The 72,089-nt window shown below is 38.7% G+C and overlaps 1 protein-coding gene across 3 annotated transcripts; it reads right to left on the reverse strand.

Annotated features, from left to right (window-relative positions):
• Nucleotides 1–2,608: 2,608 nt before the first annotated feature.
• On the reverse strand, nucleotides 2,609–53,137 carry wnt9a (wingless-type MMTV integration site family, member 9A). Of its 3 annotated transcripts, none has more exons than XM_084411544.1 (4): nucleotides 52,996–53,137; nucleotides 13,240–13,499; nucleotides 11,754–12,016; nucleotides 2,609–7,206 (listed from the first exon to the last, which is right to left on the reverse strand). In XM_084411544.1, the coding sequence occupies exons 1-4, from the start codon at nucleotides 53,085–53,087 to the stop codon at nucleotides 6,718–6,720; spliced, it is 1,104 nt and encodes a 367-aa protein (XP_084267670.1). In that variant the 5' UTR covers nucleotides 53,088–53,137; the 3' UTR covers nucleotides 2,609–6,717. The 3 variants fall into 3 exon arrangements, with proteins under 3 accessions (XP_084267670.1, XP_084267671.1, XP_084267672.1); XM_084411545.1 differs by having other exon boundaries at nucleotides 13,240–13,453; nucleotides 52,996–53,113; XM_084411546.1 differs by lacking the exon at nucleotides 52,996–53,137 and adding an exon at nucleotides 52,827–52,970.
• Between the last annotated feature and the right edge of the window lie 18,952 nt (nucleotides 53,138–72,089).

Genomic DNA, 72,089 nt, shown 5'->3' on the forward strand with positions numbered 1-72,089 from the left:
AACACTATGCATATTTCTGGATCGGGGTAAGGTTCATATCCTGTTAGAACTTACAGTGAAGTTAGTGAACATGCAGTCAAGCAAAGCCAAGGTCATAGGTTAATTTCCAATCAATGAACCAATGGAATTCTGCATGATTAACATCAAACCATGATTGAGATTTGAGAGCTTTGGGATAGTGGTTGATCAGTGAACAAAAGTGATCATAAAGTTATCGAATGGCTTCAGAAGACTTGAAATATAGCACCAAAATTTCTATAGATAACTTTTAAGGTGTTTATTATCTTGGAGCTTGACATTCAGTGGTCTATGCTTTCATTGTATGGAAAATAGTGTTTACATTTTGCTAAATACTTTTTTGTTTTGCTAAAAAAAAAAGAAGTTTTCCACTGAGTTCAGTATTCAGTAAAATTCAGTATGAGGGTGAGTAAATTATAGCAGAATGTTTCTTTTTGGGTGAACTATTACTTTATATCTGAAGTAGATTTGCCAATACTAAATCACTTTTATGAGCAATTTTCTTATATTCTTAGCACATGAATGTTGTTGGGAAAGTCAGAGCTCTCTCACTATAAGGCTTTACACAGCTGGTGAAGACATTGAGGCTGTTGACCGAACAAAAGATCCTCAGTGGGGAACTAGTATCATAATCTGGCAAAGTTGCTTCGCTTCTGATTCAACATAATCAGAGGTTCTTAAATTATGTCAGCATGATGTTGAACAGGTTTGCAAAAACATGTCATCAGAGAGGTACATATAAATGTTACTCTGTTGTTTATGTTTTACAAAACATTATAGGGTTTGGTACCAAGACATGTCAAAAATATGCTACAAAAGATGAAATTGTATACTTTATTTTTTTCCCCTGTCCTGTCCATCTGCCCTCTCAGCTCACCAATTCTCACTAATTACATCTCTGGTGGCAACAAATTCAATCCCATCCCCAATTAGAGCCGGACATTGGAAGATGCTATTCCAGAGAGAGTTTGAAATGGCTTCAACTGAACCAAGTATGTGGACTTAAATATACAGATATGAAAGCCATCCAATATAAAGTCCTTACAGAAATCTGTCATTGCAGAAAAGCACCTTGAGACAGCTGTTTCCTGTCTGTAATTAATCTCTGTGCTCCCAAAACAGGATAAAGGCAAGAACAGGAAACTGTGACACCATGTTGATCCGTTCAGTTCCTTGATGGCATGTCTTTGTTTGCACTTGATTGTATAGTGCATGAGTTGTGTTATATTAAATGTTAACCTGGCAGCATAGGTTACTTTTTTCAAAATGAAAATAGAATTTAACTGAATGAAACCCAAAGATTTTTAACCCTTCAGAACACTTTTACAACTTTTAACAGTAGAGAGGATTACCTTTAGCAAAACTGGTCAAGTTGGATATGACGATATAAATTGAGGCCTGCACACCTATGATGCTTGGAACTGCTCCATTTATTAGGGTCCAAGCACTGAAATTGCACAGGGCCCTATTTTTTTCCTACGGAAAATTTATTTATTTATTTAAATCATTTGGGTGTTTTTGAGGCCCTTAACATGCTCAAAAACTCTTTGTACACATGTCGGAATCGTCGGCCATTAGGGCGCAGGCGTAGGGAGGGGGTTCTCTACAGTGCCCCCTTTGATCGACTCTTGCACATATATGTAAGCAACTTGGTCTACATGTAGTTCTCATCGAGCTGAACAACTTCTGCACTGCAAGACGTGCTCCATTCAACAGGAAGTCAGCTATTTAGGGTTTTGTGAAAAACGCATACACTGAACTTTTTAATACTCCTCCTAGGGAATTCAAGCGATTGCCATGACATGATGACAAGACATTGAGGATGTTAAATTGCAAACAGTTTTTTGATACCTCGAACGGTTTGGTCGTAGCAAGGCTATAAATTAATGGCAAAAAAAGGGAAACAGAAAGTCTATGTTCATTGAAGGAGGCTGATGAGATGGATGTGACTATTGTGAGTCCATGTCATAGCGCCACCAACTGGTAGCAGGAAGTGTGTCACTTTAAAAATTCTCTGTAGTGGCCCCTTTTTTAAAATCCTGGAGATTTAATCAGATCAACATCAATTCTAGTCAGTCTAATCCAAAGACCTCTGCAATTCTAAATTGCGAAGCTTTTGAGTTTTCATTGAAATGAGTGTTTGTGTTGGCCTGACAAATTTTAATGTTTTGGTGTGAAACAGGAGATTTTTGTAACTCAAACAATGTCCAGTCTGCCCCAAAATTCCAGTGTTTGTTCAGAGTTCTGGAACTGTAGACATCTACATGCCAAGATTCAGTTATAATCATTGGCAACAGGAACTGACATGTTTTACACTGTGATACAATCCCCTAACATGCACCAAGGTGTGATCAATGATGCTTGCAGCTTTAATTCTTTCTTTCTTTTCTTTACATTTGAACCCATTTCTTTATTTTAAAGATGATTTCATTTTTCATTCATCAGATTTTTCATTCATCAGATGAGTCATTTCTGATCAATAATTTTCAGATAAATGAAATCCCCACATCTTAAGTCCTATAAAATCAGAAACACAGAATCTCAACATTCTTTAAAAAATCTTTTATTATTTTCAGATTTTCTTGCCTTTGTTATACAAAGATGTTAAATAACTTAAATACATTCTTACCAGTCATTCATGATCAGTTTATACCTACAAGCTATACACATGAGGTAGAGGAAAATAATTTAGAGGAAAATAGTTTCCCATAAGACAAGAAAAAGTGGACAAAGACAAACTACTGAAAAATCTCTGCCCTTAATAGAAAAAGAATGCATTTTAACAGTTGCAGCATTGCACAAACCCTGACAAAAATCAGAATAGTGACCAGGCCATTAGAATTAAAGAGAGAGAAAAAAATAGCATTGGTCAAATTCTAAGTGTCTGTGATCCACTTTTAATGAATGTAAATCTAAACAATGAACTCACTTGCTGGTTCTTAACGTTATGTTTATTTGATTCAGTAATCAATATAGGACTATAAAATTGTTCAGTATTACCATTTTGCTACAAAGAAAGATTGCTACAGCTAACTGGGATATATATATATATTCTTACTGTGGGTGTTGAAGTTTAGTATTGGTTACATGCTAATATTCTTACTCTTTGGTATGTATTCCTTATAATGAAGTAAGGAAAAGTTGCATTTCAGACATAAGAGCAGAATTAAAATATAGAGTGTTGGCATTTCTCTTTATCTTTGACCATCAGGAACAATTACACTCAGAGGGGAAAAAAAAACATATACCTCAACCCCAAAAAGCAAATACCCAGTTATAGGCCAAATGCAAGAAAAAATATATAGAAAATCATCTTGAACTTTACAAAATGTACAAATAACACATGCTCATAAAACATTTTAAAAATAAGTTATATATTGTCTCTGTGTCCTTTTCCCCCTACCAAATACATTTTATACAGGTTGCATTGGAAAGTAAGATTAAGGAACCAAGACAACAACAACAAAAACAGAAAGAAAATGAAAATGAAAATCTAAAAAAGGCCTTCTGTCAATGAAAAAATATGACTGATTACTGAGAACATGCAGCATGCCAAAAATGCAACTATATATGATATCTACATTGTTTGTCAAAATACTTATTGAACAGGCATCTGAGGAGAATTGCATCTCATTTGTTTGTCATTGCTGTTTTCTGTTCACCTCTGCTGTGAGCAGACACCATGACTGATGAAAGACTAGATATAGCCATTATAGTTGTAGTGTGCTAAGGTGTTTGTGTTTCCAAGCATTCTTTAATTTGCATGTCTCCCCATCAACTACTTGGAATTCAGCTCATTAGTTTAAATGAAATAAAAAATGGGCAACAGGAATTTTTAAAGCCTTTATGTATAATGTATTTAAAGGTATGAATAATGTACGGTATAATGCATTATATCTTTTCATAAATATCTGTAACCAAAGTAAAAATTCATTATAATATTTGCAGATTCCTTGTTACATTTGAAATTGGTTGTTTGTCATGTATTATGATGTATTATAACTGTGGTTACAATTATTCATGAGACCATACAATGCATTATAAGGTGCATACAAATTCATTTCAGATTTAAAAATGCTTTTATAATGCATTATACATAAAGGCTTTAAGCAAAGTGTTACCAAAAATGAATCCCTTCTCAGACAGAAATATTTCCTATGTACTCGTACACCCCTTGTTTTTCTATTTAAATTTTGCATCAAATTATTCTCTGAATTATTTTTATTACTATCAGTATGGAATATCAGCATTTTTGGCAGGCATATATATAAACATTTTTACTTTAGAACGTATGCAAATTTGCACAAGTAAATGTATCTTGTTTAATGGATGTTTCAATATTTTACTGGGATACAGGACAAAATAATAATACAACAATTTTTTTGTAGTGCTGTCATGTTTGACTTTTTCATATTTATGTGGATGTCATTTTTAGTTGAGCATTTGCTTATTTTCAATGTATCACCAAAACATTACTAGTTGAATCATCCACCATATGTTTTCTAAACATTTGTTCAAAAATTAACAAAAAGTATATTTGCTACTTTTAAAGATTTGACACAAATAAGATTTAAAATAAAATACAGTGCTTTCCAGATGACACATACTTTCACAGAGATCATAGCGAAATAGGTGTGCTTTCTGAGGATAATTTCGTAACAGCATAACATTTATTTACAAAGCACTGAACTTGGCACTTCATACAAAGTTTTGGGGAAAAACAGTTTGAGTCTGAATTTAACAGATCTAAACATCAGTATTCTGGAAACTTTTGTCCAAATGCATGTAAGCGGTATGCATGTGCCTCACTTTTGTCTGTATGCCACAGGATCATAACCATAGCTATTTACAACTTAAAAAAAATAATAAATAAAAGATTTTCCAAGCTTCAGTGCGTGAATGGTGCCAATTTTTTTTTTTTTTTTTTTTTTTTTTGTCGGTCTCTCACTCAGTAGTTCATTCACACTAAACTAAAAAAATAAAGAGCATATATAATTCATTTATATATTTTGTCATATCTTTGTTTCTATATAATTTATTTACACTAAGTGGATCTCAACAGAGTTTGGTGATCTGGATACAAAGTCATACATTGTCAAAATTCGGTGTTTTAAATTATTAAAAGTCTGATCAGAAACTTAGATCTTGTCATTTGGTCACACAGCGGTATTCTCCATGCCAGTTGTTATGTTAAATAATTTTCAAAAATATGGAATTTCAATGTTCTATTTTACAATATATGGACTTCTACATCCATATATAAAAAAATAAAAAAATGTTGTGTTCAGCCTCTCAACAATTGTGAATAGATTCAATGAAACAGTCATTTTAGAAGAACCACTGATTGATTAACAAGCATGGGCATTTGAATCTAAAAACTGTCCACCATAATTTTCCAAAATCAATATCTGCTGGAAAATGTATTAACTCTGAGGTTAATTATCTCCCCCTAGAAATACACTGCAGAAAAGGGGAAATTTCTTTCTTTCCAATGCAGATTAGTGGCCCATTTTTGCTGTCATGTTTATTCTCAACTTTTATTTGCTCCCTCCAGTTGCCTGTGAAACTGACAGAGCATTAAGTGACCATGAACCATAGCATATTTCATATTTAACTAGCATTGTCCTGAAAAGCACTGCTGCAACGATTACAGCACTGAATCAGCAGCTTTAAATGAGGATGGACAGATCTGTCATCAAGCGGAAGCCTAAATCATGGAGACTAATGCTCATTGTGATATCTCCAGGATTTCTTTACCATCGAATGGTGCATAGTGGTTTCACTTGTTCCCTGAACAGTCATTTGTAGAGTTCATTTAAGGCAGAGTTAAATCTTAAATAGACTGGCAAAGACTTCCACTGTCAAGCAAAAGAAAAGAAAAGGAAAAAAAAGGAAAAGCAAATCATTTTCATTCCTTGCAAGAACTATTCCTTGCGGTGTTCCACAAATTATATCCACAGAAAAACACAAATCAAAAGTATTGCTTTCCTAAGGGCCTTGTCAAAGAGAGAGATACAACACAAATGCAAGCACACAAACAATAAAACATTTGTGTGGTTAGTGGTTATTTAACATACTCAGATAAGTGGTGTATATAATAGAATTATAATGTAATTTTATCTATGTACATATGCATACACACTCTTGTGTGGGTGTAGAATACATGTGCATGTAGAATAAATCTGACACCATTTTGTCATTGCAAATTCCATCTCCAAATTAAATCATTTGGAATTAAGTCACATAGAAACACATACTCTTACACATACGGCTTGAGACATTTCAAGCTATTATTCAAATCATTGGATCAATAATTGTCTGTCCAAGACTGGACTTTTCCGCTGATTGATATTTTGGCAGACAAATTACTCTGTGAAATGTTTAATTTAGTTCCAAAGTGTCGCTTAAAACTGTAGACCATTCCCTTAGGCTTGGTATATTACACAGCTTTCACACTGCTCCACATGGAAAACAGAAAAAAATATATAATAATAATAAAATAAAACGCCCTGCAAAACCTCTCAAAAAGTGCTTTCATCTTTTTTAAACTAATTTGATGCCTTTGAGACCTTTACCCAAACTAGGACAAGGGAATCCACCTAAACTTTTCACTTCTTCTTTCTTTTTGGCTTCCACTCATTCATTTCTCTCCACTGTTCCTAGACTGGTGAAATATATTCTGCATGATTGTGATGGTTTTTACCCCTTACAGGTGTAAACCTCTTCTCTTTGTGTGCACTGTTTGCATTCAACATAGCAGCACCAGCGCACCTGGCACTGGCACGGTCTCGTCACCACTCGGCTCTGAGTGTTGTGCCCCCTGCCACAGCAGATGGCCTCGCAGTTCTTATCCTTGTAGCATTTGCGGGCCAAGGTGCCCGCTGAATATTTGCTAGGCCTGCAAAAATTCGGCGAGTCCTCAATGTGAAGAAGATCGGGGGTGCGGGGAATGAGGTCTGGTCGAGGGCCTGGAGGGGGCTGTTGCCCCTGGGTTCGGGTCTGGGAGATCTCCCCCTCCCCAGTTGCCTCGTTGGTGGAGCTGGCCACTTTGACTGAAGTCTCGTAACGCTGTTTGAGCTGCTTACCAATTTCATGAAAGGGCGCCAGCTGCCTCCAGCATGTTTGCACGGTACACGAACCTGAAACTCCGTGACACTTACAGGTGGTCTCCACCCCAGCCTTGATGACCTGTACGGGACAAATGTTAAAAGAAGTGAGACGACACACATCAAAGGAATTATAGTTTTACCAAACATCAACATTTATGTCTCCAGTTATCTCAGCAGACACAGCACAGAGCTCAGCTGCGATACATGAAAGACACAGTAAGTGCAGTGTTTACCAAACCCTTATGTTACCCCGTATATTGAAAAATCTTTAAAGGTCAGTTAAACTGATGGGCAATGTTATTTACAAAACAAGAATTTCAAAAGCACATTGAGGCAATAACTTTGAAGTTCCCACATAGTTTGATTGCTGTAACCCTTTCCAAGACTGAAAAACAATATAATACAGGGCACCGAGGAGTAGGTATTATCCTCATTCTTACTTAATTGCCATAATTATGGCTTTATCAAAAGCAGCATCAGCTGTCATGAAAAATCTGTGCTTTAAACAGTCAGTTATACAAGGATACAATTTTTAAAAAGAAGTTTGACCAAATAAATTATTATAATGATAGCCGTGGAAACTTTAAATTCAATCACAATATAATAAGTGGAGTTTATTTTTAATTTTTATTGTTTTATGTTTTTAAGGAATTAAATCACCACTGACATGCAACAAAGTAGAGTTGTTGGGTTTTCATTAGGGAAATTCCATAGACATAATGATTTTTATAATGTATAAACTGTATATTCTATCCCATAACACCATCACAGAAAGCTTTCTGCATTTTTAGATTTTCAAATAATAATCACTTAGTATGATTTATAAGCTGTTTTCCTCATGGGGAATAAAACATATCCCCACAAGGACAAGGATTTTGGATATTGCCATCTTTGTGGGGATATTTTGTCCCCATAATGTAGGGTATACCTAAACCACCCCCACCACACACACACACACACACACACACACACACACACACACACACACACACACACACACACACACACACACAACTTGAAGAGTTGATTTAACCTAAAATCAAAATTAAATCATTGTCTCACCATGATGAGTAGCCACACAAGGAGAATAAAAAAAGCCCCGCTTGCAATCATCTATATAATAGCAGTGAATACCGACCAGCATCAAGGGGTCATTTGATGCTTTTTAATGTTTTCCTTTTCCTTTAGTGTGTAATGTATCTTTGTGTAAATATAAGATCTGCAAATTTACAAAGCTCATAGTCTCCCACGAAGAGATTTATGCTATCTAACAGAGAACACTGCTCCAGACCGACCTAAAACACCTTGATCGAAGTCTAGATAGTACTTCCGCAAATGTCTGTCATTATGTTTAGTTTAATTCAGTTCAAGGACTTGTATTTCTTCAGTTCATACCTTCCTTTGTTTGATTTACCGCCTCTCTTTAGTTACTATGGTCACGTCATTATTAGTTCCTTTGTTTCAGCTGTGTTCTAATTACCTTTTTTAGCTCGCTATATAGTTGTACCCCTATCTTCACTCGTTGTCTGGTCTCGATCACATGTAGTCGTGTTTGCTAATGCCTGTTTGCCTGTTTTTGAGTACATAACTGAGAACTTTATTCATCTGTCTTTGTTTGTCTGTCTGTCTGCCTGCCTGCAAACACCTTGTGACGTCTATTTCACAATGTTAAATATTAGCATAATGCCCACCCAAAGGCATACGTAAAGAAAGAAGACGAGGCTTCAGTGAATTGTAGTGTTGCTACCATGTCGTGGAGACGTGTTTTGATGCAAAAGAAAAACACCTTTGACTGGCCTTGCAAAAATGGATGAACTTACAAATCCATGGTTAACATTTGTTTAGGCTATAACGCCTGTTCCTTATCAATACAACCCAAAAGTTACGGAGCTGCAGCGCATTGTCTTTCAGCTATCTGAACTTTGGAGTGTACAATGCCGGCTATATACAGCTAAATAAATTAGAAATATACACTTCAGTAAAAAATAAATAAATAATTAAACTGTATTTTATGTTTTCACTTGAGGACAATAAATTTTTACTGTGAAGAAGACAAATTAAACCGTTATAACATCATATCTGAAAGGTAAGAGAGTTTCAAAACAAAAACGTACCACTGTGAAATGTTCTGCTCAAGTCATGCTTGCAAAGTTGGTTTTGATCAATCTGCTTCTATACTATTATTAACTGTGTTTACAGAGGCTTTAGAAGCCTTGGAAGCTGAAGTTCACGATTATGGTAAGGGGCGTTACATTTCCAACACACGCTTGAGGTTTTTAATCTTTAATCAGGATTTATTCAAACACGACATGAAATGTAATCCATGTGATTTCTTCTCTCATGTGAATAAATCTGTTCGCAACAAGAAGTTATCGTGTTCACGTCTGTCAACTGTCATCTGACAACTAGAGTTCCAATCAGGAGATGAACTTACAAAAAGAAGAAAGTACACAGATACTTTTTTAAATCTTGATTTCTCACAACTTTTGTGCTTTTTCTGGGTGAATCGGAGTGAAATAGAATCTTGCGAACGAATTTCAGTTAGTTTTTTTACCAAACCCTATCATATTCCCCCAGAACACTTGTAATTTCTCACACATGTAGCAATTTATTCTGTGATACTTTTGCATTTAATTTTTTTTTCTTTTTTGATGCTGATGAGCACGAGCGGGACATTTCTTTTTTATTATTATTATTTCTCCCTTGGTGGTCCAAAAAAGAAAGAAAATCATACTGCAGGGTGAGTAAATGATGACCTATTTTTCATTTTAGAGTGAACTGTCCCTTAAATTTCATGTTATGCAGAGAGCATTACCAACCACAATGTTTGATCCTTTCAACATTTCTGTAAGAAAGTGAACCTTACGATAAGCATAAAAAGGCGCTGTCTGGACAGTTTCTCTTGAACCAGTGGTAGACTTGTAACTCCACCACAAAGAAAGGAGAGGAAAATGTGTAACGTCAGCTTTAAAATGCAGGTGATGCCGAGGCTAGCACATTCCAAGTTTGTTCTCCATATGGGATTTGACCCCAAACCCCTTACACCTCCTAACATGTGCAGATGGACCAAAAATGCAGTGTTGTAAATCTCTTATCGCAGACAAAATGGCCCAAGGATGACTACTTCAGATGGACGAGCAAAGAGTCCTGAGCCTCTGCTGAGCGGTGCTGTAATTTATATTCATTCTAAAACTAAAACTAACAATATGAGACAATATGTTGGTGCCAGACCTGTAGTTTACTTTGGCTCTCTGTTATGGGTCTTTTTCTGTACCTTCTTTTTTTGTTTTTACTCTTACAATGTTACCTCGGCTCTTTCTCTTACCAAAAACAAATGGAAGACTTGGACAAACTTAGTGCTCTTTAGACTGAAAGGGAAACCAAACCTTGATTAAAGGGCATTTATAATAAATTACTGAATTAAAAAGTCAATTTAAGTGATTTAAAATGGGTTTTTTACAGACTATTTAATTGACCTTAAAGAATGTGTGAAGCTTTTAATTTAACCACAACAAAGAAAGAACGCTAAGTGATACAATCAACTATTTTACAGTTTATTGTGTGCAGATAACTCCAAGTTTCACACAAAAATTTCTCACATTATTTATGATTCCCATTTTAAAGACAGTTTTGCTTGTGACGTTCAGGATCAGTACACCTGATCCAAAAAAAAATGTGTAAAAAAAGAAATCACCCCAATAAACATAAACATACAAACCGGACAAATACAGTACAGGCCAAAAGTTTGGAAACATTACTATTTTTAATGTTTTTGAAAGAAGTTTCTTCTGCTTATCAAGCCTGAATTTATTTGATCAAAAATACAGAGAAAAAAAAAAAAAAAAGTAATATTGTGATATATTATTACAATTTAAAATAATTGGTTTTCAATTTATTATACTTTAAATTATCATTTATTTCTGTGATGCAAAGCTGAATTTTCAGGATCATTACTCCAGTCTATCACATGATCCTTTAGAAATCATTCTGATATGATGATTCATTGTCAAAGTTGGAAACAGTTCTGCTGCTTAATATTTTTTCATAACCTGTGATACTTTTTTAGGATACTTTGATGAATAAAAAGTAAAAAAAATAGAAATCTTTTGTAACAATATACACTACTGGTCAGTAATTTGGGGTCAGTATATTTTTTTTTTTTAATAAATCAATACTTTTATTCAGCAAGGATGATGTGATAGTAAAGATTTATATTATTAGAAAATATATTTTTTTATTTTGAATAAATGCAGTTCTTTTTAACCTTTTATTCATCAAATATATTAGGCAGCAGGACTGTTTCCAAAACTCATAATAAATCAGAATATTAGAATGATTTCTAAAGGATCATGTGATAGACTGGATGTCACATGTGACACTGAAGACTGGAGTAATGATGCTGAAAATTCAGCTTTGCATCACAGGAATAGATTATTTTTTTAAGTATATTCAAATAGAAAACTATTATTTTAAGTTGTAATATTTCACAATATTACTGTTTTTTTCTGTTTTTTTGATCAAATAAATGCAGCCTTGATAAGCATTAGAGACTTCTTTCAAAAAAGCGTAATGTTTCCAAACTTTTGACCTGCACTGTACGTTTTAATATATATCTTAGCAGCCTACCTTCATTCCTACATTGCTGTTGTGCATGTCTATCCGGGCGCGGAGGTCCTTGTTGGACCTCTTACCCAAGAAGTCTTTGACAAATTTGTTGCTGTACTTGAGGTTGTCTCCACAGCCACCCCACTGCCAAGCCTTGCGGTTCTCCAGGTCAGGAGCCTCATCACAGGTGCAGCGCTCCATGCGGCCAGCACTGCAGGCTTTGGCCATGGCGTGGGTCAGGCCTGCTGAAGAGATGGCATAGAGGAATGCCGTCTCTTTGAAGCCTGTAAGGAACATGGGGATTATGAGGCAGCCAATAGTTCATTACTGACCTTTAATCCTGTGATTTTTTGTCCTGTGATTTTATGTTGAATTTTACCCACAAGGAATGCTAGTAACAGCACCAACCTCACCTTGCTCTTACTTTTGTTCAGCAAGGACGCATTAAATTAATCTAAAATGACAGTAAAGACAATTATGATGTTACAAATGATTTCTATTTGAAATAAATGTTTTTCTTTAAACTTTCTGTATTGTGGGTACCACACTTTTTGGTGTCTTGAGTACAGTAAATCAGCTTATTAGAACGATCCCTTAAGGATCGTGTAACACTGAAGTAATGGCTGCTGATGGAGCTTTGCCATCACTGTAAAACAAAAAAGGTATATATTAAAATAACTGTACTGGGGGTGCCAAAAGATATTTTGCTTAAGAAGGCTTTTATTACCCCCCCCCCCCCCCCCCCCCCCAGAGTCATTTGGAGTTTGTTTATGTCGGATGGATGCACTATTTGAGCTTCAATCTTTTGGTTGCAATCCATTGCCAATTCATCTCAGTAAAAAAATCACAGTAAAAATCTCAATATGAATTATATTGTTTCTTTTTTTGCATGGGCTTTTTTGAGTTTTAATCACTTGTCAAAAGTTGAGATAACTTTTTTAAATTTTGTCAATTTAAATACATTGGAAAAATCAACTGGATAAACACGGTTAAATTAAAGTTTACCATTATGTTTTTTTTTTTTTTTGTGGATATTACCTTTCATTTAAAAGATCTGCAAAGTTTCAAAGATCGAAATGCACAATAAATGGAGTTATTGTTTGTCAAAAGAAAGAACCGATTCTGAACTGCCCGAAACAAGTTGTCAGAAATTCCAGTTTTACTTCCTGCACAAACCTATGTAGGTCTGTAACAAATTGCATAATGCCAGCCTATGGTCTCCATTGGCTGCCCACAAACAGAATCTACTTTGACCAGCTCTCAAACACAGTAGTTGTAGCTGAGGCCTGGAAGAGTTTGGTTTGTATTGTCGACATGAAGAGAAGATGCTGTCCACTTTGCATGCATTTGTACTAAGGAAGCCTCCGGAGCTCAAATTCAGATATGGTAATGGATGTTTCATAGACCAATCACAACAGACTGGGCCATCAAAGCAGAGTAGGCTCTCGGAAAGGGGGGTTTATAGAGCCCACCAAAAAAGTAATTGTATAGATCGCATACTACTAACCTCTCTTTAAAATGTGAGCCCTGTAGCGGCCCTCCAAGGTGCAGTTCCATCTCTCAAAGCGGAACTGGTACTGGCACTCTAAGGCACTCATGCTAATGGCCTCCATGAGAGTTTCAGCCACTCCAGGGTCCCGTCTGCACATTCTGCGCTGTTTTTTCTCCAGTTTGAGTCGATCACACAGCTTGTAGTGTGCCTTGCCCGCCCTTTCATCTGGCTGTGAGGTCAGTGGCAGAATGGACAGGGGTTCATTACCTGTCAGCCTATAAGAGAGATCAATGAGACAAATATCATCACTGGTACTGGGAATTGTTAAAAGGCAATAATTTGTTGGTATGATGGCATATATATGAATGTCAGAAGGGATGTGTCAGCCAGTAGCCTTTACCATTTAGAAAAGGTTGTGTCCCAAACAAAGACAAAGTATAGACAGTTGTGAGGTACAGTTCACAGTTACTGTGATATATTATACCGTTATTGTGATATAAATACACTCTACACATTGAGCCAAGCTGTTTGTCTGGCCAATGCAAGTTCAAATCTTATTCAGATTATTTCCTGATCCTATTCTGCTCTCTGTTTTATAAAATGTCCTTCTTTTTTTGTAATTTCTCTGAAATTACAGCTGTTCTTAAAGAGACCATATGTAGAATTCATAAACCCTATTTATTAGTGACACCGGTGGCCGTTAAGTGAACTGCAGCCAGCAACTTATTGCTCGTGACCGCACTCATACACACACTCCATAGTGATTCGAGCAAGCCTTGGATGACCAAATCAGTCACATAATGTACAAGACTGAACGTGATTCAAGGCCCCAATATACTCTCTGCTCAGTTCTTGTTCTCATTCTTCGCTTAGAATTAAAAAGAAGTTGGATATACCTTTGCAGCGATGTACTGTTAACGAACATCCTGACATCGTCTATGCTGCTGAGAGCGACGTTTAGATGAATGGTATGTAAATATGTGCCACAAGCTTTCCTCTCGGTAACAAAATAAACACACAACAAAAATGACAGTGGTGAGAAAACAGCAGTTAAGAAAGCATCTGATCATAGCGATTTACTTCCTGCACAAACCTACGTAGATTTGTAACAAATCTGCATAATGCCAGCCTATGGTCTCCATTGGCTGCCCACAAACAGAATCTACTTTGACCCACTCTCAAACACTGTAGTTGTAGCTGAGGCCTGGAAGAGTTTGGTTTATTGACATGACGAGAAGATTCTGTTTTCATGTGCTGCAAAAGTAAATCCATAGTGACTATATAAACAATATACATGCATATGTGTGTATTTATATATACAAAATAATTATACAGAGTACACACACATATATTATGTAAACACAAACTTTTATTTTTTAATGCGATTATTCGCGATTAATTGTTACACAGCCCTATTTGAGAGAATAGTTTGAATTAATCGATTTTCTTTGCATGCAACATTGGCATTACAGTGCAGCTCTTTCGGCATGATCCTGAACATTGTAAAAGCAATAAGCATTCATTTCATGTGTCACTGAACAGAAGAGCAAGTGTAAACATCACATTCTTTTGATTTTCCCAGCAAAAATATCCTGTGCCATCATAGGAATATTCTTACATATAGCCCCTCTAATAAAGTACTGGCAGTTCAAACTTTGATGAGCTGATAAAGCTGCACAGGTTGACCAGTAGTTTATTAGTTTATAGTGGCCCCCTTTCGAGATAAAACTGATTTGAGTGGAATAACGTACAGTACTTGGGTCCAATACTGACATAGTTGGACCCCTATGTTTGTATGTGTATGAATGGAAGTAAAAGGAGCTTAAAGTGTGACTGTGGCTTAAATGTGATACTATCAGTCCAGATAAATAAGAACTACTTTAGAGTTCCTGCTACATAACTGAATGAATGAAAGGACAAGCCCGGCTTCACCTCCAGGAAGAAAAAATGAAGGAGCGGTGCTTTGGGCACTTTTTTATGTGCGCCCTTGTCAGCTCAAAAGCATGAATGAATTCTGATGTGGTTAATGTTCTCAAATGTCTAATGCCCTATGGAAAACACAATTCTAGTTCAAAAGTTAATGTTTGTATGAACCTACACTGGGCTTCACTTTATATACTGTCCAGCTTTGTGCATTTAGCAGCGGTTCTCAACTCTAGACGTGGGGACCCACAGCACTGCACATTTTGTATGTTTCCTTTGGGCCCTATCATACAGCTGGTGCAATGCAGCACCAGGCGCAAGTGTTTTTTGCTAGTATCAGCCCGTCGCATTTATCATTTTCATGTCCTGTACCATGTTGTTTAAATAGCAAATGCATTTGCGTCCATAGGTGTGCTGGTCTGAAAACCAGGTGTGTTCAGGCATATTGTTGGCGCTTTGCTATTTTGAGGCAACTGAAACCAATTGACCAACAAAAACCTGGTCTAAAGTTAATGGCGCAATATTTTTTTTGTTATTTAAAGAGCGCGTTAGTAATGTGTGCTTATAGGTGGGTCCACAACCTGCGTACACTCTGCTTATCACAAACACAGGGACGTGCAGCAGCACATAAATATGCCAAATATTGAAAATAAAAGGATTACAATTTAAAAGATTATTATTGTGTACATAAAGATATGGTGGAATCCGGCTTGTCCTGAGATGGTCTGCTTGCACGCTTTAACCTCGCGCACGAGCAGATCCGTTTGCTCTCTGGAGAAGTGTTCAGTCTCTCCGCTTGCAAATTCCGCCATGTAAATAGTGAATCCCTCATGGCGCGAGCGCATCTGGCTTTTAAAAGGAATGGGAAATTACACTCTGATTTTTTGCACGTTACACCCAAAACACACCCATTACTCATTAAAGGAGTAGTTCACTTTAAAATAAGAATAAGCCCATGATTTATTCACCCTGAAGCCATCCTAGGTGTATATGACATTCTTCTTTCAGACGAATACAATCGGAGTTATATTAAAAAATGTCCCGGCTCTTCCAAGCTTGATAATGGCAGTGGATTGCAACCAACAGATTGAAGCTCAAAAAAGTGCATCCATCTATCATAAACAAACTTCAAACAGCTCCTGTGGGTTAATAAAGGCCTTCTGAAGCAAAGCGATGAGTTTGTGTAAGAAAAATATTCATATTTAACACGTTACAGAGAAAAATTTGAGCTTCCGGCCAAACACAGTCTACTTACGCCTAAAGCGCAATTTGCGACGTCAGAAGTAGCATAGTGCATCATGGCGTAGCGTAAATATCAGCAGTACGTCGCATTACTCGCATAAGTTGCGCATTACACTTAAAGGGATAGTTCATCCAAAAATGAATTTTTTTTTACTCACCTTGAAGCCATCCTAGGTGTATATGACATTCTTTCAGATGAATACAATCGGAGTTATAATAAAAAAGTCCTGGCTCTTCCAAGCTTTATAATGGGAGTCAATGGATGTATTTTTTTTAAGTTCATCAAAGCTCATCCATCCCTGATAAAAGTGCTCGAAACGGCTCTGGCGGGTTAATAAAGGCCTTTTGAAGTCAAGCGATGCGTTCGTGTAAGAAAAATATCCATATTTAAAACTTTATCGACTAAAATAACTAGCTTCCGGCAGGCGGCTGTACGCAAGTCAGTTTACGGCAAAAGAGTAACCCTTGAACTTGACGCACAACGTAATGACGAACGCAGTTGCCCAGTCCTGGTGAACTGCGAGAGGCATCAAAGCTCACGCTACTCCTACATCCTACGTCATACATCGTCAAGTGTTACTCTTTTGGCGTAAGTCGACTTCTACGCCCGTCTGCCGGAAGCTAGTTATTTTAGTCGATAAAGTTTTTAAATGGATATTTTTCTAACGAACGCATTGCTTGACTTCAAAAGGCCTTTATTAACCCGCCAAAGCCGTTTCGAGTACTTTTCTGATGCATAGATGCACTTTTATCACGGATGGATGCGCTTTGATGGACTTCCAAATAAATATACCCATTGACTCCCATTATAAATCTTGGAAGAGCCAGGACATTTTTTTATAAAACTCTGATTGTATTCGTCTGAAAGAAGGATGGCTTCAGGGTGAGTAAATCATGGGCTAATTTCCATTTTTGGCTGAACTATCCCTTTAAGTCAGATCCGTATGTTCACTTGGCCGGAAGCTAGTTATTTTACTTTATAAAGTTTTAAATATGAATATTTTTCTTACACAAACTCATCGTTTTGCTTCAGAAGGCATTTATTAACCCCCCGGAGCCGTTTGGAGTTTGTTTATGTCGGATGGATGCACTTTTTTGTGCTTCAGTCTTTGGTTGCAATCCACTGCCAATTCATTCATTCAGTTATGTACAGTAGCAGGAACTCTAAAGTAGTTCTTATTTGTCTGGACTGATAGTATCACATTTAAGCCACAGTCACACTTTAAGCTCCTTTTACTTCCATTCAAGCTTGGAAGAGCCAGGACATTTATTAATATAACTCCGATTGTATTCGTCTGAAAGAAGAAAGTCATATACACCTAGGATGGCTTGAGGGTGAGTAAATTATGGGGTAATTTTCATTTTAAAGTGAACTACTCCTATAAGAGAATAGGGACAACTCTTTTAGACCATGCGCTAGGTGCACCGACCATTTTTCCCGTCGTTAAACTAGCAAAAGTAGATTCGGACATGCCCTAAATGCACTTGCGCCGTGCGCTTTAGACCATGCGCTTAGATTGTTAAAATAAGGCCCTAGATCTAGATTCATGCAGCTCTCTGCTAAGGAGTTGATTGTTTAAATCAGCTGTGTAACTAAGAGAGACAAAATGTGCATTACGGGACTGAGAGTTGAGAAACACTGGCATATAGTATGTACAAATGTACACATTTTGGATCTGGTCTCACTAATCAAACAGCTCATCAGAGATCTTAGAATTTGCATACTGTTGCATACTACAGAATTTGCATACTGTTGATGGGTTGCTAGTTGCTTTAAGGGCCCAAGTGAAAATATGCAAATCTCTTTGGTTTAGTTTAGATTTTTTATTTTTTTATCATTCACCAAGGTTCAGAGTTTGTGCAAATCCCTAACCCTATGAATGAACAATAATAATAATGATGATGCTAAGACCACTAATAATCACAGAAATATCAGCAACCAAATTACTAGCAATGAACCCCACATACAGTATACTTTTACAGTTATGGTTGCTCGGTACATTTCAGCAAATGTTGCATGTTTTAGACATGGTGTAGGCAGCATGTGATGGGGCAGTCCCTCTTTTGTCAGTTTATTTTAGAGCATGCAAGCATAAAACACACTTGCTGGGTCTGCCGCATAGCTGGCTTAAATCTAACCAGCATTCTGCGGTTTGTGACGAGGAGAGCTGAGAGTTACTTTCATAACACATTTAAGGGACAAGACTGTCAGCTAATGACCATATTGGTCACACCAATTGACAGCATTGGCAGAGTAGTAGCTCATTATGTGTAATTTCTGGGTTCCTTTTACACATTCAGTGAGAGGCAAAGGAATAAATGGATTTACAAAACTCACGGACACAGGTTTTAAAACACATATGTTATTACAGTGAAGATTATAGCTTTAAATCTGCCACTTTTGTCTTCTAATATAGGTGCTGTCTATTATTAACTACAACCAAGGGGTTGACCAGAAAACATACATCAACAGAGCTTCAGATGTTGACATTAATGACAGCACTGGATGTTTCTAGAAACATTCTGCTCTGATCATTTTGATACACTTTTGCTGAGGAAAGCCATGTCAAGACACCAAGTTTTTGGCACTAGATACTGACTCTTGTCATGCAGCTACATTTCCAAATGTTCATGCAATATATCCTGAGCTTGAAAAAGAGCTGCCTCATAAGGAAATCATGACACATAAAAAAACCCAGATGTTTATTCAGTTGCTCAAAGGTGACTTCATGCAGAAATATAAGGGGGTCCACTTGTGTTTTTATTCAGTTCAAACCTTCAGGCTTGTTGTGAGATCTGGTTGACAAAATGGGGGACTTCTGGGGGAAACAAAAAAATTACTTCAGCTACTTTTCCCATGAATTCTTTAAGCAAATGTGCTGGGTGCTCAGCAATGACCACAAAGTTCTTGATCGCTTCATGAATGAGCTTTAACACTATGTAGCCACATACCATCTGGCGATGTTACCTGAACATTTTAAGGAGTAGACTTAAATGCTGATTTTGAGGTTTATGCCAAAATGCTGTCTTTATTTGTCATCTCTTGAAAAAAGCATAGGTTCGGGTTGTTTGAATAATTTGCTGTCAAGAAACCGAAACTGCATAATCCAATTAGGACATTAGACACACTTGTGGCTTGACTGTGATCCTGTAATATTCTGGCTCACTCCCTCAACATTCCAACATACTAAAGTTCTCTGGGAATGGCAAAAAGGAATGTTCAATTCCCAAGCAAAGTTCCGCAGGTTCCGCTGCTGTAAAATACTTGCAATTTCTTCTACAAGTTTTAGATACAACTCAGTAGTGACTGCAGACTGCAAGTTAATAAGCTAACAAGTGCAATGAAGCTTATGAAGAGAAGTTGACCCAAAAAAAAAATTGTTATGAGAGCCAAACATACATAGTCTGCAGGTTTCATTCCAAGTACTAAAGGGAAATTCTGAAGACATAACACAGATTTAGAACAGGTGGCTGCAAATGTTTGTGAGACATTTCTCTCGGGAGCCCTGACAAGCCATGAGTTTCAGCATGTTTAAATGAACACAAACACAATCTTTGTGAAGTGTAACGAATGCTGTTTACTGCAGCAATTTGACATCTATTGACAAGTTATGGGAACAGAAACTAGGCAAGCAAAGACTTGCAAACGCATATTAACAACACACCCACATCCATTGCTTATTTTATAATGACATGTTTATCCCCAACACAGCCAAATTTAACGATACAAGTAAACTTCGTTAATTAGTAGGCTAAATTTGACGACCTAAAAAATATCTCATGTATGCATTTGATATAAACTTCACACACTTACAAGTGACCATTGTTTTATTATTATTAAGTATCAAAGACACAAAAATTGGCTGTTTCTAAGGGAAGAACCAGAATGATTATTTTATTTTATTTTTTCAAAATTACAAAACCTTTAAAGTGTTATAATCTCGCCTAAAGCGATATGAAATTATTATTATTTTTTTTTTTAAAGGTTCAATCATGTACTAAGGTTTTCAGAGTCCCAACTCAAAATTGACAATGAACCCTTCAGTCGTTTAAAAAAGAATTGAGAATTCATTATCAGCCAATAGCATACAGACCAGAGACATGTAAGGCTGTAAGATTCAACAGAGAACAAACTGACAGATCTCACAGAAACAAAACAGTAATTTCATGTTGGGCCTCTGAGAAGTCTTTGAGACAAGCCTCTATCTGAAACACAAAAGCTACTATGGAACTGGAGAGCTGCCAGAGACACTGAGCTCCTCTAATCCCTGGGCTACTGGTGATGGCTTACAGCCCAGTATTTTTAGCCTTTTACCCAGAGTGCTGGAGGGCAAGCCTGGATGTGTGAGAATGGAGAGCAGTCAAGTATTCAGCTTTTGAAAGATGAAGTCACCTCAGCTATGTGTGAGCTTTTATTTGGGCTCTTTTTCCAAAACTGTATAGATTTGACAGACAGCCTTACTGCTCAGATTGTCTACAGTGTCAACAGAGACAAGCAATAAATCTTACATTGAAGTTTTATCCCTGGAAATACCTTATCATTTGACTTCTTCAAGGAATAGATCACCTAAAAATTAAACTTGTCATGTCATTATTTACCCAACCTCATGTAGTTCCAAAACCATGTCCTGTTGTTTCCATAGAACACAAAATATTGAATTTTTGAAGAATATTCTTTCATCTTCTCACAGCTCCATTCAGTTCATTGTCACAATAAGATGTTATTCCTGGTCCCCTCTGCTCCAGCTCTGAAATCTATATAATATATATTATATATTAATACTTATGCAATATAATTATATTGTTTCAATAACACATTTCAAATAAGGAATAAAATCTGACAAAAATGGTAATGAATAAAACAATAAATAATATTTTTTACAGACTCTAATACAGCTTATCTACATTAGACGTGCCGATATACTGTAATATATCACGATAATGAACATGCACGGTATTGTTATCATGGGCACTTCAAAATATCGTGATAATTATTGTATTACGTACTATTTAGATTTTTAGAATGCATTTTGAGAAAACTTTTCCATCAACCGGTTAAAATGCATAACTCCGCTGTATGCTGCGTCAAAGAGTCATCCACACTCTGATGTAAACAATACCAACATGGATGAGAAGCATGGCGAAACGAGTGAAGGAGTCGCGCTGAACGAAAATGCACATTCACTCTCTGACAGCAGATGGTGCTACAGAATAGCAGAAATGCAGCTTTTACCTCGGTAACTCCCATAAACAAAGCAGCGCTACTTTCTGTTTCTAAACAGTATTAAATGTTTTAAACGGCCAAACGGATTTTTGTATTCAGTCGTGTTCATCACAGCACCAAATACTTGCATGCATGAATTGTGACAAACTCAGTCAGGTTTTTTTCTTATGAGATTTTCAGCAGTCCACTTGAGTAGACAGTATGCGTTTTTGGTTTTAACTGAAGAGATCACAGCCCTCCAGTCTACCCAGTGTACATCGATTTACCCTCATTAGCTGATAATTATGATTATGTTCAAAATGGACACATTTCAACTGTAGCCCTCCTCTCTGAGAAAACCTCTGACTGAAATCTACATTGATCTATAGATGTTTTCAGACTGTGTAAAAAAACTAGTGATCCGGTGTTTTCAATCTCATCTGAAATGAGCAGTGTTGGGAGTAACGCATTACAAGTAACATGCACAAAGGTGGAAAGTAACTAATTACAAATACTTTCGTTACAGTACTTTTTTCTACTTTCTTGAGTATAATTAAATTGTGGTACTTTTACTTGAGTTGAATACAAATAAACTATTCAACTTCGCTACATTTATTTTTCACCAAAAGTACAAAGTACTTTGACAAAGGTGCAGAATGAACAACAGGGCAAGCTGACATTTGACAGACACTTTTCAGACTACTGCGGTGGAGCCCTGCGCTTCAGCCAATAACTGACAGATCTGAAGCACTTCATCCAATAACAGACAGATCTGAAGCGCTTCATCCAATAACAGACAGATCTGAAGCGCTTCAGCCAATAACTGACAGATCTGAAGCGCTTCAGCCAATAACTGACAGATCTGAAGCGCTTCAGCCAATAACAGACAGATCTGAAGCGTTTCATCCAATAACAGACAGATCTGAAGCGCTTCAGTCAATAACTGACAGATCTGAAGCGCTTCAGCCAATAACAGACAGATCTGAAGCGTTTCATCCAATAACAGACAGATCTGACTCGGGTGCAAAACCAATCAAAACTTCCAGTTCGGCTGGGGGGGCGGGACGTTCAATCCGTGCTGCGGTGACATTCAATCACTGGTGCTTGCGTTTTGAATCAGTATCGCTATTCACAAACGTTTCAATGTTTTAGTGAATGTAAGTGAGCTATGCTCATATTCTGATTTAAAATTGTAATTATGGCAACTCCTGAAATGGGTCATTCCATTGATAATACCAGAGCACTGAGCAGTTGAAGTAAATAGAAAACTCGGCTCATAACAAGGACGCAGTTATAGCAAGGATAAAGCAGGAACAATGTAAGTGTCTAAAATTCATGCACACAGTTCAGTTGAATGGCAAAGCTTGCCCTCTTTAACAATTCTGGTAAACTAAATGTACAAATTAAGCTAATTGTGTACGAAGCTGAAATAACCTCAACTTTAGATTTTAGCAACAACAGTGAAATAAGATGCATGATTTGTATGTCAATCAAATGCACGTAAAAGTATAAGTTAGTTTGTTACTATAGCAACAGAGGGCTCTCAGCACATTTTCGGTAGAACGGATTTAATTTAATTTAACATGTCAATCTGAGTAAAGTAATGCATTAAAAGTAATGTACATTACGTAATCACATTGCTTATTTGATGTAACTGCAAATTACATTCTATTGTCAAGCAGGGTTCTCAAGTTTTATCAAAAGCTTGGAGTGAGATCACATGCGGTTTGGGGGAGGAGCCCTAATGGAGCCCCGCCCCCACCTGTCCCCGCCCCCCAATTTTACCCATTGTTCATAATTAACCAGCACAAATTGAAATTATAACAATTGGTAAATCTGATAAATGACAGAGCAATTCATCACATCAAATATACTCTTTAATGTTATATTTCAAAATTACAAATAAGTTATACAAAAATTACAAAAATATAACAAATTGCTCCAAACAGTTTGGAAAAACAAATCTTTTTGCATTTTGAATGTGTCTAGTCGAAATGGTATAATGATTTATTGTGTGGTGGGACATTGTAAACAAATGACATATTAGAGTATTATTAAGGTGTGTGTGTGTGTGTGTGTGTGTGTGTGTGTGTGTGTGTGTGTGTGTGCGCACAATAGTACACACTCCAGCTTATGAAATGTGTTTTGTGTTGTAAGTGTTTGAAAAATACAAATGCAATGGTAAAATGATTAATGTATGTTTGTAACGACGCTGGCAGGAATGAAGCTGAGAGTGAATCCAATTGCAAGCACTTTAATAAATAAACAAACAGGTAATCCAGGGTACACAACAGAACACTCAGAACAGGAATCAGGAACTCAGGACGGGAACAAAGAGACAACAGCAACCATTACAAGATGAAGAACTCACAAGGACTGAACTAAAACACAGGGCTTAAATACAAGGGAACACAAGCTAACAAGATAACAAGGGGGCGTGGTTAAACTGAAACACCTGGGAAGACTAATCAACATAACGGGGAACAGCTGAACGTAGGACAAAACACAAGGCAGGATCACATGACAAGCAGGGAATACATGACAGACAAGAACAAGGAACCAGACACAACCCCACACCGTGACATTACCCCCTCCCTACGGAGCGGCTACCAGACGCTCCATAAAACCAGGGCGGGACGGGAGGGACAGACCAGGGCGGGACGGGAGGGACAGACCAGGGCGGGACAGACCAGGGCGGGACAGGAGGGACAGACCAGGGCGGGAATGTCAGTCCATCTAACAGCCAGGGTGGAGACTTTCCCTCGGACAGCCAGGGCGGAACGGACAGTCCATCGGGCGGCCAGGGCGGAGCGGACAGTCCATCGGGCGGCCAGGGCGGAGCGGACAGTCCATCGGGCGGCCAGGGCGGAGCGGACAGTCCATCGGGCGGCCAGGGCGGAGCGGACGACCCCTCGGGAGGCCACGGCGGAGACGACCCCTCGGGAGGCCACGGTGGAGACGACCCCTCGGGAGGCCACGGCGGAGACGACCCCTCGGGCGGCCACAGCTCAGGAACAGGAACCGACTCTGGAACAGACACCACCGGCTCAGGAACTGGAACAGGCTCCACCGGCTCAGGAACTGGAACAGACACCACCGGCTCAGGAACTGGAACAGGCTCAACCGGCTCAGGAACTGGAACAGACACCACCGGCTCAGGAACTGGAACAGACACCACCGGCTCAGGAACAGGAACAGACACCACCGGCTCAGGAACTGGAATCGGCTCTGGAACAGACACCACCGGCTCAGGAACTGGAACAGACACCACCGGCTCAGGAACTGGAACAGACACCACCGGCTCAGGAACAGACACCACCGACTCAGGAACAGGAACTGGCACCACCGGCTCAGGCACTGGAACTGGCACCACCGGCTCAGGCACTGGAACTGGCACCACCGGCTCAGGAACAGACGCCACCGGCTCAGGCTCAGGAACAGACGCCACCGGTTCAGACACTGGAACTGGCACCACTGGAACTGGCACTGGAACAGACGCCACCGGCTCAGGCTCAGGAACAGACGCCACCGGCTCAGGCTCAGGAACAGACACAGGCTCGACGGCGGCCATCTTGTCAGGGGACACAGGCTCGGCAGGCGTGACGTGAACAGGCTCGGCGGCGGCCTTCTTGTCCGAAGACACAGGCTCGACAGGCGTGATGTGAACAGGCTCGGCGGCGGCCATCTTGTCCGAAGACACAGGCTCGGCAGGCGTGACGTGAACAGGCTCGGCGGCGGCCATCTTGTCCGAAGACCCAGGCTCGGCAGGCGTGACGTGAACAGGCTCGGCGGCGGCGGCCATCTTGTCCGAAGACATAGGCTCGTGAACAGTCTCTGGCTGGGCAGACGTGACGTGAACATGCTCGGCGTCGGCCATCTTGTCTGAAGACACAGGCTCGGCAAACGTGACGTGAACAGTCTCTGTGGCGGCCATCTTGTCCGAAGACACAGGCTCGGCAGACGTGACGTGAACAGGCTCGGCGTCGGCCATCTTGTCTGAAGACACAGGCTCGGCAGACGTGACGGATTGCTGGGGTGGTGCAGGCAGTGCGAGCAGCTCGGGCGGGGCCAGTAGAGCATGACACCTGGGCGGCGCAGGCAGAGCAAGACGTCTGGGCGGTGCGGGCAGAGCAAGACGCCTGGGCGGCGCGGGCAGAGCAAACCGCCTGGGCGGCGCGGGCAGAGCAAGACGCCTGGGCAGTGCGTCAGGAACGGCAGTCACCTCCGGGATGGTCTCCGTGTTAGGAGCCACCGGACTCGGGACCACCGGAACAGTTACGGAGGGAGCCTTTCTCCTCCTCCTGTGTTTCGGGACCACCGGAACTGGGACCACCGGAACTGGGACCACCGGAACTGGGACCACCGGAACTGGGACCACCGGACTCGGGACCACCGGAACTGGGACCACCGGACTCGGGACCACTGGAACTGGGACCACTGGAAATGGGTCCACCGGAAACGAGACCACCGGAAGTGGGACCACCGGACTCGGGACCACCGAAACAGGAGCCACCGGAACTGGCATGGAGGAAGTCTTCCTTCTCCTCCTCCGTTTCGGGGCCACCGGAACTGGCTCTGTGCTGGATGGAACCCGTGGCGAATAGGGCGCTGGGCTGGACGTCACCAACCCAGGGTCAAAGAGGGGCCAGAGTGGAGAGTAGTGTCGGGACTCCTCTCGACCACCTCCTCTACTGCGGCCTCCACGGGTCCCGCGAAATATGACCAGCCGGGTCCCCTCAAAAGATTGTCCTCTCTCCCGCTCGGAAGAGACACTGGCAAACATGCTGCTGGATTCAGTGATGGTGAGTTCTTCTGTAACGACGCTGGCAGGAATGAAGCTGAGAGTGAATCCAATTGCAAGCACTTTAATAAATAAACAAACAGGTAATCCAGGGTACACAACAGAACACTCAGAACAGGAATCAGGAACTCAGGACGGGAACAAAGAGACAACAGCAACCATTACAAGATGAAGAACTCACAAGGACTGAACTAAAACACAGGGCTTAAATACAAGGGAACACAAGCTAACAAGATAACAAGGGGGCGTGGTTAAACTGAAACACCTGGGAAGACTAATCAACATAACGGGGAACAGCTGAACGTGGGACAAAACACATGGCAGGATCACATGACAAGCAGGGAATACATGACAGACAAGAACAAGGAACCAGACACAACCCCACACCGTGACAATGTTTTGACAGGATATAAAATATTACCCAGAGCACTCTGCTTAAATACATGTAGCCTTCATGTAACTAGAAAGACTATTAATACAGTATAATATATAATTTAAATTAAAATGAAGAAATACATCTTCATTCCTTGATTTCCTTCCCATACCCAAGTAACATTTCCCTTAGTTTCAGATAACATAAGCTAGCCAAACTGAGCCAGAGCTTCTGGGCCTGGTTGCAAAGTAGTTGTAGAGTTTTTGACTGCATCAATAATAATGTATACGATGGACTATATATTAAATGTTCTTGCCTAAAAATGTTAGACGAGCTTTCTTCCAACTTACCTTCTCCATCATTCACGACGTGTGTTCGCGCGATGTTGTTGGTTACCTAGTAACGAAAACGTACAGTGGCCGAGAATGTTCCGTCAACTTCCGTGTGTTCGTGCATCTATGTTGCCGATTAACGAACGCAATCTGGCCGAGATACGTGCTGGCGGCAGGAAACTTCACTTTGTGTGCCCGCGCCTCGTATACAACGTTATATATAAAGCTTGCAGGACAACTTGGTTGGCATTGCCTTTTCAGCGTGAGAAATACACGGTGTGGCGTGTGAGCGTGTGAACTGGTTGAATTGCGTGTGTCTCACGGCCAATGCGTGAGACTTGAGAACCCTGGTCAAGTCACCTTCATTTATACAGCGCTTTTAACAATATAGATTGTTTCAAAGCAACTTTACAGTGATAATAGGAAATTACAGTAACAAAGATTGTTTTGGCTTTACAGCAACTCTAGAATAAAGTTATTGTCCAGCTAAAGTTAGTTTTGATTGATTTATTAACTTCTGTTGCAAAGATCACTAACTTAAAGTTACTAACTTAGGGGCCGCTAACACAACACCGTTCTAACAGAAAACACTCAACTCAAGGTGCAAGCCTTGAAATGTTTTGAAAAAAAAGGTTATCTCTGCGCAACCCTCAAAAATGCAAACCCGCGAAAACGCAGATGTCGTGCAAATGCGCATTACGTGTCCAGTCCAAAGGTATGCGCGTTTGAATATATACACTCACCTAAAGGATTATTAGGAACACCTGTTCAATTTCTCATTAATGCAATTATCTAATCAACCAATCACATGGCAGTTGCTTCAATGCATTTAGGGGTGTGGTCCTGGTCAAGACAATCTCCTGAACTCCAAACTGAATGTCAGAATGGGAAAGAAAGGTGATTTAAGCAATTTTGAGCGTGGCATGGTTGTTGGTGCCAGACGGGCCGGTCTGAGTATTTCACAATCTGCTCAGTTACTGGGATTTTCACGCACAACCATTTCTAGGGTTTACAAAGAATGGTGTGAAAAGGGAAAAACATCCAGTATGCGGCAGTCCTGTGGGCGAAAATGCCTTGCTGATGCTAGAGGTCAGAGGAGAATGGGCCGACTGATTCAAGCTGATAGAAGAGCAACTTTGACTGAAATAACCACTCGTTACAACCAAGGTATGCAGCAAAGCATTTGTGAAGCCACAACACGCACAACCTTGAGGCGGATGGGCTACAACAGCAGAAGACCCCACCGGGTACCACTCATCTCCACTACAAATAGGAAAAAGAGGCTACAATTTGCACGAGCTCACCAAAATTGGACAGTTGAAGACTGGAAAAATGTTGCCTGGTCTGATGAGTTTCGATTTCTGTTGAGACATTCAGATGGTAGAGTCAGAATTTGGTGTAAACAGAATGAGAACATGGATCCATCATGCCTTGTTACCACTGTGCAGGCTGGTGGTGGTGGTGTAATGGTGTGGGGGATGTTTTCTTGGCACACTTTAGGCCCCTTAGTGCCAATTGGGCATCGTTTAAATGCCACGGCCTACCTGAGCATTGTTTCTGACCATGTCCATCCCTTTATGACCACCATGTACCCATCCTCTGATGGCTACTTCCAGCAGGATAATGCACCATGTCACAAAGCTCGAATCATTTCAAATTGGTTTCTTGAACATGACAATGAGTTCACTGTCCTAAAATGGCCCCCACAGTCACCAGATCTCAACCCAATAGAGCATCTTTGGGATGTGGTGGAACGGGAGCTTCGTGCCCTGGATGTGCATCCCACAAATCTCCATCAACTGCAAGATGCTATCCTATCAATATGGGCCAACATTTCTAAAGAATGCTTTCAGCACCTTGTTGAATCAATGCCACGTAGAATTAAGGCAGTTCTGAAGGCGAAAGGGGGTCAAACACAGTATTAGTATGGTGTTCCTAATAATCCTTTAGGTGAGTGTAAGTTCCAGTTGGAAAAAAGTTCCAAAAGAGGGAAAAGAAAGCCAGAAAGAAAAGAAGAAATAGAGACACCCTTAGTGAATTACACATTTCAATTTCCTTTTCTTTGGGGGTCAATGAAACTCAAACTAAATTTTGCTTCTAGATTTAATGTTAGATTTAGATATCAATTGTTCTCAAAAGAAGTAAGAAAGACAATAGAAAAGTTCATAAACATTCTCCCTCACCGTGACACCTCTCCCACTACAAACCGGATGGAAGATGAGAGAGAGATTTGTCATTTGTGACAGATTTGAACACAGAGCAGGAAATATTTAGTCAAGTCAAGTTAAGTAACCTTTATTTATATAGCGCTTGTCATAATACAAATTGTTTCAAATCAGCTTTACAGCGGATTTTCGCGGATCCGTGTGAACTGGTATAATTTTTGATAACGATGTCATTCTGTAAAGAGGGGGAAAAAAACGTTTCCGTACCCTTAGTTAATTTATCGATACAGCAGCTCTGGGGAAAACAGTGATGCCTTCGTCCAGCTCAGTTAAGTTCTCATACAATGTTGTCAAAGCAGGCAGATCAAAAATATTAAGAATAATAAGTTTCCCCAACTAAGCAAACCAGAGGAGACAGTGGCAAGGAACCCAGACTCCATCAGGTGACAGAATGGAGAAACAAAACCTTGGGAGAAACCAGGCTCATTCGGACAGCCAGTTCTCCTCTGGACAACGAATGAACAGTGTATGATCAGACAAGGAAGAGGAAACAAACAATGACTGTGTAGCTATCAGATTGATCAGAGATGCACCAGTAGGAGGAAGACAGATGCTTTTGTACTAGAACAGCCTAGTGCCAATATGGTAAATGTATGAGAACAAAAGGGAAGAGTAAATGATAAGGTCACTTGTTCTTCTAAACCGGAAATACTCAGTACTTGTTCTGGAGATCCACATTCCCACAGAATTTTCAACCCGTCTATCATTTTCATGTGAACTCAAAGACCTCGACTAACTAATTAAAGTCTGATTGAAAGTTTAAGGTGCTGGGTCTCTCCAAATATACACGGTGTAAGAATGTGAACTCTCATCTGCAATATAAGTTTAACTTCACTCACATCACATGTGAAACTCACATCAGACTTTGCGACAACCAGTTAAATTTACTTGGGACAACCAATCATATTTTCGTTAATACTTTTTGAGAACTGCTTACTCCAAGCAAAAACAAATATAATGTTTATATCTTAACAAGCTGGCATGAAATCCATTTTGTAAATGCTTGTTATAGATCTTATTGTAAACTATTCATCCATGTCTATGTTCTGTTTGGGGGGGATCAAAACATCAAATCTTGATCTTCCATTGAAAACTACAGACTTACTGTACAGTGTGCCCAAGAAAATGTGCCACTGAAATATCTGCTACACGAAATAAACACAATATAGCTAGATATAATAATTTATAGCATTGTTATATAGACCCTTTTTCAGTTAGTAAACGTTTCTTGTGGGCGGAGCTTAGGTGGAAAAAATCAGATTTTTATCTTAATGTGTAAGGTCACTCACTGTCCAGGACCACGATTGTTATTTGCAAAAGTTCATTTTAACGGACGGAACCAGACTGGCTGACCCGTACACACTCACTCGGATGGACGATCTGACAGGATTAACGTTAACGCTACCGTAGTGACCTGACATTTACACCTACCTGATAGAGAAACCGAGCATAAAGAGAAACTGAGGGCATAGAAATCTTTAGATGCCTATAACTATTTTCTGGTTATGTACACGACTTGTGTGGTCCAATCCGAAGTTCTGCCTAGCCAGCGCCAAGGCCAGAAGACGACCATGTAAAGAGTGACATTATAGTGCAATTTTAAAGATGTGAATATTTTCTAGAAATAAAAATTCACAGATACAGCAAATTCATTTTTTTACTTTATGTATTTGATTATTCTTTCTTACCAGGTGCTTCAGAAAGTCTTGTCACAATCAATCACAACAATGTAAACAATCATAGATGATTCACAAATAATCACAATAGTTTAGAAATCATTATGCGATAAAATTGTCATCGATTATTGCACCCAACAACACAACAAGGTGACATTTTAAGCTCCTTATGTAAAAACACGCTCTATATATTAAGACATTATAGACTTAACATTGTGACTTCTATGTTAATTGTGAAAGGCGCTATAAAAATACATTTGAATTGACATATACTATCAGTCCCAGACCATTTATAGTTTTTATTACAGGTGTTCATGTACAGATTCTATCTTTATGGTTGTATGATTTTTTCACCATTTGCCGTTTTCCATCATGCTTTCTCTCAAGAGTCTTCACTGCAGTCCTGTCAGTGCTTGTTTGCCCACTTTTTTATTACTGTCTGTTCAGCATTTTTGTGGAGCTTAGTTCTGACTTTACGATGAAGTGATTATGATTGAAAAAATGTCAATAAGATGATTAATGGATGAGCACCAATAGATTTCAAAGATTAATGTGAGACACATTGGAAAGCCACAACAAATGTTCACATTTCATTTGATTATAATTAAAAAGCTCTGTCAAATACTAAAGCTACTGCACATAGACGGCTTATGACTGTAGTGGTTCTCACCTGTAGCACCAAATTCACGAGTTTGCCTGCACATCCAGACTTAATAGTAAATGGAAAATTAACTGGGCTTGCTGTCCTCGAAGGAGGCTCGAACCCAAGGCTCGGCTCAACCCCCCAATAACTGTTCTACGTAGAGGGTGAATGAGAGAAATAGAGGAAAAGATGGAGAGGTGGAAAGATGCTGGAAGATTTGTCACTGGGATGGTGTAATGACTGCTGCTTATATACACTCATAATGATGATTGACAGGACTGAATGATTAGACTCCTCCCAAACCTACTTTTGAAAAGTCATTTAGGCTGCATCCGAAATCGCATACTCTTGAGTAAGTACTTATTTTGAATGAGTAATTACTTTACGGCCGCTAAAAAAGTACATTCTACATAGAATGACTGTGTGTAGTATAAATGTAATCTGGATGTACTACATTCGCCATCTTGTCATTATCATGTGATCTGCCAGCATCAGTTACGTCGCTTCACTGCCATTCATAAATCCTCTCCTGTGGCCTCATGGGATAGTAAAATGTTCATTGTATGCACACTTCAGAATCTCGCCAGAAGAAGTAGGTCATCCAGGTACTTTATGCTTACTCTTTTATGAGTACTGTGAATTTAGACATACTTCTTTTGTCACATACTGTTTTTCGCCTACTATATAGTATTAGTATGCGATTTCGGATGTAGCCCTAATGTTGTGGTCACATGTCACTTAAAAGGAGTGTGAGAGTGTCAGATTAACTTGTAGAGCCTCCTATTAGTTTATCTCAAGGAAGACACCAGTATAATAAAGGAATTTTATTAACAAAAAGATTGAAAAAAGTAACTAACACAGCTACTAAATGAATACCTATGGATAAAGAAATAAAGTGATTGGTGACTGAATCGGATGTTACTTTGGAAAAGTTACGTTATCTTAAGATAAAATGCTGTTTATCCAAGATTAACCAGGTAAACTGTCTAAATTTAACAAATAAACTCATTGATTATTTGATATTAACAAACATCAGCTATACAACATCTTATGCAAATTAAAAAATAATACACTGACAAGACAAACTAATGCCAAGGTCTCAGGGAAGAGGTTTGGGAAAGTGATATTTACGTTCCACGTGGTGATGAGTCTGATGCGGGCAATGTCTAGAGCCTTGAACACAAAGTACTGGGGAATGCTGAACTCCTGGAGCACAGAGAAGGTCTGGAACACACAGATGAAGGTACCTTGGAAGTGAATGTTTTAAAGTTGGTGCAGAAGGTCCTGGCAATCTGGAATATGCAGATGGAGGAGCTTTGAAGAGAAAGTTTGCTTGTAGTTATTGCTATTGTTGTTCTTCTAAAGCTCAGATCCTTTTAATCCTTCATGAGCAGGAGGTATTTTCAAACTGGTGCCTTTCTGATCCAACAACGTGATTGGCTGGGGTCAGAGCTAAGTAAACACAGTATGGCCCCACTCTTAAAGTTCACAGTTTGAACAGTGTCTTTAAGATTTTACCAATTTTTATTTAATTTCAAAACCACATCCAGATTAATCTAGGCATTGTGCTAAACTCATATAGAGTCCAAATATAATTCTCAAATGTTGAAATTTCACTAATGTGTTTCTTTATACCGTAATGAGTTATAAGTAATGAGTTTATGCTGTTGTCACAAACAGCACTCATTAAGTGTATGCAGTTCCATGAATGTATATGAAGAGGATGTGTTTCTTTTTTGTCCAGTTTGTGTAATGCAAGAATGTATATGAATATCTATCATTTTTGTGGCTGTCCTGTATCTCAGCCACATGGCAAGGCAAGAGTTAAAACCTGATCACATTGAATTGAAACCTTTCCACATCATTGTGTGGAAATGGAGTTCAAACTTTGCCATCCTCTCTGCCTGCTGTCCACTACATGACAAATGAGTGACATTCCATTCACAAGATCAAGATCATGACCTTTCTGTTAAATTTGCATGCACCGGATAACATTTAAACCTGATGTTGTCCGTAGTATGGAAGAGAGATTATAGAAAACAGATGTGAAGAGATACAGTATAACTAATCACACTCAAAATCTTGACACTTTGAAATATGGAGTTCTAAACAAAAGTTCGGGAGGAGCTTGTTTTTCGGCTGCTTACCTCACTCCCATGTAAAGCATCCCTTCAAATCTTAAAAGTGTGTATTTAAAAATAAAAACTACTTGCTGATAATATAATAGTAATGAAATAAAAAGACTACTTAAGAGAGTACACATTCATGACTGTGTTTCTTAATTTAAGTTAACTGTCAAAACGTGTTCTTTAAAATAGGGTAATGTACAAATAAAGCTTCAAAAAGGTGTTTTTTAAAAATCTTTTCAAAACTGATGTAATGCATATTTTTGAGACATGAACAATGTGTTAAAACTAGTTTCAGTAGGTAAATAACATGTCAAAGTGTTTAAATTATTTTGTTGAATGGTTTTATGGCAGGTGGTACAACCAAATAGTTGTATGCAGTTGTACCACCTGACATGGAAAGTGTACCTGTCACCATGTTCAGTTAGTTTGCTACTAGTGTGTTTTCATTCATCACGTGTTTCTTTGTCTTTGTTTCCCGCCTCTCATTTGGTTCCCATGGTCACTGACCCAGAAAAACGTTTTTTTTGTTTGTTTGTTTTTTGTCTGTACTTTTATCTGCCTGTTTTATATGTAGCATAGGATTATAAAAATATAATTTGTGAAGACTGAATGTGTATAATCATCAATATGCATCATTCTTTAAAAATAAACACAAGCATGGACACATTTTAGCCAGCAAAATTATAAAGATACTTTGAGAAAGTAACTTTTGATTATAGACATCCTTTGTATTGCCACCAAAAGTTTCTCATCGAAAGCAATGGGTTATTGGTCACATCAGTAAAAACGTTTACATGACAACGATATGCTTAAAACGGAGAAATTTTTCCTTTGAGTTTTCCGCGTACAGATGACGCCATTGTCAAAACTATCCCCATTCACACAGATCCACGAAAATGATAAAAAATGCTGTATTCTGCTGCCAGGCCATTAGATGACAATGAAACACTATGGACTGAAAACGTAATATGCATGTGCATGGCGTCTTGTCTTCAGAGATTCGTTTTCAAAAACTTGCACTTTGAAACCCGGTTTCAAAAGTTTGCGTTTTCAGGCACCCGTTTACACTGTTGTCGTGTAAACGAGCGGCCAAAAAGTTCACATTTTTAGTAGAAAACGGTGTCGTGTAAACAGCCCCTGAACCTAGACTAAAGCTGCGGTCACACTAGACTTTGAGCACACAAAATTTCTGTAATGGTAACAAAATGATGTCACATTCTGCAGCGTCTTTAAAAAAAAAACTATTTCAGTATATATACAGTCTAGTCCACTCTACTGTAACTCTGCAATCCTGTAGATTTAAAGTTTGTATTCTTTTATGTCAGCTAAATATTCACGGTGTGTTGTATCAATCTTCTATTGGTCACAAGGTTTCACATGATACGAATTCCCAGGTCAGAGTTCACCAAATTTGAACTTTGGAATGCAGCAAAATTTGAAACTTCTTCGCTTCAGCTTGCATTTTTTTGTCCCCCACATTTGCACGTGTATGAATGGAAGTCAATGGAACGAAAACTGTAGTGTGACCACCCCTTAAACGAACTTGCTTTCAACACGTTTGGGCTTGCTGGTTGTGTGGTCTCCTGGCTGGCAAGTCAGGGTCCCCAATTACTTCAAATGCATGCCAATCATTCCCCCCAGCTGTTGACCCCAAACAAAGCCTTTTCTCAGACCCCCCCCCCAGCTGTCTACCACAGTAACCCAAAACAAAGACAGATGTGAGGAAAAGTATGAGTTACTCGCACAAGCCAAACAAAAACCTTCGAGGAGTCCATTCGTGTTTCTATCTTGGCTTGAAATGCACTTCTTCAATTCTCTGGACAAAAACATGGCAATCTTAGCCAAATCTCAACAGATGGGTCTGCAAGATGGATTTAACATTAGTCCACAATGATTGTTCAGATTGTTCAGAGTGTTTCAAGATGCTTCAATGACATTTCACACATCACAGTCATTGTTACAAATATTGAAGAGATACCAAGCAAATCTTTCCATACTCTAAAAATGCTCAATATCTGCTCAGTGTCAGCAAAATGAACCTGTGGCCTCCAACCCTGACCCTGTCTGATTGTATTTTGTTGTCAGAACACCTCCTCCAGGGGTAGAGGGGGCCCATGAAGCACTTCCTCCACTAGAGGAAGAACACCTCCTCATTCAGGGGGCAGAAAAACACCTCCTCCTATACTTCATGGGTAGAAGAATCCAGAGAGCTGGATGAATTTCAGGCTGCAGTGCTGGAGTCCCATCTAGAGTCTGGCTGGCCTGACCTAGCAGGAAAGCAATAGTGGTAGATCCAGCCAAGCAGCAGTGGCAGCCAGTTGTGCATTGTGTCGCCCCCACATGTGCTGCAGCCAACAAATTATAATGACTCCCTTCATAATGATCATGCTAAAGCTAATGTTTACCTGTGGGGTGCGGTTAGCGTGGCAGGTTACAGATTACTGCTGATTAGTGTTTGACAGGTGGATACATCGAAAAGACTTGCTGGATGTGTTTATTTGTTAAATTGGTGACAGCTGTGAAGCAGTAGTATACAGGTGTTGTATACCATGTTAGGAGAACGGTAACTGATTAAACTTAAACAGAACTGTTTACTATATGACAACATTTACTTAATAGTTAATTGGTGTAATGGTAATAGTAAATTAGTGTACACATTAGTGTAATGGTTTAATCAATTACATGTCTGAGAAAACACCTGACTGAGACCTGGTGCCAGATCACTTATGACTTCTCCATAATTTTTTCTCTAAAATTATTAACACAAATTTGGGACATTCCAAGTCCCAAGAATATAATCTTTTTTTTTTCTTTCTTTAAGCAATGCCAGTAAACATACAGCAGCTGTTCTATATGATGACACATCTTCATGAACACAATTTTGCACCCCTAAATTTATCCAACCAATGTTAACCAAATAACATGAAGATGATGGGTCATGATGGGAACAGTTGAGTAACACACACAGAATGACCTTTTGAGTCACTGTGGGCTGTAGCTACCTAATGAGACTTGTTCTCGTTCCCAACACCAGTCAACTGGCAAAACGGCCAAGAGGTTGAGAAATATAAGGCTGTAAATTTGTCTGTTCTAGTCACTTAAGAACACACCAAAATCTACAGGGAAGTACAAACTGCAGATAAGTACAAACACAGGATGGCTAAAAATCAGTTGGACACGGATAGACATTCGAGATTGTTTGAACATTTTGCAAAGAAAAGCACATGTTTTCCATGTGCTAGTGGGGCCAGATGGATGAGGATGAGATGATTATTTACTCGGCACTAATATTTTGTTTGGCAAGGTCACATGAGAATGTACTTAAAATCATTAACAGAGTTGCCAGTCTACTACAGCTGTAACCAGGTGTAATATCCAAAGGAAAAGTTAATGGACAATACCAAGCACATACCAAAGGAAAATAATTTCTCAGAGGATTTTTCAGTTATGTTTTAATCAAGTATCAACTTTGTCATTGATGTTTCTCTAAAACTTTGTTTGAAATACACAAATTAAAAAATAGGTGCACAAGAATAGATGGATTTTTACATTTTCTGAAGATAATGCACATGGTGTTTGTTTTAGTTCAAAGCTCAGTGGTTGCCAGGTGCCCTGGCTGGTTTCTGGTAGTTGCTCACTGTCTGCAGTCAAAAGAGCCCACCCCCATGTTTCAATGAAATTCTAGTCTATTAGAAAGGTCCATCTGTGGCCTGAGACGTTGGGATAGGCTCCAGCATCCCCGCAACCAGGACAAAGTGGATTGGAGAATGGATGGATCCAAGTTTGAGGAAAATTAATAGTGATGCTTTCCTTTGGCAAGCTAGTGTAATATAATTGTGGACAACATTGCTGAGATGATTTGGTCTTGGACGAATTTGATGAGAAATTACTTGACTCAAATTGAATTCAGTGACGTTTATATACCGGAAAATACGGTAACTACAAATTTAGGCATAGTTTTTCACATTGTTGTGAACTGCATTGTTGTGAACTGTTTTATATGGAGACTAACTTGAGAAGCAGTTCAGACTCCACAAGTAATCTCACTGGTGTCTATGAGAAACAATATTTCCAAGCCACAATTTCTTAGAAAATAATTTAACTATAAATGTAGAGTAGGACACACACACAGTAAGTTGGTGCATACAGTAGCGTGCGTGTGGTTTGCATTAGTAAGAGGTTTAATCGCGGGGCTCGACACAGGTCAGCTGCTCAGCGATGGTGACTGTGTGACTGGCACAGCATGGGTGCGCCACAGAGCTCCACATGACTACCTATCGACCTCACACCATGGCACTGAGAACACCAGCACCCAGTGACAGGTACGAGAGCTGCTACACTCTCTCATTTGGGCTTCCACTAAAAGCCCTTTCTAAAAGCATGCAAACATAGACCTTAATGATGTGTTTGTCCTGACCATAAAGGCATAAAAATGGACTTGAGAAGATTGGAATCCTAACATGCTTTAACTGTGGGGGTCAGTAACATAGCATTTATGGTTTTATTGTAAGCTGCATGACAATATAATGACACAGCATCCATGACACTGATTCTATGGGTACACTGATACATTGATCATCTTCATTTCAAATAGAAGACCAAAATGCCTTTTACAAAACCAATTAATCTTAAAATACCACCTAAATTAGTTACAGTTATTTATATTTGCTGCTGACATAAATTATATAGCTTTTCCTACATATTAGAGACTCTTGTAAAGTATTACATCTACAAGTACTGCAGCTTGTTCCTAGAGGAACCAAAGACCAAAATGAATTTTACAGAACCAATTAATCTTAAAATGCAAGCTATAAATCTTAAGCTTTATTAGTTAGTTATTTATATTTTTTTATGTATATTTATCTTTCCTTTTTCACAACTGATGCCTATAAAGGAAGCAGTTGTATTGCTTAAATGTTTTGTTACCGAAACTATAATTAAAATAATCTGGGTCCAAGCACAAATGGCTTGTGTAGATGATACAGTTATAAAATGTCCATGTCTCTTTTCAAATAAAATAAAGTCTATAAGTATCTCTTTATGGAAGCATTATGCTATGTACTATATTAAAATAGACAAATAATACTGAGCATGTTTACATGCACACCAGTATGCTGATAGTTCACAAAAATCTGCTTATTGAAATAACCTGTTGTCTGGGTTTACATGAAAACCAATAAACCAACAATGCAAGTTAGCCATGTTTACAAGACTTTATTAATAAATCCATGTCAAAACTAAATAATTTGCGTATCTGACTCCCGAGTATTTCATTGTGTCGGTTGTGATGGTAAATAAAGCATTAAAAAGCGAAGAAGACTGCAACATGTCAGCGGGAAATTTACGGCTAATTTATTATACTCTCATGCAGTTACAGATGCAGCATTTTGACCTTACCACTTCTTCTGCTGCTGCACGTGATGAGAACACTTATAATTTTTTGGTTCAAGAAAGAGTCTGAGTTTGCGATATATTTCCTCCTCCCTTACTGCAAAAACCTCTCTGTCTGGATGCGCTTAAATCCACACTAAGGATGCATTTTTGTCACATATCACAAAAGTCCACTTCAATAAGCAACAGAAATCAGCTTAAGGGGCAAAAATCTAGCTGTGATGATTGGTTTCTGCTTAAGCCATTGATGACCTTACTCCGATAAAGGAAAACGGGTTAACGCGTTTGAAACCAACACTATGCTCCGACAGAACAACATAAATTAGCCGGTTTTAGAAAAAACCCAGCGCTTCTACCTACATGGAGCCTGTTATTTGTTTTGCAAAAATCCACCGCTACCGGTTCTTCTGGTCCAATCAGCGCAGGGCTGTGATCTGTGATTTGATCTGACTGTCAATCACAGTTTGTGCACACGCCACAGATCCTCCCTCCCCTCTCGCGCACGTTACAATATCACATGCATACGCCCTGAAGTTCGCAGGTGTGTTGGATTGTACGAAGCGTGATGGTGGAGAGTAAATCTACTAACAAGCTTCCAATTCCTCGGTTAACAACCAGAGTTAGGAGGTCCAAAACAACCAAGGAAAAGAAAATGATGCTTCGATGCTGAAGAGACGGGTGCGTTCACAGAAAATCTGGTGCACACGCACTGACGAGCACGAACTCGATGGGAGGGTGCTTGGTGGTAGTGGGGGAGGGGCATGAGAGTTGTAAACATAAACAATTTGGGCTAAGTCCCCTCAATCTGCCAGACTTGCAGACTGCAGCTTTAAGCTTTAAATTGGGTTTAGAACGTGCATGTAAACGCACTCACTACGTCTTAATCACAGTAAGATGTTTACAGAACACAATAAGAACTCTTTACTCCAGTTTACATGCAATTTTCATTATTTTGATTATTCGCTAATAAGTATGGTTATACCACACTCAGATTTGCATACAGTATGCATGTTACCGGCTATTGATTTAATCTACTCGCTTCAAATTCAAAATAATCTTTATATGGACATACTGGATATTATTTGGTGCCGTGATGAACATCATAATGTCGGTGCAGTGCCGAATTCTGCCCCCTGCCAAATTATTACCGCCCCTAGTATTGGTAGGTTTCAGATTATTTGTGGGGGAGGGGTTAGGATTAGGCAATCAAGTAGCGACTTCAACGAGGGGGGTAATAATTTGGCAGGCAGTCGAAATTCGGCACAAGACCAGGTTTGCCTATGGTGCGTCGCGTTCTTCGTGCCGTCTGGATGAAGACATGGAGCAGAGACTGCGCAGCGAGTTGTGTTGACAGTTTAGTGATTTGAAGAACAGAAGCTTCAGAATAATATCACTGAGTTAATTCATGAAGTTGTGCGAACAACACACGTGTAGAACGACGACAACGCAGTCTTGAAGTATCAACTAGTCTCTTCCTGTGAAGACTTCCTTCCCTTCCCTTTACCTCTGTACAGATAAAACGTTGTCAAAATGATTCCGGTTCGCATGGATACACGGAAGTGACAAATCTGTATTATGACTTTCTGTTAGAATGGTGTCGTGTAAGCGCCCCCTAAGTTAATAACTAATGATCTTTGCAACAGAAGTGAATCAATCAAAACTAACTTTAGCTGGACAACAACTTTATTCTAGAGCTGCTGTAAAGCCAAAACAATCTCTGTTACTGTAATTTCCTATTATCACATTCGGAATCGGTGCATCACTAGACTTGTAGTAAGTTAATGAAAACAATATAATCAGTATACTGAAAATTGTATTTATAATAATTGTATCCATGGCAAAAAAAAACCAAACAGAGATACACACATTTTGTTCAACTTGTTCAACTGTGTTCATCAGAGGAAAAATATGTTTGATTCTAGCCAGTATATTTGCAGACATACAAGCAGCAACGTAAAAGTACTTATTATAGTGCCACCTATGGTCAGATCCAGGTGTGTGTACAAGTGAGAAGTGGGGTGTATTTGAGACCATCCTGTCAAATTAGGTGTTTCTCGGATGAATGGTTTTGGCTGGCCAGAGCTTTATACAGCAGAAAAAGAATAAGTTTGGCACCTTCGTGTATATATAGCTGCAAGCAGCATGAGGCCGAAAGGCATGATGAGGATCACTCAAATCGGTAAGCTGCACTGAATTGAAAGAGTTGAATTGAAACTCTGCAGGTAGCTACATCTCCAGGAACAGGATTTGGCACCTCTGCACTAAGGCTGGGCATACACTGTGCAATTTTCGTCCGATTTTGAGCAAAATTCTGACTCATGCGACTCTTTTTTGAGCCGGGCCAATTTTCAGTTTTGTTGTGCGTCATTTGCGGTGCAGTGTACAGGGGGAAACAAGAGGCAATAAACCTCTCCCGCCCGGTCATCGGATGGTCGGATGAACAGTTGAAACAGAGCTACGAACTGATTGACCTAAACTCAATTGTTTTTTTCCCTCACTGCGCCTGCATGAAAATAGAGGTTTAACCATTTAATTTTTAATGCAGCAATAAAGAAAACGAAAAGAGGGAGCTCTTTAAGTTCTGAAGCGCACATCGATGGATACTTTTCTATCCCAGCCTTCACACAAGGCCACGGAAGAGGATACAGTGGGTACGAAAAGTATTCAGACCCCCTTAAATTTTTCACTCTTTGGTATATTGCAGCCATTTGCTAAAATCATTTAAGTTTTTTTTTTTCCTCGTTATTGTACACACAGGACCCCATATTGACAGAAAACACAGAATTGTTGACATTTTTGCACATTTATTAAAAAAGAAAAACTGAAATATCACATGGTCCTAAGTATTCAGACCCTTTGCTCAGTATTTAGTAGAAGCACCCTTTTGATCTAATACAGCCATGAGTCTTTTTGGGAAAGATGCAACAAGTTTTTCACACCTGGATTTGGGTATCCTCTGCCATTCCTCCTTGCAGATCCTCTCCAGTTCTGTCAGGTTGGATGGTAAACGTTGGTGGACAGCCATTTTCAGGTCTCTCCAGAGATGCTCAATTGGGTTTAAGTCAGGGCTCTGGCTGGGCCATTCAAGAACAGTCACGGAGTTGTTGTGAAGCCACTCCTTCGTTATTTTAACTGTGTGCTTAGGGTCATTGTCTTGTTGGAAGGTGAACCTTCGGCCCAGTCTGAGGTCCAGAGCACTCTGGAGAAGGTTTTCGTCCAGGATATCCCTGTACTTGGCCGCATTCATCTTTCCCTCGATTGCAACCAGTCGTCCTGTCCCTGCAGCTGAAAAACACCCCCACAGCATGATGCTGCCACCACCATGCTTCACTGTTGAGACTGTATTGGACAGGTGATGAGCAGTGGCTGGTTTTCTCCACACATACCGCTTAGAATTAAGGCCAAAAAGTTCTATCTTCAGACCAGAGAATCTTATTTATCACCATCTTGGAGTCCTTCAGGTGTGCTTTCATGTGTTTCATGTGCAGTGATGGTTGACTTACTACAACTTTCTCCCATCTCCCGACTGCATCTCTGGAGCTCAGCCACAGTGATCTTTGGGTTCTTCTTTACCTCTCTCACCAAGGCTCTTCTCCCCCGATAGCTCAGTTTGGCCGGACGGCCAGCTCTAGGAAGGGTTCTGGTCGTCCAAAACGTCTTCCATTTAAGGATTATGGAGGCCACTGTGCTCTTAGGAACCTTAAGTGCAGCAGAATTTTTTTTGTAACCTTGGCCAGATCTGTGCCTTGCCACAATTCTGTCTCTGAGCTCTTCAGGCAGTTCCTTTGACCTCATGATTCTCATTTGCTCTGACATGCACTGTGAGCTGTAAGGTCTTATATAGACAGGTGTGTGGCTTTCCTAATCAAGTCCAATCAGTATAATCAAACACAGCTGGACTCAAATGAAGGTGTAGAACCATCTCAAGAAATGGACAGCACCTGAGTTAAATATATGAGTGTCACAGCAAAGGGTCTGAATACTTAGGACCATGTGATATTTCAGTTTTTCTTTTTTAATAAATGTGCAAAAATGTCAACAATTCTGTGTTTTTCTGTCAACGTGGGGTGCTGTGTGTACAATAATGAGGAAAAAAAATGAACTTAAATGATTTTAGCAAATGGCTGCAATATAACAAAGAGTGAAAAATGTAAGGGGGTCTGAATACTTTCCGTACCCACTGTACGTCATTATCGAACATGGAGGAGAACAGCGATGCGGGTGCTTTCAAATGTGAGTATTAGAAACCAAAAACGTGGTTCCTTGTATTACAATCGCTTTTATTGAATTACCAAGGAGTAAACTGTTGAATTGTTGAAGGTGTTAAGACGCTAGACAGTATATTTGTGATTTTGCTGTTAAAACACTTTTATTATGAATAGCTAACAGCGGAGCTTCAGTAAGCACACGTACGTCTCCAAAGTGGATTTACATAGACATTTATTAAGTGTCTTTAAGATGTATATGGTTTATTTAACATCTGACAGGAAAATCTTCGATAAATCTCGACAACATGACAACATGAAATAGACATCTGAGTGATGTATGTTTTCAACACTGCTTACATTAGATGAATGTAAGTAATGTAAAAAAAAAAAATCTACATAAAGTAGCTAAATAAAATAAATGTAGTATTGAGCTCATAAATCACAAAGGTAACGTGAATCTTGTTTGAATGAGTGAGTATACTACAGAAATGAATAAAAATCTATTTAAATCTAAAGTTGTAGTTTATTTTAATTATTGTAATTTCAAACAGAGTTATTACAGCAGTTTTCTGATTGTTGATTTCTGTGCATTTGCTGCAGAGCTTTTGTAGTGGAGCAGAAAAAAAGAGAAAACCTGAAACAGTAAGATCATTTTGTTACTTCTAATACAGAAGTCAACTGATAGTGCTTTTGTTTAATGTTTGTGCATTTTTGTAGGATCTGAAATGTCCACAGACTGATGTGAGCACTGAGGATGGGGAGCCCACAGCAGCATCCTAGAAATGGTATAGTGCCATGGACGAGACCCTCAATCACTCCACCTGTCCTTATTGCCTCATCTGGCCCGGATGTTGTGGTCTCTTCATCCTCAGTGAGCTCAGAGCTAGCGAGAGCTTCTAGAAAAAGACCAAAAGATTTTGGTCAAGTTTGTTCTGCTGGTTTCTGTTCATACAATGGATCCTGACTTTCAGAAGCATCAAAAGCATCATCAAAATTGTCATGAAGCTTCTGGAAGTCAGGCTCCATTGACTAATATTGTATGAACAGAAACCAGCAGGACACACTTGACCAAAATCAACTTTTGTGTTCAGAAAAAGAAAAAAGATTGAACAACGCAACAAGGCGAGTAAATAATGACTGAATTTATATATTTGGGTGAACTAAACCTTTAAGTCCCCCAAATAGAAATTGTATGAAATGTATGTATGCATTTATATGATAGTAGTACCTTGACAAAATAAACTTTAAGAAATAATCAGCTTTATTGAGCATTTGTGTGAATTACAAAAATAACATTTACATTGATGCATTTGGCAGATGCTTTTATCCAAAGCGACTTACAGCGCACTTATTACAGGGAATATCCCACTGGAGCAACCAGGAGTAAAGTGCCTTGCTCAAGGACACACTGGTGGTGGCGGCTGTGGAGACCGAACCAGAAACCTTCTGCTAATCAGTTCAGTGGTTTAGCCCACTACCACAAAAGTGATAAAGCTACAACAAAAAATGAGCATGTAATTGTACAAATGTGAAATAAAATATGGCAAGAAACGGAATGCTGACCTGATTTTAAAAAAGTTTAAATGTTTTACAGGTAGAGCAGGCACACAAATGTTTGGAGCAGACACAGCGGCAGCCAGATTGTCCCGCACATGTTCTTCCACTCTTGCTTCAAGATTGTGGGGTTCAGGGGGGCCATCATCATGGTCTTCATCATCCTCTGGCTCAACGTTGTCCCCATTGAGAAGAGTGGGATTGTGAAGCACAGCGCAGCACACAACAACCTCAGGCACAAAGGCATGGCTTGCCAGTGGAGCACCAGTGTGTTTTCAGCATGCTCTACTATGCTTCGTGCACAGGAGTGCTTGCTGTTGAAACAAGCCTGCACATGGTTCTATGGGCTGCCATAGACTCAACTGCAATAATGAGTAAAGACATTTTTAGATTATTAGGCAAAATGGCTGAAAAAAAATCTCAAATACAAACACTATTTTGATACTAATTGCTTATCACTTTTGACCAATAGGTGGTGCTATTTCCAAATTGATGTTGTGTGGTCAGTGTGAGGTGAGCATGTGAACGATTGGCCAAACCGCTGCGGTTTTGAAAATACCCGTGTTCATGTGGACAGTGCCTCAGTTTGGCATCATGCCAACAATTTTGTTGATGCATTATTCAAGAATGGTCCATCAAAAATTTTCAAATAACTTTAAGGCATGGTTTGAAGATGATATGAGCCAACGTTGGTGAAAATCAGAACAACTGACTAGGAGTTTGAAAAGTAGGTTTGAAAAGTAATTCAAAATGGCAGACAGCAATTTCAACCAAATGTGACGTAATTGGTATCATTGTTCTCAGTATGACTCAATGGATCAATCAACACAAGTTTCATTAAACTAGACAAAAGTAATTGAAAGTTATTAGCATTTTTGAAATTTCATTATAATTTGACCACAAAGTGGCGCAGTCTCAACTTTTTCACTACCCTCAAGGCGTGGTGCCAATGACACCAAGGTTTGTAATGATACACTAATGCTTTCATAAAATACAGCATTTTACGACAAAATAAAAAATGGGCGACGCCCACAATGGCTGACAATTTGGTATCATTTGACTTGGCATGCTGTGCCAAATCTAAAGAGACCAATTTTGAAATTGTGAAAAAAAGGCATTTTTCATATCTCCTGACCACTAGTAGGTATCCTTAGGTAATCCTCAGGTAACCTCAAGGCCTGTTCACACCGGGACGAATTTCGCGCGCGATATTCGCCGACGTTTAACGCCTCGTGACTAAACAAAGGGCGCCAATGTGAGTGTGCACACCGACGCGAAAAACGCCACGCGTAAAAGCGTCATTTTAAAAAAAACGCCTCGGGTTCGTTTTTTTGGTTTGACGCGCCGCGTCAAAAACTATCCGACCAATGAGATTGGAGCTTTTGCTCACGTGTCTGGAGCTTCTGAAGTTACAGTAAAACACAACTTGGGGGCGCTCAAACACAAAACGGTCTTGCCGAGCACACATACAGGCGAAGAAGATAGCGTCTACACTGCTGGGAAGAAATAAGACGAGGAAGATGCAAGGCAAGATGAATGTAGAGCTGCTGGCCTCGTTGGTGTCGGAACATAAAGAACTATATGACAAACGCGACTACAAAAATCTTGATAAAAGAGAACTGTTATGGAGTGGTATTGCAGAGCAAATGGGCCTTGATGGTGAGTTTCATTTTACTTAATTGTCTTTCATGTACATAGGCTTGTAACTTTTTCCCACGAACGTTTGACAATCGTTTGAATAACGCGCGCCGATATTCGTCCCGGTGTGTAAGGCCCTTCAAAATGTAAATTTTGGCATGCTCTTTCACAATTTGTTCACGCGTTATTCAAGAATGGTTTGACTAATCAACTTGAATTCCATAACTTTTTGTTGGCATGCTCTAAAGATTATCTGGTTCAATTTTGTGAAAGTCAGTGCCACGGTCTAGAAGGAGTTTGAAAATGTAGGTTTTTCAGAAAATTCAAAATGGCGGAAAAAAATTCATAACGTCATAGACATGACATATTTTTTTTCTGATTCCTTGGATTGCACCAATCATCTTGATCCAAGGAATCATTAAAAACATATGTAATTTAGTTTGAAGCCCTTATGGGTCATTATTAACCTAACGTTAGGTTTTAACATAAACATTAGTGTAAATTTGGACAGTTGGTGGTGCTTGAGGGATTAAGGTAGAGTCCAAATCTGCTGTGTTTATTGTTCAGAGTGTCCTCTATCTGTGTGCCAAATTTCACAACTTTTTACCATATGGTTCTATGGGCTGCCATATACGGTGGCCCAGTAGAGCACAACACAACAAAATTTAAAAAGCAAACATAAGTTCACAACAAAACAGAATCAAGCCAAAACACAACGGAAATTCTCCAGACCACTAGAGGGCTCTCAGAGCGCGGTAACGTTAGTTTTCCTTACCACTGTTCTATGGAGTCAGCAGTCTAACAAAGATATCAATACCACGCTTAGTTTAAATCGTATCCATTGTATATCGACATGAAATATTAATTCAAGTTTGTTTTATTTATATAGCACATTTAAAAACAGCAAACACAGCTGACCAAAGAGCTGAACAAAACAAAAAACAAAGAAACACAGGGTAAACCACACATTCTTGACAGAAGCTCACAGTGAATTGAAAGCCAACGGAAAAAAATTGGTTTTAAGAGATGATGTATTTTTTTGTTTGTTTTTTCTACTATGGAAGTCAATGGGACCAGTTAACTGTTTGGTTACTGACATTCTTCAAAATATCTTCCTTTGTGTTCAGCAGAAGAAAGAAATTCATACAGGTTTAAAACAACTTGAGGGTGAGTATATGATGACAGAATTGTCATTTTAAAGTGAACTATCCCTTTAAAGCCTGTGCCGATTGATAAACGCCAGAAGGCTGTTCCACAGCCTAGGGCCGGCAATAGCAAACGCTCTATCTCCTCTCTATGCTTTAATTGCGAAGTCAAAAACATTTTGTCAGGAATATACCAGACTTGGAGACAGAGACATTAGTGAACCCAACTGTGAACCCAGGTATTTACTGACACAAATGGAGTAAGGATAAAGGTCAGTAAATGCAAGTCAGTTCAGTGACTCAACCCGTTCTCATTAGATCTCATTAGCGTCTCTATAGCACGCATTGTGTTTATTGTGCAATTTATACACGAAAATGACTTTTTACGTTCATATGATATATCAATTAATCTGCCATCAATAAAACCATAATTTACAAAGACAAGTCTTTTTATAGAAATACATCCAACCTGACTTTTTGCTGCATTGCAATGCAATTTAAATAAAAAACTCCTAGTTTGATGCAAGCACAATGAAACAGCAAAAGCATGAACTCCATCAGGTACATTCTGGGTTTGACTTGCCTACTGTTTTGAGAGCAACACCCAGTCCATGCAATAAATGTGCATGTATGGTTCATAGCTCAGGGTTTTTACAGTCATCTTATGGTTTTTTTAGTCATCTAATCTTGGCTGTAGTCACTGATCATTTTGGCCCACAGTCCACCCAAAGCCCTCTGTGGAGGAAAACAGTCTGTGGTTGGAGACGGAAAACCCATGACATGGTAGTGCCACTAATTAACGTCATTTCATCAATCCGTGACCACCAAAAGCTATTCAGATTCCATATTGGCTTTCCGGTTTTGCCTGTCTGTGCTGCTGTCTGCGATGCCCATCACAGCATTTCCAACAACAGTCTACATATCTACAAAGCACACAGCTGATGGTAGGAACGGACCCGCCCTCTCTTAAAAAATTGAGGCAGACCTCCAAGCTGTGGTTGGATCCATGCTACCAGAATATTGAGCCGTTTGGATGCAAGTGAGCCAAACACATTTAAAGACATTCCCCAGAGCAATAATACCATATAATCAAGGCAGGGTTGGGATGACTCCTGCGGGAGAAGCCATTCTCAAAGCTTGTCAAGAAAGCCATTGAGGAAAAACAAACCGGTAGAAATTTAGAGACACGGATTTTCTGTTTTTCAAGTGGTTACTTGAAATGTCATGAAAGCCAAAGAAATGTTGGTAATCTTAAGTGTGTTTATAGTACAAAAGTTACACTATGTTAAGCTGTCCAGCAATGATACACACTTTTGTGGGGTTGTGCCTTTACATTATGTGTCTGTTAAGTGAAATGTTAACAATGGCATTTTAATTTTGATTCAGTAAATTGTCTGTGCGTGTATACAGCCGCTGAAGGAAGTGGTCACGTGAAGATCTTCAGTTGCAGACACTGCTATTCTCTGGCACTGAAAGGCGATCCACCACAGCACAGGCAGCAGCTCTCATCAACATTCCCAAGCACAAGTCTAGTCAAGAGATTAAATCTGAAGCCTTATGCAGCAAACTGCTTCTGTATAGGGGCTTTCCTGTGAGCTGTGGCCAAAAAATGCCATTGCAAACAGATCAAACTGACCACAACTACCTTTGAATAAAACTGCTGCTCTGTTTACCTTCTCCCTGTATACTCTTCACACAGCTCTCGGTGCTCATATCTGTTTTACCACTCATTTCCCACTGTGCTAAGGTTTTATAAAGGAGCAGATGATGACTGAAGAGCCGAGCACTTTTACAGTAGTGACTGTACCCCCTGGTGGAAACATCAGGCACTGCAAGTACTGCTACACCTATTGATGGGCAGGTTCTGACAAATCATGACTCATTAATTAGTTAAACCAAATCAGAATAAATGAATTACATGACGAGTGATGCATATCTAGAAATGTAAGAGGCCAGAGGCTGAGTGCTAGAAGCACAGTATTTCCTATAGAAAGACAGTAGAAACCTTGGGCCTGTTCTGACATTGTTCTGTCTGGGTTTTGGGAGACGGAACGACACCAAATTGTTGAGCCCTCATTACAGGGTTATAATGTACATACACATGCATGTTGTTGCAGCCAACATCTTTAACGCAGGGCTTTGGAACATGTACAGTAAGTAACAAAAGTACAGCCGCATTTAAAGCAAAAAAAAACATCATCTACTAGAAAAGTGTCTGAAAATCTAACCTTATCAACCTATAAAGATATTCAATTGAATTGTTTCTTGCTAATAGGTCTAAGTATATTTCACCAGTCTTTTTTTAGGGCTTGTTTACACCTGGTATTAAGATGCGTTCTGTTCAATTGGATCACAAGTAGACAAGGCAGACATATGACCGTTTACACCAGGTGTTTTAATCCATCTCTTTTGTCCACTTTCAACCACTTTTGTCCTGATTTCTTCAAGGGGAGGGTCTATGCAAATGTATGTTTTTTTTTCGATCTAACAGACCAAACAAGCGTTTTCAACTACCTCTGGAAGCTCAAAATGTTTTAGACCCTGTTAACACCTGTATTTAGCGTCGCCCACTTGTGATCCGATAGACCAACACACATCTTAATACCAGGTGTAAACAGCACCTTAAATGACAAAAAAACAAACACAGAAGACAATTCATTCGTCATAATAAATCCAATACAAATACAAAATCAACCGTTTTTGGCTCTACATATTTAAAAATTGTAGACCCTTTGTACATCGTGATTACACCTCGGTTTATACTTGGAATCAGAATTTAGGTGGGAATAACCAGCATCTCGCACAAAAGTCGTAAATATCTTCCCTCAATTCGATTCAGGTTCACATTTGGGACAGCAGTTCCCCACATGTACCCCAGTCTGGCTTCCACAGGAGATCTGCATAAACTTGTCAAAGCCAGGCACAAAAGAATCTCATTCCATGGATATTCAGGGCTTATTTTCCTTATGTTTTCCCAGCATGTAACCTCTTCCCCTTTCTTTCTTCAGGATGTTTGAGGTGAGCTCTAAACCGAGACAAAACGTGTGCAGCCCTCGTATTGCCTTGTTTCTCAGGAACATTCAATGTTCTATCACTACTTTGTCCCCAACCATCCAAACCTGGTCTCCCTGGGATTTTTGTTAAACGAGATACAGCAGAAACAAACATTGGGCACCTGCCGCAACAGGCTAGATGGGACGGGTGGTAACAAACTAAGTCTTTGCATTCTTGTGGCCAGGATGACAATTTCAGCAGCGGCTCAACTAGGCAAGGAATCCCACCCAACCCTCAGAGACGCAGACCGAGGTCAAACAGAGACTGTGTTTAGATTTCACATATGCTCCACCGCACTGGGGAAATTGGGTATGCAACATTGACCCTCTACTTAAGTAAATCAGTGCCAAGAAGATGCGGCATGTGCTTCATGGAAGGTATTTATTTGCACTTTAGAAGAAGCAAGTGTGACAACATGTCAAAATATAATGATTTCATGCTGGCTCTGGCACGAATGGCAAGGATGAAAAGACTTAAGTTTGTTTATTGACTGTATCTCACTGACTGTGGAGTTCTTAGCTATCTGGAAAATGACACCCATATCACCATTCAAAAATTAACACTCATTGTGTGAGATAAGAAAGAACAACCATAATGCCATAGCGAAATATATCACTAATGAGTTTCCTATAGTTTGTTTTCATGACCTGATAACATGGAAGTACAAGCAATTTCCGTCAAAGTAGACAAAGTGCTGAAACTGGCAAAGTGTGAATACTTTTAAACAATGGCTATTTAGCCTCACATAAGCATGACAAATCGAATGCTAAAAATATCAAGGCATTTATTAGACGAAGCCTCTTGACACTGCATATCTGCTCATTATCAGACATTGTAGTTTATCTTTTTCCATTTAATGTGCCAAAAAACAAGGGGAAATATTCTTAAGAGGCTAATTGCAATTGGTAACAATCTTTCAGATCAAATAATGGAGACTATAAATCTTTATATGAAGTACTATCCCACCCATGCTAACACAGGCCAGCATTTATTAAATTTATTGACTTCCTAAGAGGGGGTAGAATAGGCTTAGACCCAATCTACAACCACTGCAGCCCAACAAACCGGTTTACTGCTTCATAATGTTCAATGGGGCCTGAGGGAGCCACTCCCGCCCTGGCCCTTGATTTGCCCTAACAATATCCTCTCCTTAGCACACCTTTTTACATATAATCTTCCATCACTCTTCACTATGGAGCCAAGAGAAATAATGATACAATGTCTTGAACTGTTGAGAAGTTGTTGAATGTGAAAACCTAGTACATCACTACAGTTCCAGCCAGACTGGGTTAAAACACCAGGACAATATTAAACGCCCACCTGTCCTTGGAGTATGTCCATACATTTTGGATTATATTTACATTATAATAGCCTACATTTTGTGTCCGTATTATAGCAGTCAACCTCGCTACTTTTACCCTACAAACCTGGTTTAAAACTTGTTGATGCAAGTGACAATGGCTCACAGACGATGATTAAAAGTTAAACACATGTTTCTCGAAACATGAAGTTCTGGTGTGACCGCTAAAGGCGCGTAATGGAAGAATATCAATAAGCAGAAATGAACGCGTCATTGAGGAATACATTCCAAAGGCGTTCCCACTGTATCACAATTACCTCAATTAAAATTATGCTAGGGGAATGTTTATAGGGGGAACTGGGAAAACTGTAAATTCAACACACATTCTTGAACTTGCGCTAATTAAACTTAGTGAGGGAGTAAAATGAGTGCCAAAACGAGTGTTTATGCTGGATGAAGAAATATTATCTGCGATCTTAACAGACGTTTTGGCCACCAGGTTAGAGATCTTCGTAGCTTTATTGTTAACAGCTGTGTAGAACTGCTCGTGTCTAGTTTCATTCCTCTACAAGCATCTATGAAAAAAAGACGAACCTGACCGGCTTGTACCTGCCCGTCACTGAATTAGCCTAAGAAATGTATAAAATGTCCTGATGTGCAGTATTTAATACATTTGTAAATAGGGGCATATTTAATGAATTTATAAATAAGTTATTAACTGGAGACTTCATGCAAACATTACGTTGTTATGAGAACAATACTCACACTAAATCGCAACTCCACAGGTTGTTACGGAGAGAAGTTTACATAACTTTTCCCCTAGATTGCGCTGTCTTTTTTGTTTATGATCTTTGATTCATCATTTCACATCTATCTTTCGTCTATTCATTAAAAAAAACTGAAGCTTGAAAAAACATTTAAAGCTTCTGCCTACCCGAAGTAAGCTGTGCTCGGTCCAGGCAAGCTGATCAGATGCACTATAATGGTAAATGATAACCATCCAAGGAGAAGGTGTCCATCCAGCATTTTGTAGCAGCTCTGGGGCAGCTCATTTCGTTCGTCCTAAGTTGCTGTGTAAAATCCTTTCTTGTGAGAACGGCACTTCTTATACACTCCGAGGATTTATGCGCCCCTCCCATTCACTTAGAACAGGAGAGAGAGAGAGAGAGAGAGAGAGAGAGAGAGAGAGAGAGAGAGAGAGTCTGGCTTAATTATTTACGTTTGCTTTTTGTTAGCATGGGCAGTAATAATCGTGATACTTCTAAAATGGAATAAATGTACCGGTTTTCTGCTTTAGACTATACATAATCTCTATACTGGCTTTTTAATATCAGACAAAAGCTCTTGAGCTGATGAAAGATATTGAGCATACTCAACCAGCATATTAATATTTTCCCTGTTATTCATGTTTTATTTGGTTATTGCTTGCCCATGTAGAGTCAAAAATCTACTCATGTCCACAAAAACCGACATGACATTTCTTTAATTAACTATTTATTTAATTAATTTCTGAGGGGACATACTGGCTGGCACAAGTTCAGTGGCAGTGAGCAATTGCAGGTACATTCTTTTTCTATTAGATAGATTTTGCAATTACTAGATGAAACATTTAATAAGAAAGCAAAATAAGTCATTGGGAGTCATAAATCTTGATGAGAGATTTGGTTTGGCAAGAGCAGAGGAGAGAAGGTTCTTGTTTGAATGTTTTTTAATGATGAGCAATGAAGGCAACATGTACCACACTCGTAAAAAAACTCAGATAATCTGTTCTGCATTGAAGTAGCTACCAATTGAAGACTTCAGATGTAAAAAAAGTTTTTTTATTTTTTAATGAGCATTTTATCAGGCTCTTTTGTTTAGATTCAATAAGTTTACTCTAATGGCAATGCAATGTTTATTAGTCATATGTTATTGAAATGCCTTATTTTCAAAAATGTCACAGACAGGAGTAAAAAAAACAAAAAAAAAAACAGCTCATTTAAAAGAAAAAACATGTCAGACAGTTTTTGCATCTGAAGTCTTCAATTATTGATACACAAAGAATGGCGTGTCATTAAACATTAATAAAATCAGTTAGCACTGAAGTCAAAGATGAAACACAAATCTTGGCATCATAATCCACCACTTACACATCTTTGTTTTGGCAGCGAAATGTTAGTAAGATAGGGATCTGTTGGGCTGGTTCCAGCTCACTCTTGGGTACACCTGGAAGGAGCTCTTGACATGCTTGACATGACAGCTCTTGAATGCTGCTACAAAATGGACCTTTTCAATCACAAGGATCACAGTAGCAACAACAGGTGGGCTACTGGAACCTTTTGCCAAGTTTCTGTTTGCTAAACTGCCTGTTCAGCTGGATCATGACACAGGTTTTAAAAAAAAAACAAGGGTGAAATGGCATTATTGAGGATCTACCTAGCAACCATGAGGCAATGCCATCTGCTTTATTGACACCAGATGATGGAGCATTCAACCTCACAAATTAAACGACTGGATTTAACTAATTGGCAAAGACAAGATTCCATAATTCATTTAAGCATGGGTCCCTTAAAATCAATATTAATGCAGTTTTTAGTATATTATTTGGTGTATGTTTTTTCAAATAAAAAAAGTTTGCCTTCTTGCTCCGCTACCATCATAAATCCCTCTTATTTATCAACCTCTTCCCTCCAACTACATGTAATATGGGTTTTCCAAATCCCATCAATTCCACACAAAAGAGCCACCGACCCTAACCTACTGTATTAACACTTACCCTAAATCTCAGGCGCAGGCCTGGACAGTGGACTGTGTTGTGCAACTTAAACAGACCACCATCATCTCCCACAGTCTTCCGAATGAAAGCAATTTAAATGGAAAGACTGAAAGAGATCCACACCGAATGTATCATCAAGCAAGTTTTAAACAAGTCTGTATCGTTAAATCATTTTAAGGAGTCCAAACCTCCTTATGCTATGCGTTAAATTAAGAACTATCACTTTACCTCACAGGGTTTAAATTGAGCCAGGAGTAGGATCTAGAATAGTTAATCATGGCTTTCTGAAACACAGATTAAGTACAGATTACTAACACCTGGATTATGAAATCCTGAACTAAAATGAACAAGATTAATTTAAAACCAACTGTGCTAATCTGAATTAGCACGATGAGGTTGCCTATAAAATGGAACGAACCAAGAAAAACAAAACATTTTATGGAACTGAGAAGCAAACTCAAGGAAAACAATAAAACAGCAGATAAAAACTGCATACACCACTTGTGGAATCTACATGGTGAAGAAAAAATATATATAAGAGCATTCTCTTGCAAATGCTTTGCTTTCCCCCAAGCTTTGAAACTCTCAGAGTAGGATCCGAACCAGGGTCTCCAGCATGGAAGACAGGCACACTAACAAGGACGCTAGTCTCTAGCATCGGTCACTTCTGCAATTCTTGAGGCCAGGGAAGTGAAGTTTACAAACACAGCTCTTACTAGCTTGCCTCAGTTATGTACATATATACATACATAAAGCCTATACACACACACGCACATTCCTCCAGGAAATCAGTTTATTCAACTCTGGACTAGAGCAATTCTAGGACTATTTAAAACCATGACAGAGAAAGCAGATTTCTGTTAATCTGGTTTAAAAGACTATTTAGTCCATGACTAGGCTTAATCTCTGTTTGAGAAATCACCCAAAGTGAAAGAAAACATCAGTACAAATGGAGAGCAGAACAATATAATACAGAGCAATTTAAGTTTTACATAGCCCACTGGTATAAAATGAGGATTTTATAAAATGTTATATTCTTAGCTAAGGGTATACAGTAGAAAACTTCTTTTCACCCAGTTTGCAATATGGACACACCACTTTCAATGAATAGGGTATGACTGGAATTCAATGAAAAGAATTCTCATAGAGACGTATGCATGAGTTTACAAAAAAAAAAAAAAAAACAGCTGAAGAAGATGATTGACAGGCCATTTGCACTGATGTGCATGTTGCCTTCCAGGGTTTTATGGTTAGGTGTGTTGGACAAATTCGCTCCTACAAACAGTGCATCCATGCATGTTCATTGATTTGTACTTGTGTTTTTCTAGATCAGACATGCTCAAACAAGCATCTGTGAATGATCAGAATGGCTGCAGTTTTGAGCATGTACACAGGAGTGATTAACCAGTCATTTTCATTTTGAGCCACCACTTAAAATTATTTATGTTTCTGTGTTTCCGTGTGTCACATACAGGCAAACACAAGTAACATTTCTTATAGCAACCCTTTAATTAACTGTTTTGTGGTTTAAAAAATAATACTCTTTTCCATTTAAAGCATGATGCTATACGCTTACAGAGATGTTTTACATTTAATTCATTTGGCAGATGCTGATATCAAAAGCGACTTACATTCAATGTATTTCACATTTTTAAGCTTTGATTGGTCACACTTTATATTAGGTGTCTATAACTACTGTGATAACTACAATATACGTATTGTGTTCATATTATATTGCACAACACTTTTGCTGCTAGTGCGGTGGGATAAGGGCACGGTTAGGCACAGGTTTGGTGGTATGGTTAGGTTTAAGGTGTAAGGAAAGGGTCAATAGCGTAATTATAGATGTAATCACAGAAATGTATTACATCTGTAATTACATGCAGGCATTTTTTTTTAAATATAAGTACAATGTAAAAACATGTACTATGTTCACAATACAGTAAGTACATTGTGTCAAATGATTCATTTAAATGTTAGTACATTTGTTAGTTAAATACAATTAATATAAAGTGGGACCCTTTGATTTGACTGAATTTGTGAAGAAAAACACAGAATAACCCATGCGATGTGTTGCAAAAAAAACCCAACACCTCAGCATGACTAATCCTTAATTTTACAATGATGTAGTATAAGAATCTGTTTACTGACAACATATACACTCACTTAGTGTGAAGTTCAATCCAACGGCCTCCCTCTCTCTGCATATACAGACCCTACAACAGAATGAATCAGCGCTATCTTCCTGCCATCTTACTTTAACATTTCCAACCCTTGTGAATACCAGCAGTAAGTAAAGAAATGACAGTTAGTCTGGGAACTGGGTTGTGGGGTTCTTCTCATAAAATATATTCATTTACTCTCTGTGTGCATTTAAATTCCATCTATCACGTACTGCTCGGAGAAACAGGGGTGGGGATCCAAATGCATCTTTATTTGAGGATAATCCAAAATACAGGTAAGGGAAAGAACCACGGGGCAAACAATCAGAGGGAAGAAAACACATGTATGTAAATGGTCAAATCCAAGAAACCAAGCATGGAATTCAAAACCATAAACACGGAAAACTAAAGACAGCATGCTCAGAATTGCAGTGTAGCACTAGGCAAGACTTTGCAATGAGAGACTGAACAAACCAGGCTTATACTGTATATGGTGAGTAAACAAGGTAATGAAAAATACCTGAATGCAATCACACATGATGAATCCAGGCAAAGGATTATGGGAAATGCAGTTCTTGATAGAATGACAATGGTCCAGGGAGGAGTGCCCTCTAGTGGATATCAATTGCTCTCCGGCTGGTGATCATGACACCATCCATTTAACATTAACGCATCAAGTCAGACTACCCCGCCAACCTTTTCGGGGCCCTGTGGTATTTTTTGGATTTTTTGGCATCATTAGTGGTTTGGGATGTGGAGGCTGACACTGCATCTGTGGAGCAGGGCTGTCTCAGATCTCACACCTCAGACAACTACAGAGACACCCTCTAGTGTTTATTTTCTTTGAATCATCTGAGGGCACCATCACACCCTAACATAAACAAGAGGCTTTAAACCACACATTTAAAGTCAATGTGAAATTGAATCCTTATTTACTCTCTCATCTTCAGAAAGTGCTCTTATTGTGAGGGATTTATTGGTGCATGAGATTCCAAAGGACAAAAGTTTGTCTCTGTAATCTTTAATCAAAATATAACAACTTGATCTGGCGCTAAAATGACTTTCTTTTTTGGCTGATGTCACCAAGCTCTCTTGTTTTTCAACTCCTCCACCTCCAACCCCCCTGTCACACAGAGACCACTTTTTATGATCAATTCCAGATGGATGCATTCAAGTTTCGCCCTACATGTTTTTTCCTTATTGAATATCCTGTTTCACTTTGAAACACGTCACATTACAGAAGTGAAATGGTTGGTTGTTTCAGTGGTCCAACATGTCAACTTCTGGTTGGTCAGGAAACAGCAATTCTGTTTGATGCCCCTAGTGGCTAAGAAATTTCACATTTAAAGTCATCAACAGAATTCACAACCTATTTTACTTTCATTGTATGCATTTATTAGAAATACACACATGCACCACTGTGGTTATGGGTCAGTATTACACTTTAATTAGTATATTTTTCATACTTTGCATTATAACAGTGATGCTTAAATCGACTTGTATTTAAAACAATTGATTTTAGTTTTTAGTGTTATTTAAAATAGTTTGAATTTTATCATTGTCTTATCTGTAATAGCCAGACTGTGTAAAAAAAATGCTAATTGTATCGTAGAAAGTGAGTGTACCATAATAGAGCCAAGTGATTGGAGAGGAACATTTGAAAAATTAGAGACTGGTGACAAAAGCTAAAAGGAAAAGTCATTAGAGGTGGAGCAAGTTATTACATTTTGCTCAAAGAGTATGAATATATTGTCAGGAAATACCCACTATAGGCAGATGGCAGTGAATCCACACTGTAAAAAATTATTGTGACGTTAACGGTAAAAGACTGTTAAAAAAAAAAAAAGATTCATCATGTGACTCTTCACGACTGCGCTTGGTGGTTGTCAGTGTATTACAAAGGTACAAAACAGATATTAGTACTTCAATAGGTTGATAAATTAACATTATATCAGTTAAGGAAATAAAAAATTTACTGTGAATTTAAAGGTGCCGTAGGTGATTCTCTGCAGATAAAAAATAAATAAAAATAAAATAAAATAAAGGATGCTGGTTGAAAGTCTCCTCATTTCCTGATAGCAATCACTCTGATAAGTGGTCTAAATGTATTTTTATAAATACATGTCCACAGGTTTAGGACCATAAAATGTTCGTTAAATCGTTGCGTTCAGTCCGAACGGTCCTATAGCATAGGACCCTGTTCCCTGTCGGTCAATGTGTGTTTGCATACCACTTATTTTTACTTACAGTGTACCAGACTGTTCACGCAAACATAAGTCATCAGCGCGTTCACGTACGCTGTGCAACAAGTGGCACTGGCAAAGGATCTACGACCTATATATCTTCATCGGAGCCAAGCAGACTCTCATCATGGAAACCCTGTCATGCGAGAAATATTATTACACACAGACAAGTTTTGCTAGCTAAAACCGAAAACTTGCTGCATCTAATTCTGTTTTTTTAAAGAATTTGTTTACATTTGGTATTGTAGTGTTACTAACTGTAACACTGTAAAGTTTTCTCACCGGTGAATGACACGTGATATTGGTATTGTAGTAACGTTGTCTCCGGTCTTCTTGGCTGTGCGAGGCCAAGGCCTCATGCTTTCAGGAGAAGTGGCTTTGGACGGCGATTTGCAGGGAGGATGGGATGTACGCTTTTACTGCTATCAGGTTAAAGTTAGCATTTTCCCAGATGTCCATAGAGCACCTTCAAGTTAAATCTGTAAAACATAAAATGTTGCTACCGTATTTTTTACAGTCAATTTCTGGCAACCACAGCTGCGTTTTTTTTTTTTTTTTACTGTAAAGTAAAAAATATTTACAGTGCAGACAATACTTTATTGTAGGCAAATGCAAAACAGCAAACACAGGGTGAACAGGTGAGTAGTAATGCAATGTCTTGAATATGGAGAACGATGATATTAACAGTCTCTTTCTCTAACAGGTTAGATGGATGATGACGGGGAGAGCAGAGAACACATCTCAGCAGATGGCTGGCGAAACAGCTCAGTACTGAAGGTAGATATCCACAGGACAAACAGGGAGACACCAGGAGAAGACACAAAGAATAGTTTCAGAGAAATCATCACAGCAGTCACTGGGGATCAGGAAAGAGCAGGTATGAGAGTCTTTCCTTGTTCAAGGCCAGACAAATGCTGAGGCTAAGGTGCTTTTATGAGGAGCTGATGAGGTGAGTAATTGGTGGCAGGTGCGGTTGATGGAGTGTGTGCAGACGGGAGCCAAGAGGAATTCTGGGACATGTAGTGCTGAAGACTGGTCACTGGAGATTGTGAGATATATTGGTGGTTACGCTTTATTTTAAGGTGTACTTGTTACAATGTCCTTGTACATCAGTACTGAGGAATATTAATAAACTACATGTACCTACTATAGAATGAGGGCAGGATTTGGTTTTGGTTTAGGGTCAGTTGCATGTAAATATGCATCATTTAACATGCAACAAGGACACTGTGAAATAAAGTGTTGAAAAATATGATTTAATATAGACTTTAAAGGGATAGTTCACTTTGAAATAAAATTTTGGTATGTTTTAGCTTACCTCAAGGGCATCCAAGATGTAGGTGTCTTTTTTTCCGCAGTAGTTTCAATTTGGATATTTTTAGGTCAAACCGTTCTTGTCTGTCAGTCATATAATGCAGGTCGATGGTCACTGTCTCAAAACACAAGCACAGAGTCCAAATTAAAACAATTCCCCATCGTAAGTACACATTGATGGCCTAAGACACGAAACGAGCGGTTTGTGTGAGAAAACGAACAGTATTTATATCGTTGTTATCTCTTGAACACAGCACACGTCCAAATGATATGACGGCGCGAGCGGGTATAGATATATAAATAGATGTCGCCTTGGCTACTGCAGTTCATTGGAACGAAACCGTAGCCAAGCGACATCTAGTGTATACATCTATACCCGCCCGCGGGCGGGTATAGATGTATACACTAGATGTCGCCTTCGCTACTGCAGTTCATTGGAACGAAACCGTAGCCAAGGCGACATCTATGTATATATCTATACCCGCCCGCGCCGTCATATCATTTGGACGTGTGCTGTGTTCAAGAGATAACAACGATATAAATACTGTTCGTTTTCTCACACAAACCGCTCGTTTTGTGTCTTAGGCCATCAATGTGTACTTACGATGGGGAATTGTTTAATTTGGACGATGGGGAATTGTTTTAATTTGGACTCTGTGCTTGTGTTTTGAGACAGTGACCATCGACCTGCATTATATGACTGACAGACAAGAACGGTTTGACCTAAAAATATCAAAATTGAAACTACTGCGGAAACAAAGACACCTACATCTTGGATGCCCTTGAGGTAAGCTAAAACATATCAAAAATTAATTTCAAAGTGAACTATCCCTTTAAGGGCTGTTTGTGAGAGAATTTTCCATTTTTCAAATACAAATCTGTCCTGTAGAATTATTTAATGATTCCTACGACAATAACAGTGCTACTCTTAAATATACATTTACTATATGCTTTATACATCATAGCTAGCATAATGTATGTCCAGGGAAACGGTTGGCTTGTAAAGAGAATGTAAAGAATTTTTTAAGCATCATTTGCTCAACTGATAGAGCAGGTCCAGAGGAGCCCCCTTTCAAGGTGTCTGAGGAATGTGTAAGCAGAATAGGGCTTGCATAGAAACCATACACTGTTTGTACAGTGTGCATTAGTGGACTTTATTGGATAAAAGCATTAGTACATTACTGAGTTGATCTACTAAGTTTATCTATCATGATGGGAAGACCCAGTCTGTTAGTGTTCTAAATATTAGTTAGCTACTGTTAATATGCATTTCTTCTCTACTTATTGTGAAATTCTTCTGATAATATGTAATGACATGTCAGAGCATGTCCATCTCCTTAAGGCTTTCTCTGTAGACTACATGTCCTCACAATACTCACCGTTTTTTTAAGTTAAATATCATAAAGGAAAAAGATTCCTGGGCCTGAGATTCAATTGCTGGTGACCCTGAGGGAAACACAATATCATAGCAATCAACCTCAAAATCACAAAAAAGAAGCTTATTGCTTGTAGTGTAAAAGCGTTAAAAGCAACAAACTGAAGGAAAGTTTATTAGGCGTCAGTGTAAATCTATCTGAAAATATGTGCAATAGTGTGCAATGAGTGAAGAATTGAGCAGTTTTGAGTGAACTTACTTAACCAAGGTTTTTTGGGTTTGCCTACTTTGTCCTGCAGTTAACCTTATAGAACATGAGTCATAGAGCTTTGTCTTGGTCTGTCAAGCCTGATAGCTGATGAAAGCTTTCTAAGGTCATCAAATAAGGCACTACCTTTAGCACAAAATCCCTTTCCTTCCCCTCACTGTCTCTTCAGACTCTGGGACTGACAAAGTGACAATAGTGGACAAGCATTTCCAGGGAAGAGCCCAGTTTTCAAAGGCCGGGGTCAGATAAGTAGGTCAACAAAGGGAGGAATGAGGTGTCCACCCGACTGATTTCAGCTCTGTAATGATTGGATGGAATATAGTTGACGCAAATGGACATGGCTGTAATGATGCTGATGTCAAGAGTAACTATTAAACATTCAGATGCCGTGTTTCATCTTCTGTTTCAAAATGTGGAGGCAATGAATAAACAACGATAAATATTTGCTGCAAGATTTAGACTTAAAAAATAGAGCGAATCTTGTGGTAATGTACCCAAAGCCTTATTCGGAAAGTCACGGATAATGACTTTAAGATTTATAACAAATCCAAATGAATAATAGAAAAGGTGTTAGTTAGAAGCAGTCACACCTTGTTCTTGCTGAATAACAGATGAGCAGCGAGCAAGGTGACAGCACAAGATTTTAGACGAACAATTACTATAGCGCAATTGACCATACGACAGATGAATAGTCTGTGCTGAGTATTCCTTGTTGCTATCAGCAATTTTGTCATTCTGACACATACAAACCTCCTTTTTGGGCAATTTAATTTAACTATGGTAAAATGTGTTGTTATGGCACATGTAATTTGAATACTAGGTCCAGAGGCTATTTGCCTCGTATGGGTTCTGGGTCTTTTTGACCCCAAATGAAGTTAGCTGAAATTAATTAAAAAAAAAGGTCCCTTCATCTAAATGGCATGAGACTTGATGTTCTGGTTGACACTTGCTATCTCTACAAACAAAACAATTTATTGGAATGATATCTGGTTGTATGATAGCGTGAAAAAATGTCCCTCTCAGGATGTTCGAGCCCCCACAATGAAATGAAATATGGAGAAATGAAAAAAATCTATACTTTTTTTTTATATTTGTCAAAAAACAACAAAAACAAAACGAAATGAGCCACAACACAAAACACAAATACACAGAAGTGAAGTAGCAACCCTATAGTTCAACATCCTGAGTGTATATTAAAACGAATAGCTGGATGGATGAATGTTATCTCAAAAATTATAAGCGTTGGATCAGACTTCCTTATGACATTGACCCTTGACAGTTTTGCACTTCCATGATTCTGTGATGTTTTCTCCAAAATAAAGACTGTACAACTAAAGCCAGTCTGTGTGGACAGTTTTCAATTTGGGCGATTACATGGAGTTTTATAGTAGTATGCTTAATCTTCAGAAAAACATGGCTTTGCCTTTGTTTATGTTGGCCATGTGCTCCCCTTGTTCTGCCTCTATGTTTCCCTTTACCACACCCCCTTGTTTAGTCTTTCTCTCATACTCATTTTGATAATTGTTCTCACCTGTTCATTGTGTACTTATTGTGCTCTCTTACATCATGTCTTGGCCAGTTTGTTTTGTGGTACAGTATATGGAGACAGTTTGCTACAGAACAGTACATGCCCTAGTCTTGCTTCTAGTGATGGGAAACTGAGGCTTCCTAAAGTGTTTGAGGCTTTCATCAAATTGTGCAGAAAAACGGTTCATTACTTGAAGCTTTTAACACAATGTACATCTGAAAAACCATCACAGAGCAGAGGATATACGATTTTAAAAAGCATGTGACCAAACAAAGCTTCGGAAGTCTGTGACATACAAGAGTGGAATCAATCTGGGATCAATTCAGTTCTATCTAATCTGATCTATTCTCATCTAAATTAATTTGTGCCAATGAGACCACAACTCGTGTCATGTGTTGCCTGGTCAACGGATTCACTATGGGCCTGTTTAGATAGCTATCTGATTTATCAAAACGATAACATGACTTATAGTCTACATATTTAATTTACATTTGTATGATTATTATTTTATTTTTTTTATTGCAAACAGCTGATACATTTTGCCAAAACCTGATTTGCAATGGGGGTTGAATAATTTTGATCACAAAAAATATGGTAACAATATTACACATGATATTTTTGATATTTTATTAAAACATTTTTTTTAAAAAGGCTTGATTTCTTTAATGGAATCTACCTGAATAAATCATGTAAAATCTCCTAAATTAGCTAGATTGACTGTTTTTTTCGAAGTGGGGGCTGGCCTGACCTTAGTTTGTAACTGTACTATTTTCTCATCTTCTACTGTTTATTGGGTGTTTCAGCATAACCAGCCTTGTACAAAATAAGCTTTTGCTTTCTGAATCTTACGCAATGATTAAATATAAAAAAAAAAATACATTTAGTCTATAACACAGTACACAATGGTAATTTTGTTTGTTTGATGAACATAGATCGAGTACCCGCCCTTGAAAAGTGGTGGGCGTGCTTAACCACTGTCGTAAGATAAAAGATGTGTTCGACATCGGCTGTGGCTGGATGTTACCGTTCAGCGGGAGTTGCCGCCCGCAGGCGGGGGGAGCTGAGACCAGAGACGTGAATTTGGACACTTTCTGCTTCCCTTAGTGACGCTTGCGATGTGTTTGCATACTTTACCACAGCTGAAGTGAAATAAATGCAATATTTGTCAAATACACAGATGTTTCAGATACGTTTCCATTTAATAACCATATAGTCTACTGCTTAATACAGCGCCTGTTTGTACAAGAATTAAGTTCAACATAACATAAGCCTACTATTTAAATACCAATGTAGTGGGGTCTACGTTTTTGAATCAGTTTTATTTTGATAAACGTGAAACAATATAACATTGCGACTACATGAAAAGAGATTTTACTGTTATAAAAAACAGATTTGTGACCATAAGTGGAACTGAAGGTGTGGGAATAAACACAAAACACACGTGATTGTTGTCATGCGGTGAATCCGGCCAATCGTGAAACAGTTGTGTCGTCATCAGAGCTCTTGCAACCACTTTTGAGAAACTCTTGAATCTCTTTCGCTGTACTTTAATGCCTAACTTCAGTCACGTGGCATCGGCGCTGTCTTAAGTGGGACAACATTTTTCACCGGCATGCTCTGCTTCAAGTCGGCCTGCGCAGCGCTGCATGAAGTCGAACAAGCCTAAATTGTTACGTCCCTTTTGATCAGTTTCTGTGTTCCCTTTTGTTGTGGGAGGTCTTTGTGTGTATTCTGTCCAGGAAGAAGACCGGATTGGTTCCTGCAGTCTGATTGGTGCCACGCCCTGCTTGGTCAGCTGACTCCAGGACATTTATAAATGCCTCTATCATCATTTCTGTAGCCTTGTGCTCACTCGCATTGACTGGCTTCTCTAGTTAGTTCCAGTTCCATATTTGTGATCTTGACTACCACTTGTTTATCAACCTCGATTCCAGATTACCCCTGTACAGATTTTTTTAACTCTTATACTTGTATATAATTGTATATAGTTGGGAGGTAGGCAGACAGACGGCACTTTTTGTTTTAACTTTATTGCCATGTTTTTGATATGGTTCTGTTCTGTCTCTGTCATGATTTGATCTGGTTTCCTAGGGTATGTTTACACAAGATCATTTTCTACTGAAAATGGAAAACTTTTTATGCATTTTAGCTGTTATTTTCACCACAACGTTTTTGGGGCCTGAAAAAAGCAAGCTTTTTAAAACGGGTTTCAAAGTGCAAGGTTTTGAAAACGATGCCTTTACATGTGTACAACAAAAACGTGAATTTGTGAAAACTGTGACATTATGCGCATGCGTATTACATGTTTGCGGGTTGTTTCTTGACAAAATGACATCACCAACTATTGACCTGTCATGCATAATACAGCCTTTTTAGTCATTTTCACAGATCTGTGTTCCGTTTTGACAGCATTGTCATCTGTTTTTAGTACATCGCTGATTTACAATGACGTGCTAAAAACAGAAACGTTTTTTCTTTGTACAGATGACAATGTTATCAAAACGATTCCCGTTCACATGGATCTGCGAAACGACTAATAACGCTGTATTGTACATGCTAGACAAGTAGTTGGTGATGTCACTTCATAAAGAAAGACTGCACCTGCGCACACACCCATTATTTTACTACAGTGCACTCGATCCAAACTCACATGCCTATACGCACAAATTAAACAATTTATCATTTTTTGGTCCGATTTTCATTCTAGGGATGTTAATGTTGATAGTGCTGTATTATTACTTTGTCTTCTGGGTAAATTTCATCTTCACAAAGCTAAAAATATTCACTGTAATCCTGATTTTAGAATGTTCTCCTATGATATAAAGTCATGTTTTACTTCCTTTAAGAAAATGTCAAAACCTTTAAACAAGCTTCGAAAACATGCATCATCATCGAGTCTGTTGTAAGGAACCTTTCATGATGACAAAATGTTATATTGTGTTGATTTGTGTAATTTTTATAACCACTTGTCCGTATGCCCCCCTTATTTCTTATACTGTTAATATCTGTATACTTTCATTTGCAAAAAAAAGCCTATAGACTAAAAACGTAATAGTGTTGTGCATGACGTCACCGATTTCACAGATCCGCGTTTTTGTAGTTTACATGGAGATGATAAGGGTGTCGTTTTCAAAAGTTAGGGTTAGGTACAAAACGCTGTTGTTGTGTAAATGAATGGCCAAAACGTACATTTTTAGTTAAAAAAAGGTGTCGTGTAAACTGCCCCTTAGTTTGTTCCCTGAACTACTGATTCTGTTCACCTGTTCTGTTAATTATCTCATTAGTTGTCCTTGTTATTTAAGTTTCCTAAGATCATTGTTTGGTGTTGTCAATGTTTAATGGTTGTAATATCTGTTTCCCTGAGTCTTCCCTTGGATTTTTGGATTAAAGATTAAAGACTAGTATTCTGAAATAAAAATGAATAGTTTTATAATTGCTATGTTACGGAAATTACAAAGGGAAGGAATGCTGACAATACATAACACTTTTTAGTGATTAAGGACTGAATATTACCTTAATCTGTGTTTGATTAATTGAATCTGGATCTAATATGATCAAACCTGTCAAAATGACTGACTGACAAAAGAAAATACAAGAACAGAAATGTAATTTGGAGTTGCTCCATGTGGTTGGCTTATGCACTTTTCGAGTTACAAGCAGAAACTGATCTAAGAAGTCCCAAATAATTTATTTCTGCATAATCGGCTGCACATGCATATCAGATTGTTATCTAACACAAACAATGAGACGGTTACTTTTATTCAACCTTAAACAAAAACACCTAATTTTGAGTATGCCCAGCATGAATATCTCAGGATGCTACAAAAGTCTATAAAAATAGGACCTAATTTACTGTGAAGGGATTGGATAGAATTTTTGTCCTGGCAGAAAATTAGCACATTTTCAGTTTTTCTACAGAATTTATTTTTTTCTCTTGCAGTGCTGATATGGACATTAAATTGATGATGACTTGAGCAAGTAACCAACCACCCAAACCACTCTAGCAACCATATAAGCAATGTGGTTTAAAACCACTCAGAACACCTTATCAACCACATACTAACCACCCTATTGTGGCAGTGAGTTTTACAGGAGCAAGCACCTTACATAATTTCTTCATATAAAGAAAAAAAAATCTAGTTTTGACCAATGACCTTATTTATCATCTTAAAACACATGCTTGACCACAAACATCTTTCCAAATTCTTGGGTTCTCTGTGAAAAACTACAGAGCAAAGAAAGTTATTTTCTTATCTTCTTCATTTACTCCTCATTTTGCTCCTTAGTAACTTATACAGTGTTCTCATGCTGGCCTATGACCTTTAGTAGGGGTAGGAGTGAAAAGAGCAAGACCTAGATCAAACACCTGAGAGGGACTGCTACAGGTATTTCATTGTTTTCTGTCCTAACATTACCCTCAGGAATTCAGAAAGCTCTTATAGATTTAGTTCAACAACAAAAGGCTGTTGTCAGTGAGTCATGATAAATGGAGATTTGACAGGTTGATAGCAAAAGCTTGATGCATTTAACAAAGCCTAGAAAGAAAATGCACATTCCATAAACAGTGAGGCAACATTTGTTATTAGAGTATTGTGTTTGATTTGCAAGCTTTTAAATGTCAGCCTGCATGAATGTTTCTGCTGCTGGTGCTCTGAAAATGGTTGTTTATTTTGTTTCTTCAATTGTTGAATACATTGAACTAGACATTTAGAAGCTATAAATGTGTTATGTGTGTAATTTCTATGCGACTAAAAAACAATTATAAAAATTGTAACTGTTGTAAAATAGGTTTCCTGAACACTCCCCTCTGCCTACTTTTGTTTGGACAATCACATACTCGCACGTCAAACTACACCATTGGTTGTGTTCAAAATGATAACAGAGCAATGTTTTGGTAGTCACTGAGTGTTTACAAGGAAACAACATACAGAAGATTTACCTGTAGTTGTCCATGCATATTAAACTCAGATTTTAAAATTATACAAAGCTATGAATGAGCTGAAGTCATGCAAATTTTCAGACAATACTGACCTCTAGTGGTTTTAATTCACAACCATATAATAGCTTAGAACAGGGCTCTTCAACTCTGGTCCTAATAAAACACGTCTGAACAAGGTCTTCAGGATTACTAGAAAGTCACAGGTAGATGAGTTTGATCGGGATTGGAGCTAAACTCTGCATGACGGTGGCCCTCCAGGACCAGATTTGAACAGCCCTGGCTTAGAATAACCCCACTGCTTAAGTCATTTGCACGCACCTATAGTGACCTGATTTGTATAGCCAACCAGGAAAGTAAAAGTGAGTATTCATATTTTTTAAATTAAACTGCTACTGTAAAACTGGCTCTTTCCATTGCTATAACCTTGACCAACTAAATCATTCTCTTAATGCTTTTGCCTGCTTGCAGCATTTCAATTCTTCACGTATCCTATGCCACAGACCTGGTCCCTTGTGATTGACCTAAACTGACATTTTTTTTCCTCTAAAGCCACACAGATGTTCCAGGCAGTGAGTCAGCACCTTACGAAACAGGAATATGAAATATACAGCACGGCCGTCCGCCTGCTGTGAAGGAAAGTGAGACAGAGTGGATTGATGGGACACTTGTCTCAGCAGTGGGTGATATAAGACAGGATGCGTAAGACTTTCTGTTTTTAAGTCAGCTCTTGCTCTCTGCTCATCTGCTCTTGGAAAAAAGTCGATTTTATTCCTGCTGTTTGTGAAGACTGGAAATGTATTCAAGTCAGGGAAATTATTAGTTCAACCTTATGAGTCACTAGAAAAAAAAACAGGGTTGTAAAACATTTTAATGCAGCAAAGTACCGTTTTCCTTTTTTTCTAATCTTTTATATATATTTTTATACATTTTTTCTTGGTGGATTTGTTTTTGACGAAGAGTTTGGCAAAACAAAAAGACTCAGAAAATCTGAAACAATCTTTCTACATTGTCTGCTTACAAATATGTAATATCAATTAATTATTTAGCAGAGACTTGAATTAAACTCTCCTTACTATGGAGCAACTTGTGTTAAAGTGGATTTAAGGGCAAAATTCATGGCGCTCTCCTTGCAGCGATTCATTTATCACCCTGTTGATTACCAGCCCATAGCCCACTACCCCTTCTTTATCATAACATCTGTCAACAAAACATCAGATGATCTCTCCTTAAAGTAATATTTCACCCAATGAACATTCTACCATGATTTACATTACTCACTCTTATGTCATTATAAATCAGCATACATGTTTTTTCTTCGGTGAAACTGTCATGTGGCAAACTCAGAGACAAGAGATGGTTGGACCCAAATGCAGAAGGTTTATCAAGGTAATACCAAAATGTACACACAAGGAGACTAATCTGAGAACACCAACATAACAGCCATAGAGGGACAAGACCCAACAATGAGCACTTATGTACACAAAAGGTAATACACTAACAAGAAGAAACAATCAAAGATTTATGAAGGGAACACAGGAAAAAGGAACCACACGCACTACAAACTAAGGAGCCATTTACACAACACTGTTCAGCTAAACACAGAAAACTCTGTATGTGTTCTGGCCATTTAAATACACGACAACGGTGTTTTGGAGGCCTAAAAAAACGCAAACATTTGAATACGGGTTTCAAAGTTCAAGTTGTGAAAACGATACCATTATTGTCTCCGTGTAAACTACAAAAACGTGAATTTGTAAAAAACAGTGACGTCATGCACATGTGTATTACATGTTCAGTCTATAGATAGGCGCATAATGTTTCTCTACAAAGTGACATCGCCAACTACTGGCCTGGCATGAATAATGCAGTGTTTTTAGTCGTTTTCGCGGATCCGTGTGAACGGGGATCATTTTGACAACTGTAAAAACCTCAAAGGAAAAACGTTTCCATTTTTAGTAGATCGTTGTTGTGTAAACATACCCTAAGAGTCAATGAAACAAAAGCATAGGAACACCTATGTTACAGAAACACAAAAGGAGAGGTTCTGCAGAATGTCCAAACTGCTCGTAGTTTTCATGTGACAAAACATCCTGATAGTAACGCCCACCTGGAGGGCAAAACAAGGCTTTCCTCCATTGCCCACCAGTCATGTTTACTAGGTTTGTACAAATGTAGTCTGACAGTGATATGAAAAGACCAAATTCAATATACAGCTTATTGATAATGCATAGAAAAACTGCAAATTTAAGGCACATTAAGTGTTTTTCATGTTAAGTGTTTTAAAATGTCCCGCTGTTTTAAGTGATTGAAATACTGCAGCAGGTGCTGTGTATAGATCACAAGTGCCCAAATCTTTAATTTTGTACACATATTTGATTTTTCTTTCTTTTGAGATGGAGAATTGACAGGCCTTTGCTGCAGTTCTTTGGATGTTTTGCCCTCCAGGTCTCCGTGCCAGTCATGTGGTTGAAAAATACGATAGAACCATAAAAGTAGTCCATAAAACTTGTGCTAGCGATATGTGAACAACTGATCAAAATGTATTTGATGTCACGTTGACAACTTTACCCTCTGGTGCATCTCCCAAATCTGCTTTTATTGTAATGAAAAGAGCAGTCTGAATGTCCTTCAAATCTTCCATGGAAGAAAGAAAGTCAGAGGAATTTAAAACAACATAAATGTTGGTCAATACAGAAAGATTTTTAACATCCACATTAATTGTAACATATTTTCTGAACTGAAAATGAAGACCTTCTACCATATGAGTTAGATGAGACATTTTGAGAAGGTGGTAAAATAAAACTTGGAAAGAGGAAGGTTGAGTGACGTACAGCTGGTGTGGAGGTCTGGCCCACCCAGTACACTTACTCTTCTGGATACCACCTTGACTTTGCATTTCTCTACATGACATCATGGTCTCAGTGAGGTCAGAATAGGCTCATGACAGCTCTATAATGTTGACACAAGGTCTCTCTGTAACCCACAGAAAAAGTGTAGGTTGGGAAAAACAGGATTGAGGGTGTGCATTTTAAAAGCTGTGAAACCAGGAAAAATGTGAAAAGATTCCTGATTTAGTGTTACCCACAGGTCTTTGTTTCTTTCTTCATCATTTTTATTTACTGTATGTTATGACAACTCTCGGGAGATTGGTATGGTAACAGAGATTGGCATGGTAATGGAAATCGCAATGTTAATGTATTTGGTCTTGGCGACTTTTGGCGATGTATTTTTATTTATTTTTTCTGCCACCTGATGGAGTTTTGGTTCCTTGCCACTGTCGCCTTTTTCCACCTTTGTTGCCATTGGCTTGGCTTGCTTAGTAGGGGACATTAAATTTAACATTTAATATTCAACAATAATATTGATCTGCCTGCATTATACAAGAACTGAACTGAGCTGGACGATGACATCACGGTTTACTCTAGAGCAGTTATATATATATAA

This window comes from Rutilus rutilus (genome assembly GCF_951802725.1).
Source record: "Rutilus rutilus genome assembly, chromosome: 6".
Taxonomy (NCBI): Eukaryota; Metazoa; Chordata; class Actinopteri; order Cypriniformes; family Leuciscidae; genus Rutilus; species Rutilus rutilus.

Excerpts from the sequence above, each read along its gene's own strand:
- wnt9a (XM_084411544.1), bottom strand. The coding sequence starts at position 53,087 with ATGCTGGATGGACACCTTCTCCTTGGATGGTTATCATTTACCATTATA. Across the intron at positions 12,017-13,239 it reads GGCTCACATTTTAAAGAGAG|GCTTCAAAGAGACGGCATTC; the intron begins GTTAGTAGTATG and ends TGTTCCTTACAG. Across the intron at positions 7,207-11,753 it reads ACAGCAATGTAGGAATGAAG|GTCATCAAGGCTGGGGTGGA; the intron begins GTAGGCTGCTAA and ends TGTCCCGTACAG.